This window comes from Amblyomma mixtum, chromosome 5, assembly GCF_055824585.1.
Source record: "Amblyomma mixtum isolate Tamu chromosome 5, ASM5582458v1, whole genome shotgun sequence".
In the NCBI taxonomy this organism is placed as follows: Eukaryota; Metazoa; Arthropoda; class Arachnida; order Ixodida; family Ixodidae; genus Amblyomma; species Amblyomma mixtum.
The window spans coordinates 121,059,532-121,131,245 of NC_143016.1; the positions used below are offsets into that span (position 1 = coordinate 121,059,532).

Sequence of the window (71,714 nt, forward strand, 5' to 3'; positions counted from 1 at the left end):
GTGCCTGGCACAAGGATCATATTCCACGTCGCGTGTACCTGTCGGCCTGGCCACAAAGGCACGCAGCAGTTAAGATAGGTTCCTCCTGCTGCTTTTCATGGCAGGACGCTCTGCTAGCTGTTGACACAGCCGACCAGCTCAAGCACGTGGATCGGTACAAACGAGAAAAAGAGGCCATGCGGCTGCTGGACCAATTGGGGATCTCTCGGGCTACTTCAAGAGCTTAAACTGTCGGCTATTCAGTAAAGATTATTTCTCCTCTTCCTCCTGCGGCTGCTATAAAACGCTTGATGAAGTTTAAGTGAGGTTGATATACCACACCGGAAATCGAACATCGAAGCGACATGGTCGTTCCAATCATATAGTCATCCGAAACAACGCTACAAACAGCACCAGCGTGTTTACCAAGAGAAAACAGCGGTTAAGGCTTGCTACACTGGCAGAGTTGTCTTCTTGCAGCCGTTACCGCCAACCATGCGTGAGAAGCCTATTACAAAAACTTATCTTAGGGGTATATTAAGCTCCGCCATAAGGGACTGACACGGTAGCGTGGTTGGTAAATTCCCATATATGCAAAAGATCATTTTCTACTTTACAATCGTAGATCCCTGGGAGTCCTCATGCCGCTCCTGGCGCAGCAGTGCAGTGGTTAAGCGGTGGCCCGCCACACTGCGATGGCAGGTCCTCCCTGTAGTGGGCCTTGTGCGGCTCATGTTGCTCTTCCCTCGCGACCAATCATTAACGTAACTGCCACCTGCCACGGTGCGCATTTTGCTCATGTTGCAATGCACATGTTGTTATGATGCCGCAAGGCCACGAAGCATAGGTGGCCCACCTGCCTCCAAGGTTGCTCTCTGAGGACCTCATGCCAGAGCAATGTCGCCCGTGCTTTTTAGCTAACAATGCCGGCTGCAACAACTTCGACACAAGATATGATGGAGAATGGGACCTTTAACGCGACCGCGTTAATTAAATCGTCGAAGATTGAAAATTGGAGGCAGAGCTTCGGGCAGTCCACACCCTTGGCAGGTGCCTAGTTCTGCCACGTTACATGGAGCTCTATACAAAAACAACACAAACGATGGACGAATTTTAGGCCAGATGCGAATTACGTGCGCTAGCATTTCGGTGCTCATTCTCTCAAAGGCCGTCCCCTGCCTTGCATTCATAGGCGACTGAGAGTCCTGATACAACTCCTGGTACAATGGCGCAGCGGCTAAGCGACGCGATGCGCTACTGCCTTGAGATGGAAGGTGCTGCCTCTAGTTGGACTTGCGAGACCCAGGTTCTTCTCCCCGAGCAACCTCTAGCAATAACTCATTCATTGAACTGCATCCTGCCGCGGTAGACCATTTGCTCCCAATCCGGTGGGCAGGTTGTGATGACACCACAAGTTGACGGGACCAAGGTGGCCCGCTTGTCACGCTTTCAGGTGTCACTCAGCTACCCAGCTCCTCAAAGTCGCAGAGAGGCCGAACAAACACCGGTTAAATTGGCCAGTGGGGGCTCTAGAGCTGGCTCACTATGATTCCCACAGAAGCAACCTAGGTGGCTGGTGTTGCAGCAGGATCACGTGATCTTCTGACACCTCACCTGCCCTCTGACACAACGTGCACCCAAAGGGATCGAACAGACAATAGCTAAGGGCGTGAGTGAAAGTTGTAGTGCTTGAGTACCAAAATAATTATTTCTTATGGCACTCGGCTCTGCTAAAAAAATTGACACGCCGCAGCATTTACACTTCTTGCTCGCGGATACGGTCAATTTCACTAGCAAGCGGTTCATAGCGCGGCAGAAAATTTCAGTAAGGCATGTTGACGGGCTAGTTGGTTTTGCATCTTGAAACTTCGAAAAACCACCTAGGCGCAAATAATTTTACAAGGAGAAAAAGAGATGAGGAGACGAGGCGCCTGTCCATTGTCTCCTCGTCTCTTTTTGTCCTTGTGAAATTATTTGTGCCTAGGTGGTTTTTCCAAGTTTCAAGAGATAATTTCAGGTTATTAACCTCACATCCATAACCAGTGGAGCGTAGGTCGCCCCAAATTCGGAACTACAGGGTCATTGGCAGCCCGGTTTTCTGCTTACAGACTGACTAGTCAGCCGGGCAGCATGCGCATATGAAAAGCGCGGGAATGAGATGACCTTCGAATTGCGATGTCACGCAGCTGCTACGTTCCGTTGCTACAGCGAAGAACAACCGTGAAGAGAGGAATGGGGTGCAACGCGGACACAGAATAGCAAAATGGGGTGCGGGTTCTGCATGAGTTGTGCTTTTAGCATTTTTGCAAACATGAAAACCTGGTGCATTTTGGAATTGCGGCAGTATTAGAAGCGGGGGCTTGTTAGAATATGGTAATTAGGGTATTAGGGTATTCTTCACCAGGCAACATGTACCTTTATTTAAGTTTTATGGCGTACACTGAATACTGTAGTAGGGGACATGCGCAGCTATTTCGGGCAGGTGTTCCCGGGAAACTTTAACTAGGCAATTTTAAGAATTATCATATAACCTTAAGCGTGAGCTTCTAATCGTTGTCCCGCACGTTAAGCGCTTTCAGCGTCTCGAGAAGAGCGCAAAGCTATCCATCTATATATTACCATTACTACAAAATTCTCCCTGTTGCTCCTACGAACTTCTGTATAGGGAAAGCCTTGAGCCTTCTTTGTTGAACGAGGCTGATGCTGTGGATCGGCTAATGACTAAGGGCGATCATCGAGGACTTGTCCTCAAAGAACGGCACCGGCGCCTGCATTCCTAGCCTAGCGGCTGCTTACAGGACAATCACCAACAACCAACTTCGTTCGAATGCAACTCCCACTCTCCTCTAAATTTGCGTGTAGGTATTTCTTTCTTTTTCATGCTTCGCGTATAGTGAGTTGCATATAACCATTAGTACTAAAGCGTATAGCACTTGTATAGGCCAGAGCTCACTTAAGGGCCATACTTTGGCGCCTAAGGAAAATGCGTAAAAGAAAGCTAATTCATGACAGTCGACATGACAAACTGAGGCAATTCATGAGAAGTTGTTCGAGGCTCCAGTAGATCGATGCATACGAGGTCTGTTAGAAAAGTATCCGACTTTATTTTTTTTTTGCGAACACCTGATGGATATGAAACAAGCGCGCTTGCATTACGGGACCTTGAATCTTTGTGCACATGCACGAATTTTTTCCCGCCTGCCGATAGCGTCAGTCGCTGGGACGCAGCATTTGAGTGAGGCGGTGCGCAGTGCTCTCGTCGGTTTTTTATTGCAAGGAAAATGGCGGAGTGACAGGAGCAGCGCTACTGCATCAAATTTTGCCATAAACTGGGCGACAGCCAAGTGGGAACCATTCGGAATATTCAGACGGCTTTCGGTGACGACGCTATGAGCAGCACACAGATTAAGCAGTGGTACAATTGATTTAAAGATGGCCGCACATCGGTGGAGAGCGAGCCACGCTCCAATCGGCCATCAACATGCCGAAATGACCAGGTCATTGCCGAACTGAACGCTGTGGTGATGCGGGACCGTCGCGTGACTATCCGAGAAATTGAGGAAGAGGTGGACATGAGAAATTTTTCCGCACATTCCATTATCACCGAAGATTTGGCCACGGAGAGAGTTGCGGCGAAATTCGTGCCGAAGCTTCTCACGATGGAGCAAAAGCAGCTTCGTGTTGAAGTCTCACAGGACATGCTGGATTCCGCAAACAGTCACCCCGACTTCATCAACATCATAATAACTGGTGACGAGTCTTGGGTGTGCAGGTACGACCCGGAAACCAGATCTCAGTCGTCACACTGGAAGCATTCCACGTCACCAAGACTTCAGAAGGCCCGCCAAGTGCGCAGCAATGTGAAAGTGATGCTGACTGCTTTCTTTGACACCCTCTGTGTGGGAGACCACGAGTACGCACTCCACAGGGTCAAACAATGACCAAAGAGTGCTACAGGAATGTCCTTTGTTGCCTACGTGATCCTGTGCGGCGCAAGAACCCGGAGCTGAGGTCAACAGGAAAGTGGCGCATTCATCACGACAATGCTCCTGCACATGCCTCGCACTTGATTCAGACTTTTTTGGTGAAAAACCAGACTCCTGTAGTTGAACAGACTCCTTACTCTCCTGATATGGCCCCTGCGATTTCTGGCTGGTTCCCAAAATCAAAAGGCCATTGAAAGGAGCGCGATTTCAGACAAGGAAGAACATTATGGCTGCAACGACTGCTGAGCTAAACTCCATTCCGAAAGGGGCCTTTTCGGAATACTTCCCAAAATGGCAGCACCGCTGGGAGAACTGTGTAGAGTCCCAAGTAGACTACTTTGAAGATGAGTAGGTTTGGAACGCTCCAGTTATGCAAGTTTTTTTTCTACAGCCAAAGGCCGGATACTTTTCTCACAGACCTCGTACTTTAGTTAACTGCGCGTCTCTCTTCTTCCCCATGCGATGGTTCAATGGTCCTTGTTTCTCACAATCGACCCTAATTCGCTTCAATATGGATTCCTTCACATCTTTGGTGTTCTCTTTGGGGCGACGACTGCCACGTATATTATAAGACAGCTGGAGGTGCACAAAATACCTTTATCATTCGGGGGTCATTACATAAGCCAAACGCGACGCTGTCCTAGTGAACGATTAATGAAACACGCGCTTAACGTCAATAACAGCAAACGGAATCCACTCGTCAACCACTATCTTTCAAGCGAATTAAAAAGGGGCCAACCATTTCCTTTGAAAACTGTTGTGACAAGTAAAATCAAAGACACGATCACTCGATTAATAAAGGTTTATGTGTGACAGGAGTACATGGCACACTGCTTTCCTATTTACCCCGCTGATCACGTTAAAATGTACCACTGAGCTCAAACAAATTGGCCCGCTACTGTAAACGGCCGTGTCTGTAACCTGTTTGTCTCAGTCGTCTGTGTTATTCTGTTATTCTCATTATTATATTTTCATTTCTTTCAATTTATTGCTAAAAAATCCATGCAATGCGTAGCCTTTATGCTCTTCGGCAATTCGAAATTAAAACCTGCGTTCCTAAGTTTGTGTGTTTAGGACTTCAGCTAGAGTGAGACTACGAATGTTAGTAAGCACTGAGTACGGCGTTCATTATGGATCTAAATAAACGAAAAAGTAAACATGTCCTGAAAATAGCAAAACACAAGAGCAGGCCGTTAGGTGAAGAAGATGCAAACGAAAGCAAAGCAAAATAAGCAGGCTTCACAGCTGTAGACTTCACACAGAGCTGCAAGCTCTCTTATTTTTTGTCGGCGCCCTCTTAATGAGGACCCGCAAAAGCATTCCTACTCTGTCGTGACTATCAAAAACCAAGACGGCTTGAAGAAGAGACTGCATAGGGTAATAAAAATGAGCTCTGTACTGGAAAGTGTTTCCGTTCGACATGCTGTCCTTTTCGAAATTTTTCCTGCAGTTTCGTGTATTCTCTTGGGATATATTATAACTGTTTTCTCCTTGCACAAGTGGCTGCTGTTGGCGCTGTTGTCAAAGGCTCGAAACTAGTACGAAGACAAATGCCTTGGCTAGCGCCTTCATCCTGCCAATGAGCTTTCATACTGCTTAGCAACATACAGCGACCTCGTGTTACGAAAGAAAACAATAATAAACAGCTTTGCTTTCTTCTTTCACTAACTACTTCATGTTTCACATTTTGAAAGACGCTTTCCTCCTCGTGTTGCGCGCGCACGGGCAAAACTTGTAAAGAAGTTGGACGCCTCCTTATTTTGTTTGTCATGTGGATACGAAAGTGTCAAGACGTGTCAGTTTTGCGTGATCGTATGGCAATTTTCAGCTTTCATTTAGCACTTTTGAAAATTTGCGTACGGCGCTGCTTTTTGCTGGTTTACTCATGTTTTCTTAAAGCACTGCACTCGGTAGGAGATGACAAGAGGCAAATTTTCCAAGCCTGATAAATTGGTGCAATGCTTTCTTTATAGATTTATTTATTTGATGCTGTCACTCCCAAATGTGACCCTAACCAGCAGTGAAAATGTACAGCCTGTCAGAATTTTATAGTCCAGGGGGACTTTCCTTGTGGGCCACGGTTAGCTGCTCGTAATTCGTCTCCAGTGTTCAGGATCTCAGGATGGGGAGTATTTCCGTCTTCACCTCTTCAAAGCTGTCGACTTCTACGGATGCTACAAGCGCCCTACTGCACTCCTTTTAAGCGAACCTCACTGGGCTATAAACTTTTGGCAAAGGTTGTTGGCGGGGTTTCTGGGATTTAACGTCTCAGAGCGACTCAGGCTATGAGGGACGTCGTAGTGAAGGGCTTCGCAAATTTCTAGCATCTCGGACTCATTAATGTGCACGGACATCGCACTGTAAACAGACCTATAGAAGTTCACCTCCATCGAAATTCGACCGCCGCGGACAGGATCGAACCCGTGTTTTTGGGGTGAGCAGCCAAGCACCATAAAGACTGAGCCACCGCGGCAGCACAAAGGTTGCCGGAATTCTAACAGTGTGATGTTAATGTTGAAGTACAACTTTCGACCTTGCATCATATTATGCATGTATGAATAGAAATGTTGACCGGTACAATAGACATCATGTGAGAAGAATCAGACGTGATTTTAAAAATTTCCAATTGACATGAGGTGACCATTTCTTGATTAATACATTATTCCCTAAGTTGGTCTAACTACGGGTTTTGCGTGACTACCTTACCTCTGTGCCGCTTACGAACATCATGGCCTCAATGGCAATCATGAAATAAAGCAGCTGATATAGCATACCGCACCTGACAGTAGGTCGTCCTAGTCGCGCGGTTTCTTCAGCATCATGCGAGTGGTGCTCTGTGCAGCCGAAGCGTGTACAGCCTTGTCCTAGCTTACACTAGAGGAGAGTCGATTTCCAGGTGATATTAGTGGTGCTCCTAGATTTTAGTGGGACAATCAAATCAAGGATTAGAGCCAGAAAATAATTCGTAACGTTGTTAAGCTAAAAGGTTTGCTTCATACTTCAAATTACTCATGCTAATGGAATGGGGGTAATGAGAACATGATAATATTATGGATCTGTTCTCTATCAGTTCACGTTCTAAAGAGTGGTTAGACTTAGGAAAGCCGCATACTACTTTGAAATATTTTAATTTAGGACCACCGAAGATAGGTTGGTTGATAATGTAGACTACCTATTTTTCGCGAGTGAATTCAGATAAGTTGCTGCTAAATAGTATTTCCCGAGCACTACATTTTCTGAAGCTGACCTCGCAGGTCCTTCAGCATTACCATCTTCCCATACGTATGCTAGCTTTCTGAGTACAAACCCAACTACCTCGTAGGCATTTGCCATTATAGCGTCCGAAAGCTTCTAGGCCTGTAGGAATAGAGAACGAAGAGGCCTTCCACACATGCTAAAGCGGTGTCCTACGCTCGCTAAACACTCCTTTATTATGAACACAACATAGCATGAAAACTTACTAGTGGCTTTTGTTCCTAAACAGCACAAATTCAAACGTAATATGGATATCTGTCCAAATCCGCTGCCTGCGCCAGTATTTAAACATCCCTTTTCTTAGTAAATTCACTTCATCTAAATTACGAATGTAGAACGTTATCCTCAAAAGCCATCAAAAGCTACGACGGGTTTGTTCTCTTCTCTGTGTTTCGAATATTTTACTTTGAAGACAAGGGCTGGACATGAAAAAGCAGAGAAACAGAAACATACGAAAAAGAACTCGGGTTGCGGTCGTCAAGATTACCCTTTGAATATTTCCTTTCAGGCCACAGCCATGGGATACGAAGACAGCCTTTACTGAAAAAACCTCTGTATTCCGTTCGGGGAGGAATCACTGCCGCACTCTCGATTTTTAGCTGGAGACAGCAGCAACGTGACTACATTCAACGTCTTCCTGTAAAATTTTATCGTTACGTCCATGCAGAGTCCATACCACGCAGAAGATAAAGAGATTGAGATGGAGGTGTCTTGTGCTCAAACTGGCTGGCTTCGACCGCCCGTTCTTATCGCAGTAAAGCTTTGCTTGTGACATCTTAATCAGGTGCCGGGTATACAGGTCAGGAGCTAAGAAATTCAGCAGCATCCTGTAATTGGAGCGTAGGCTGCCCCTGTATGACTCATTGCACGATAGATGCCGTCATTCACTCTGAAGACTAATACAAATTAACAGAGTAGGAGGATAACAGCTTTTATTACGCAACTGCAACACCAAGCCAGTCACCATAATGCATCGATGGTCACGTCTATTATGCTAAGGTAAGGTTTGTGTAAAGTGCCAGAGGGGGAACCTCGCAAGAGGACACTTCAAGGTCCTCTTCAGGCTACCACTGCACAGTGCAAGGTTTTAATGCCGGGAGCACTGGTGGGCCACGCGCGCAATCAGAGTAACAAAATCTGCTGTGTAAGAGTGGGCGGCAGTTTTAACTGCGCAACTGCGGCTCTAATCTTCAGCGTTGATGCAACAAAGGGTACCAGTCCACTTTATGAGAGGGCCGCGTTCACAGCGCTAAGACAACACTCGGCAACTTGCGAGAGGCTGCCACCATTAATTTCCACGTACTCCAGCAAAGAACATAGTACATTGAGGTCTCTCCTGGAATCGTAAGGAACCAGGTTTACAATCTTTGAGGAAGGCAAATTTCGCTGCAACCCCAATTACGCATCACGATGCAATGAAACGCACAAATACAGTGCGTGAGCTGGCAGCTCAGAAGTGCTAGGAAATAAAGTGGTTTATTGCGAGAGGAGCAAAATCCAAAGGGCACATTTAAACACATCTTTAAGCAACCACCCTCCAGTCAAAAGTATTATATATGCAGCTTCAGCCTTTCATGTCCGGACTGCAACCCTAAGCAAACAGGCTGAAAAACTGAGAAAGTGGGCAACATTAGCTCTACAATTGCGTTTTGCGATTTGGTAGAAGCAGGCTGGAGACCAGGCTATAGGTGACTATGCAATAGGCTCTAGGAATAGCTGGAGAGAGTTATTAGTAGAGCTCGCAGATGGAAATAATTTACCGGTAATGAATACCTTCTTCCGCAAACCAGCAAACAGGAATTGGATGTGGAAGAGCCCGAATGGTGAGACTACAAATGAAAAAGACTTCATACTGTGCGCTCACTCCGGCATCGTAGAGGATGTGGAGGTCCTCGGAAAGGTCTGTTCTAGCGTCCACAAAATGGTAAGGTCTCGTATTAGCTTACAATCTAAGAAGGAACGGGGGAAACTAGTCAAGCGGAAGGTTACTAACGAGTTACCGTTACGAGGGAATGTAGAGGAATTCAGGACTTCGCTGCTGAACTGATTTTCCGCTCTAACTGAAGAAGACGGCCGTAATGTTGAAACACTGAACGACAATCTCATAGCTATTGATAGAGAGTAAAACCAATATTCGTGCACTAAAAGACAAGGAGCGCAATGTCATTAGCAATATGGATAAGATAGTGAAATTAGTGATTTGGTTTGGTGTGGTTTGGTTTGGTTTATGGGGTTTGACGTCGCAAAGCGACTCGGGCTATGAGAGACGCCGTAGTGAAAGGCTGCGTGAAATTTTGACCACCAGGGGTTCTTTAACGTGCACTCACATTTCGCCTCCTTCGAAATTTCAACCACCGCGCCCGGGATCGAACCCACGTCTTTCGGGTCAGGAGCCGAGTACCATAACTACTGAGCCACCGCAGGAGCACATAGTGAAATTAGTCGTTGTACACAAATCTATGCAGTAGTGAATGTAATCAAAATCTTACCGTGAGAGCCAGCACAGCACAGCAGTGGGACATCCCGCCAGTATAGAAGGAGGAAGTAAAGAAAGCCTCAGGAGCAATCCAAAGGGAAAACAGCTAGTGAGGAAAAGGTAACACCAGGTTTGTTGGAGGATGGGGGACAGATTTTGCTACAAAAACTAGCCACTCTGTATGCGCAATGCCTTTTGACCTCGAGCGTACCAGAAGCTTGGAAGAACGCTCATATTATTTTAATTCTTTCGAAAGCAGTCGTCAAGGGTTTGAAGAATTACAGACCGATCTGCTTACTGTCCGTTACCTACAAGGTATTTGCTAAGTTAATCGCTAATAGAATCAACACAACCTTAGACTTCAATCAACCAAATTAAGCAGGCTTTCGTAAAAGATACCCGAAAATAACCATATTCATGCTATCAAACAGATGATGGAGAAATGCACAGAATATAAACAACCCCTATATATAGCCTTCATTGATTACGAGAAAGCATTAGACTCAGTTTAAACCTGAGCTGTAATGCAAGAATTGTGGAATCAGAGTGCAGAAGAGTGTTATGCGAAAATATTGGAAGACATTTATAACGATCATGCCGCTACCACAGTCCTCCATAAAGTCAGCAATAAAATTCCAATAAAGAAAGGTGTCATGGCGGGAAACACAATCTCGCCAATGCTATTCACCACCTGTTTGCAGGAGATATTCCAGGGCCTAAAATGGGAAAAGTTGGGGATAAGAGTTAATGAAAAATACATAAGTAACCTGCGGTTAGCTGATAACATTGCCTTGCTAGGTCACTCACGACATGAACGGCAAAGCATGATCAATGAGTTAGACACGCAGAGCAGAACGGTGGGTCTAAAACTTAAGACGCAGGAAATCAAAGTAATGTTCGAAAGTCTAGCAAGGAAACAGCAGTTTGCAATTGGTAGCGAGGTGCTGGGAGCAGTAAGAGAATATATCTACTTAGGGCAGGTAGTGAACACTGATTCGGATCTTGAAAGTGAAATAACTAGAATAAGACTGGGGTGGAATGCATATGGCAGGTTCTCTAAGAGGATGAATGACAGTTTACCAATACCTCGCAAGAGTAAAGTATATAACACCTGCATCTTACCACTACTCCCCTATCGGGCAGAAACGTGGAGGCTAACAAAGAGGGTTCAGCTTAAGTTAAGGACAACGTAGCGAGCTATGGAAAAAAATGATAAGTGTAACGTTAAGAGATCAGAAGCGGGCAGAGTGTGTGAGGGAACAAACGCGAGTTAGTGACATTTTATTCGAAATCAGAAGGAAGAAATGGGCTTCAGCAGGGCATGTAATGCGAAGGCAAGATAACATCTGGTCCTTAATGGCAACCGATTCGATTCGAAGAGAAGGCGTGCGTAGCTGGTGGCGGCAGAAAGTTAACTGAACGGATGAGATTAGGAAGTTTGCGGGGTTACGGTGGCCACAACCGTCAAGGGACAGGGTTCATTGCAGAGACATGGGAGAGGCCTTTGCCCTGCAGTGGGGGTAGTCAGGCTGCTGATGATGATATTGAATTTGGTGCCACAATGAAACAAAACAGACCAGTACACTGCTTGAGATGGCATTGTCTACAACACTACTTAGTTATGCCGAAAATTTGCGAAAGCAGGAAACGGAATACAGGTGCCTTGTGACGAGAGACCTAACCCGTCGCCTTTTAGCAGCTTTGACAAAAACAACGCTATTTCACTGCAAAAGAATGATGAATTCCATCCTAGGCACAAAAATGTATAGGTTAGCTGCCTCGGAAAACCTCTTATACGAGCGCGGCTCACAAATCATGCAGTTTACAGCAAGAAGATCGCATTCCAGTTTATAGTATATTTCGTCATCGACGGTAGGTGTAAGCACGAATTTAACTAAAGAAAACGCGTAGCCTGCCTAGGGTGGCACCTAATGGGTGGTACCCACACACCGCTATAGGAGCAGGGCCTTTGGATGGTTTTCGGGCGCCTGTCTCCAAAACCAGAAACTGATGGGCGAGTTGGTGTTGCATTGCAGTAGAAGTTTGAAGTTTATTTTACCACAAAGCAAAAATGGTACATGAGATGTGGTAGGGAAGGTGGGAAAAAAGCTACACATTAGTAGCTTGACTAGCCCCACCTCCCAATAACTGACAGCGGACGCTCTGACAAAGGTGAGTAGCACAGATTTGCACAACAAATATCACGGCTGTGAAGCTAGTTTGCAAATAATAGACATCAAATGCAAACAACTCTACTACATAAGTAATTGGAATAAACAGAGAAGTATTGGCAAGCATTATACAAAAAGTGAATACAAGTCAAGTTTAGAAAGTGCGCGCAATTTCTCTATTGTGAGGTGGTATTTATTTAAAATCTGTGGAATGCTGGACTGAACCATCTGAAATCCATAATTTGTGCGAGATCTTGGAACATGCCACAGTTCTGTGTGCCTCATTAAGTGTAAAGTTGTTACTTTTCAAATTTCTTACTGTTGTGAGAGTATATGTTCCTTTACGTATTTCAGATTTAAGTGCTGACAGTAGATTAAAGTCATACAGTTTCTGTAATTTCACGATTTTGAGTTTGGTGAATAATGGAAATGTGTGGGCATCATAAGGTTGCTTTGAAATCACTCGTGGAGAATTTTTTTATTATTATTAGGTTATACATTGCCTTCATGGTGCCATTTCCCCAGACTAAATGGCAGTAGCGAAAATGTTATTGAAATAGGGCTACATATATTAGGCGGTTTTTGTGGATCGGGAGAAAAAACATACACTTCCTTCGCATAACTAAAGCGTTCGATTTTTTAGTGCGCAAGTGGTCAGTCTGATGGTCCCAAACCATAAATTCATTAAATATTACAACCAGTGATTTAGCATCTGGCGAGATTTCACTAACAGAGTCATTTAAGTGTAGCATCTCATCAAAGGCACATGGGACAGATTTTGGACGGAATAAGACATCTTTTGTTTTAGAACAATTTATTAGTAATGAATTACCGAGAAACCATGCAATAACTTAACTCAGAATGAGATTGCTACGCTTTATTAGGTCATTAGCATCTGTTCCTATTAAAAAGATACTTGTGTCATCTGCATACATAATATAATTAGCGGAGTTTTCAATGTTTACGAGTTCGTTTATCTATATCATGAACAAGAGTGGCCCCAGGATACTGCCTTGGGGAACGCCACGTTTAATATCGCGGGCAGTTGATAATTCTCGGTCAACGCAAACGAATCGATACATTCCTGATAAATAGCTCCGTAACAAATCAGCTGTTCCACCTCAGATTCCATTGCAAAATAGCTTTTCTAACATAGTAGTGCGATTTATTCCGTCGAAGGCTTTCGAGAAATTGATAACAATGCCTAGTGTTAGCAGTTAATTCTCAATATTGCGTAGTATTAATTCCGTTTGGTGTAACAAAGGCTATCTCCGTTGATAATCCAGTCTGAAGCCATACCGAGCTGAAGTAATAAGGGAACGCCTATCAAGGAAAGTGCGGAGCCTAGAGTGAATGATTTTTTCCAGCGGTTTCGAAAACAACGGCAAAATAGATATAGGCCTACAGTTAAATAAATTATTTTTCGCACCGCAATTTTGAACAAGACTATTACTTTTGCTATCTTCATTTTTCTGAGGAAATATTCCGGTATTTAGAACTAGATTGTAAATATGCGCCATGCATGGAGTGGTAATGTCTAGCACTACAATGGTTGGCTGCAGTTTAATACCATCAATATCTTCACATTTAGTTTTCTTAAGTGCAATAAATACGTTAAAGACCTCGTTGGTGTCTCTCGGAGTTAAAAGTGATGATGATTGAGAAGGAAGTCTCAAATAATTATGTATAACAGGACTGTGGGAACTCTGCAGAAGAGATGTGAAATATTCATTCAAAAATTTGCTAACCGCTCTCCCTTTAGTTTTGTGTTATTTATAGCTAACTCTTTCAAATCACAACACTGGTTACGAGAAAAGATAACCCAAGAAAGCTGCTGCCATAGATGTTTAATGTCCTTGATACCATCAAACATGTTAGAAAAGTAGTTTCTTTTTGTATTCCGAAGTATTTTGTGGAGATGATGTCTGTATTTTTAAATGCCTGTAATGTATCCACATCGCGGTTTTTCGGAAATGCGTTGTACAGTTTAATCTTTTCATTTATCATTTTCAACAAGTAAATTTACAATACAGGCCAAGGCCTGTCTTATCACTAAGGAATTTGATAGTACGGCACTTCTTAGGGAAACAACAAACCAGTAACACAGACAGGACCAGCTGCCTGCCGATGGTACAAAAGTATGGTCTACTGCAGACATAAATTCAATTGCACGCTATTCGTGCTACAACTTCTTTGGCACAGGCTTCAACTCAAGACCATTAGACCGACTGTCAGTCGACAACAGACTGCCTGCGAAACGCCAGGTGAAATGATGTGATGAAATACTGTGCTGTGTAAGCCGACTTCCCAAAAGCATTTTTAGAAAGATGGTATTTCGTATAACTACGACGCGCACACAAGGAAGACTGCAAAAGTACTTTATTATGAACATAAACGGCAGAGGCAGGCGACAACTCAGGGCGGTCCCTGCGACATACTGTCTCACCAAATATACTGCAATTATGCCGTCCTAAGTTCCATAACTATTTTGATCACTAGAGATTAATCGCTACCTATATGTGCAAGATTTTCGACGGTGGTGCGAACTTCACAAATCCACAGCGCTCGATTCATGCCATATTCTTGTTCGATACGATAACTCTAACGCAAGCGTTCATAAATAGCGCTTAAAGCAGATAGTTACAGCCTAATTTGCATGCAAAGAAAGCATTGTTCATTCACACCTATATGGCTTTGTAGAGTAGCAGTACGTAAACATAGACCCTCTGCAGTAACCATTCATCCGTTCAGAGCACGGAGGATCACACTTCCCGTCTAGGCCAATAGGAAAGCTCATGAAGCATCTTTGCATCCAAAGCACCCCAAAAGAGTCGCAGTCATTTGTTTTTGGCATGCCATCTCTAATACGTCGTCGAAGCAAAGCCTGCAGCCGGCCAGACGAGATGTCATGGGAGCGCTAGGTAATGATGGTGAAAAGCCCAGGACGTTTATACACCCAATAAAAGGCAACTACATCTTACCAGGATTGGTATGCCGTACAGTTTTAGAGGAGAAGCACTGATGCTAAGCGTGAGCCACCTATAGTGCGCATAAAAGTTCCGAAGTACATTATAAGGTAGCTTCTCCAATTCTCACTGCTGCCAGCTCACGGTCGTTTCGTTATCAACACCGGGCAAGGTGCCATTGCCACGCAAAAGACGTCTGTATTTTGTATATGTCGTCTGTTCAGTCCCGCCTATTATTTGGTTCCCGTTTTTCGATAGCAATACTAATTTGTTCCCACGGTGGAGGCTCCTTATAACAAGTCTTTATTCATAAATGACATTTTACAATATTACTACTTGCTGGAACTAGTTGAAGACTACGAAATCGGCTCAGAATGTGTGTGATGCCCTCCCTCTGGAAGTGGTACTTAGCAAAAAATACGATGTTCGGCTTGGATACTAAAACAACTCTTTGGAAACGTTGAGAGGATCAATTTACGGTATTGTGCTTTTCAAATAAAATGAGTCGTAGGCCTAAGGCAAGTTAAAATAGACAGTCGTATATTTATTTTCTCCAGCACACACTCATTTATACAGCCCCAAAAGTTTTCCTGGCTAGACCACAATATTTCGATACCTCTACATGTGGTCTTCCATTTAGCAGTTATTCCACTATCGCCGGCGGAAACCATGATGACCGGCGGCCCATCCGGTGGCTCCGCCATATGCCGCTGGGCCATACCGCCCCGCTGTATATCCAGCTCCACTGTAGCCGTAAGGAGAGTACGCTGCGTACCCGTGGCCACCAAGAGCGCCGCCTCCTGGAGCGTAGCCATACCCAGCGTACGGAACGCGGCCGTAGCCAGCTGCAGCGCCACCGTAGGGCCCATATCCGTATCCAGCGTATCCGCTGTATGCATTGTTGTAGCCGGTGGCCACACCCCTGGCGCCGTAGGCAGTAGGAGCAAATCCGCTCCTTGAAGCTCCTGCACCACCGGGAACTGGTGGAACGACCGGCGCGGCGTTGAAGACCACGTCGGCGCTGGCACCCGGTGCAGTTCCTGGCTCGTTGGTGTCCACCGTGGCCCGGAAGCCATTGGTGTCAGCGATGTAGTTCACCCGGCGGTAGAGGCCGTACGCGTCCCTGTAGCCGTACGATCCGGTCTTCGTGTTGCTCGAGTCTCCCTGCTCACTGTGGAACTGCCTGTTGCTGTACTCGTCCACATTGTCATAGCCGAAGCTGTACGGCTGAGGTGGCTGGAAAGAAAAGGTAAAAAGGATTATTTAGTGCCCCGGGTTTAGGTAATATTGAGTTTTAAAGAACAAAGGCAAGGTTACTATAACTGTGAATGTAGAGCTTTCACTTATTCATTTTCCCATTTTGCACTACACTTTCTGGAATTGCGTATGAAGTAAGGACATATAGCCCTTCCTTTTCAGTAGTTCATTGAAGCGATCCGTCTTATTAAAACAATTTTTCTCGTAAGGAAGACCAGATAATTGATTTAATTCTAAGCAAAATTAGTTAAATTACCAGAAATGAAATTGTCCACGTTGGGCATCGTCTTCCACAACCTGAAGATAAAAATTTGATTATGCAAGAAGGTGTGCGCAGGGAAATATCATTTTTTATCCTACACTCTATCATACCAAATATAAAGATTTGCTTAAGGTAAGCAGTAAATGAAAATAGATTCACCGAACACAGATATACCTAAATGAAAATAAAATAACTAAAAAAATTATAATATCTTTATTCTTCTGTGGCATTTTGGCGGTATATAGTTTACACGGACTCCTGACCGCGTAATTTGAGTGTTTATGTGATTTTGTTGCGACATTCGGACATTATTTATGCAAACCCCGTGTTCTAACGAAGGCGAAGTTCAATGCGCACGCATTTTTTAGACGTAAATCAATTTAGTTCTCAGAATTTGAGTAGTGCTGAAAGCGTAATGCCTGCGCATCCTCTTTAATTAGTGTAAGACAACTCGACTTCAATATCTTGTGGTTCCTTACGTTCTGAACTGTACGTTCTCCAACTTCCACCAATGCGTTAGTTTTCCGGCAAGCAGCGTAACAATCTTAGCGCTCAAGTATGATGTGACTTATACCTGCAGATTACCTTTTTAGTATTAGATTTGCGGCCGACATTGTCTCGGGAGGTAAATCAGGCGATGCATGAATAAGGACCTAAACAATCCAAGCTACACAGTGAATCTTAATAATACTGATCGAAAACTAATGCCTTCTTGCGCAGCCTTAATGGGGAGCAACAGTTTACTATAGAGAGCGGAAAATTGTAAGGGGCAATAGAGTAAAACCGGTTAAGGCAGGCATTCACCGCACATACGGACCACGACAGTGAAACAACTAGGAGAATAGCAATGGGATGGATTGCATTTAGCAAGTGTTCTCAAGTCATTAATAGCAGCACCCTAGTATCCCTATAAAATAAAGTACACAACAGCTTCGTCTTAGCGATACTACAGTATTGGACAGAAACACTTCTAATATAGCAGGTAGGCATACAACAGCTACATCTTAAAGGTACCACCCATGGGGCACAAACGGGGAGGCTGAAGAAAATATTCGAACTTTATGTGCGGCAATGAAGGAAGATATCACTCGCTGCGCAAATGACAAGCCTGAAGTGAAGCGACAGGAAGAGAGACGACTGGTGAGCGAACAAACGCAAGTTAGTGTTTATCGCTAACGAAGTCAAGAAAAATGTCATGGGCCTGGCATGCAGTCCGAAGGCAAGGTAGCCGATGCTCTTCAACGGCAACGGATTGCGTTCCTAGAGAACGCAAGTACCACACAAACAGGAGTCAGGTGGGCGGATGAGATTAGAAAGTGAGAGGGAATAAGGGGGCCGCAGCTGACACAGGACAGGGTTAATTATGAGGATATCGAAGAGGCCTATGTCCTGCTGTTGATGTCGTTAAGCTCATGGTGATGATGTTGATGATACCTACAGAGGCATAGTCCGCGTATCCCCGGTAAGCATTGGCCGCCACCGGAGCAGCATAGCCATCGAAGCCAGGACCAGGGTACCCGGCTGCTCCGTGGTGGTGGTGCAGCCCGTAAGCTTTCCACGCCAGGAAAACCAGCAGCAGTTGCGCCTGCAGAAAATCGCGCACTTAAGCATTGAGAAACTCAACGCCCATTAATTTCACTTTGTATTAACTGAAAACCTCAGTTGCTGCAGAAAACTGAAAACTTGGTTAAAAGGGCTGATTGCAAATTATATCAGTTGAAGTTGGCATTTAACATACGCTTGCTGCTTTCCGTTAGAGTTTAGGCAGCTTCGATACCATTTCTTTATGCGGTAAATTTTTCTATCTGCGCAGTGTGCGCATCGTGCTGCATGTGACAGCCTTTCAATACCAGCCACTGATATCGTAATGACCAGCCAAAGCTTTAACAGGATGGTATCCACTCACAGCTACATTTGTTGGCATTTAGTGCTGGACTGATGTAATGTTACTAATGTTCTTAAATTGCTTTAGTATCATATTTGTTGGTCTTATGCATTCTATGTACGAAGTTTCTCTTTTTGTATGGGTAATTATGAATTCCATATTGCGTGCCTAGGTCTACACAACGGGAACCGAAAGTAACCTATAGCTGTCAAAGATCGCATGATCTCCAAAACAAAACGTTCTGAGTGTCTAAACATTGAAAAAAAATGCATAGAGGCATTACCAATATATATCAGTCAGATTTCTGCGGTTGAAGGAAAACTAAGCAACCAATTAATATGCATTACTGAAGCTTCGAACTTTTCAAAATGCGTTACGGAAAGATTACATTCAGGAAAAAATCTTTGTTAGCCATCCCCTGTCTCCAAATTTAACACTTAGGTTAAAGCCTATCAGAGTTATGAATTGCATTTTAATCTTTTACACGTTATCTTTCCTTTGTTGAGAATCCTATGATGCAAAGGCAGATTGAGCTGACCAGATACGCTATTTCTAACGTTGTCTTTGTACTCGTTGATGAAATCTAAAGTATAACACATTGCGGTTCTCTCGTCGAAGATAACCTGGCGATTACTGCGAATAAACGGCGTGTTAAGTGAATACTCTAAAAACCTTTCTAAATAGTCGTTTCTAAAAAGCAAGAAATTGTTTTCAGGAACACACTTTAAGTCGCAGCCCACGTCAGTCACTTTAAAAATTCTCCTAATTTCGCAGTTAAATAACTAAAGTTCAATAACCAATTTTTAAGTTGAACAGCTTAGTGGTCCTTCTCGAATCGGTAGTCAGTTATGCCATATCATCACGTAGTGGCGACGGCAGTCCGGAGAGGAGGAAGACAGCTAAAATGGCTCCTGAACAGAACTCTTTATTTGGGCTGGCTTGCGCCCACATTGGACTGAATCACTCGGCGGTGGCGTACTCGGCGGCCGTCGAACAGAATGCCGGCTGCTCTCGGCTATGCTCAGGTTAAAGCTGATAGCGAACTTTCGAGATAAAGCGTTAAGATTTGCTACAAAAACTTGGAACAACGTAGAATCGGCTCCGCCTGGATGCGATCAGTCGAGATAAATCTGGTCGCTTGATGCATCACAAACAAAGAGATAAAGCGGCGCACCGGCAGCTTTGAAGAACAAACAAAAACAAGAAATATTCGCGGCGGTATCAATTTTTGATACGGGGAAAAACTCATTCCACAAATCTCTGCAGCCCAAAGAAAGTTGGAGCCCATTTTTCCCCACATATGCAGAACTAAGCGCATAATACCCTTCAGACTCAACGTCCAGTAATCATGTATTACAGTACCCATGGCACCCATTTCAAACAACCTACGGCAGTGTACCAAGTCATCCGTGCATCATTTCGTGCGCCGCTTCATGCAAGGAATGAGGTATTCATCGTCATCTGCGTTGCAGATTTTTGCCTTCAGCCAGATCTGCGGCGCAGAAATAAATACATAGCATCATGATATTGACTAGGCAGTCCTAATGGGGCGCCGTGGCCATCCCAAGACGTGGGCCGCGGCTGCTGCGTTAGCACCGAGCATACAACCCCCTTCTTGCGCTCTTTAGGTTTCGTGCGGAAGGGAGCTCCAGATTTCCTTTAGGTGCAAAGCTTCGGGGAACGGCTTTTCCTTCGCTTCAGGAAATTTTATGGCAGCTTCTTGACTATGGCTTCGAACTTGCCATTTTCATTATGAACCATCTGCGGCAATGATAAAGATATAATTAATGTGCAATTAATGGGCTCCATAATTCAGTGATTCTTTTCAGGAGTCCACTTCTGCCGCGACTGATAGTCTGGTCGTAAAATTCAGGGGGCACTTTGGCACACTAAACTGCTTCAAGGCGGAAGCCTTTCATGGAGCACTGTTAGTGATTGACTGAGAGACTGTTTGTTATTGAGTAGTGTTTTATTTGGCTGTATACTTTAACTGCGCATTAAAACTACACACGTTCAGAGGCGCGTTTCACTTCTCCCCTAGTGCGTCTCTTTATCTGCTTCTTCAACTTCGGCTGTGTCCACGACTTCCTCAAAGTTTACTTTAGGGGAGATTTCCGCAGATGGCTCATGCCCGGTGAATTCTTTATGTTTGATCGGGTCTACGTCGACTACTACCGCCTTGTGGTCACTGAAGTGGAGTGATACGTAGTCTAGATCTTTGACGCTGGGGTGGGTTCTGAAGACCAAATCCAAGCAGCTTCCGTACTTGGTGGTAGCTTTGTCCCGTGGAGTAGACAAGTGCAGACCCAGAGATTTCTGCATTCCATCTAGGAAGTCTTGATGCGTTCTGGCATCCTGGTTGAAGTCTCCTACCACTATCATTGGGCCAAACTTGAACCAGCTTGGTAGCACTCGTCCCATGAATTCATGGCCAGCCCGTTGGGATATGTGAGGTGACAAGTAGACGCACACCACGTTAAGTCCACTTTCCAGCTTGACACCGCACACTTCTCCCACATCAAAGTGCAAGTCGTGAAACTGTAGCGGTGTTAGGTTGACGTTTGGGTGCGCGTAAATGGCAACTCCCGCTGCTTGGTTGGAAGCACGACTTGCTCCTGTAACGTAGTGAAAGCCTTTGATCTCAACTGGTGCCACCAAGGGATTCATCCATGTTTCAGTTAGACAGAGAACCTTGCACCGAGCCAAGACATGGTCATGTGCGACGTCTTGACCGTGCAGCGACAGTGAACGTACATTCACACAAGCTAGTGGAAGCTGTGATGCTTCTATGATCGCATTGCACCGCTGGGTGATTGTAGTCAAGCAATGCTCGTTTAGACGCCTGAACTCGTCCATGAGGCTGCGGTTTGGGTTGCTAGTCAAGCCGTGGCGGAACTTGGCCGTTGACCCTGGGCGTGGTTCATCGGATGTGGTTAAGTAGAGCCCCTCCAAGCTGGTAACCCTACTGAGGGCGACGTACACTACAGCTTGTGGATGTCTCCGGCTGTAGTCGTAGACGACCGACTGGAAGGTGCCCCCTTGGGACTTATGTATGGTGATCGCTGAAGCGGCAGTTATGGGAAACTGATCGCGCTTGAGTTGGATATGTCCTATGGCTGTACCCTTCAGGTGACAGGAGAACTTGACCCTCTCTATGGGAACCCATGTTGCGCCAATCGCCTTGTCGTGGATCCTGTGATGCCGACATTTGGTACGAGCCATGGAGCCAGTCTTTGGATTGGCGAACTGCATCCACAGACGCACGGGGACATCATTGATGTCGCGTTGAATGTAGCGCAGAGTCGCCATATCGCCGTTCACCAGACCATCTATGACATTAATGTTTCGTGTGATCATGTACGGGAAGCCCACACAGAGCGTTATGAATGGGAGTAAGCACCCCGTGTGTTCCTTCTTGAGGGACTGAACTTTCTCCCTGGCCCTCTGCTTCTCTTCCTGCGATCGACTCCCCACAATGACATCAATGGCAGCGAAGGGTGTCTTCTCTAGCGAACTGGTTTCAAACACCGATGCATTGTAGGCGTCTGTGTCGGCGTTGGAGTAGTACAAGCGTATGGGACCAGGACCCAAAGCCTTGGCGATGTCGACCGAGACGAACCTGCTCTCGATGAGAGCTCTCTCTTGATAAGTGAGTTCCATGCCATCACCAATCTTGGTGAGCAGTGACGAGAAGGTGACGTCGCTCTGTCGAACTACTTTGGTCAGGGCGTAGAAGGACAGCTGCTGCCAAGGCACAGGCTGTGTACTGAAGAACGAATTCGAGAGCCTCGACCGCGAGTACACGACTGGTGCCTGAACCGGCGGCAGCTGTCTCAGGTCGCCACAGAGGATGATGTCGTACCCTCCGAATGGTTGGTCAAGGCGCATGGAGATGTGGCGCAGACGCTGATCAATCATCACGAGACAGTCGCTCGACATCATACTTACTTCATCGATTATGATGCACTTGATGTTCTCGAACGCCATTCGAAATGTGTTGAGATCGCTGTGGCTGAGTCCTTGGTTCGGATTCTTGGACTGAACCACTAGCTTGAATGCGCTATGTATGGTGATTCCGCCCAGTGCATCTGCTGCCTTGCCAGTTGTGGCGCACGCAATGTAGGCGTTGGATACCCTGTCATCTCCCCTGGCTGCGTAGTAACGGTTGTAAACGTCCATCACCAACTTTAGCACGAATGTCTTGCCGCAACCTGCAGGTCCTGTGAAGAAGATTTGCACGGGTTCCGACTCGGGCGTAGTGAGCCTGTGGATGATTTCTCTAATGATTTCGTACTGTCCCTCGTTAGTGAGACGCATGTTGTCGAGAAACTCTTCCGTCGGTAGGATGTCCTCTCGCCTCTGGACAGCGGGGCATCGTGGGTGCATGACTTTGTCTTGTATGGATTCAACTTCTGTTTTCAGTCGTATGTCGGAGTCGTCTGCCAAGTCAGCCATTCGGATCGTCTCCGATGCTTTCTTGGCTTCCCGCTGCATCTCTGTTTTCTCGGCGGCTTGGTGCGCTTCCACTTGCGCCCGCATCTCTCGTTCGTCGGTAATGATGCGGTCGCACATGGTGACTAGTTCTTCGATGCTTACATTATGAGTGTACTTGCTCTTCACTAGCATGATTTGCTGGTAGTTACTGTCAAAGATTTCATTGAAGCGGTTGCAGTCTAGGATGTCAAGTTCCCGCTTGAATGGATGGAAGAGCAGCACATGCTCACGTTTAAAGTTAAGGACGTCTGATTCGGGGTACGAGTGCCACTTTAGTATGGCAGGTTGCTGGCGTTTCGCGTTTGTTGCCGGCCTGTAGGTCGTCATGTAGTCGGCGTAGCAGAGGTCTTGCAGCTCTTCCGGCCGATCTTCGTAGCGTTCGATGGCCGACGTCTTCCACACGTTAGTGCTGGCTGAATCGATGCCCTCCTTGTCCATCTGTTCGTTCGTCTTGCGTACGCGGGTGCGGGCTTCGGGCCACTGCGTGTTAACAGCCAGCACGTCCCGTGACTTTGTCGACATGCCTAGTTGTAGAAGGAACCAGGCAGCCTCTTGGGCAGACATCTCTACAGCATTAAGCATCTTGAGGTTAAGCTCGCGTATGGCTGTACTGTACGTCATTTCGGCGTCTTTTGACTCTTCCACAATCTTCTGTAGTTCACGGTGGAGGTTGGACATGCCCCTGCTGGCTTTGTTCACGTACTCGACGACGTATGCTGCGCAGCCGAACACGTCCAACACCACCTGAATGTCCATGTTCGAGTCGAGCACCGACGCAATCCAAGGGTTGAAGTAGTTCACCTTTGTTTGCGCTGGTGTGCGCTTCAGCATTAGAGATGGCCTCGAGATGCCTGCACGAACGATCGACAAGTACTCATCGAAGCCCGAGATGTTGTTCTGACACCATAATTCATGTATGCTGCCGTACACTGTGTCTTCCAGAACGTCGTGGATGGCTGAGTATCGAGCCTTGAGGTCTTGTTGACGCTTCCTGTCTTCGTCCGTCAAAGGAGGTGGTAAGGGGGTGACGATGCGTGTTTCTGGCATGGGCCAGAAGGGTGCGTTGAAGCGACATTTGATGCGGCCGTTCTTGAAGCATGTATGGGTGTGTTGGTGCGTCTGGCTGCGAGGGCGAGGCACGTAGTCTATGTTAACCGATATAAGCTGCTCGGCTAGGCTCACCGTCTCGGGCATGTTGTCGTCGAGTGGCTCGTCCGGTGCGTCGTTCAGCCACAGCAAGATGTGAGCGTGGGCACTGCCTCTGTGCTGGAACTCTATTCTCTTGAAGTAGTCCACCACATAATGACGGCCAAACGGTGAGGTGTTCTTGTTGCACAGTATGGACATGATGACGCGAACTTTATGATCAAAGTACAATGCACACACGATGGGGTCGTCGCTCACCATTTGTGTGCGTTCTGTCACAGTCAAAGTTTGAATGTCCGGCACAACTGTCTCTGGGTTCACTCGGAGGCGCTGTAGAAGCTTTATTAGCCCACTCCAGTGAACTTCGGAGGCAGACAGCGTGAGGAAGGCTGTGGGCTTACCTAACTGGCGAATCATGGCAAAGACGTCTTGTTTCTTCTGATGCCAGTAGGTTACTGTGTTGGGGATGCCTCCCATATAGGCCATGTCGTGGTTGATGGCCTTTTCAAGAAAATCTTTGTCTTGTAGGTCGGCTCGGGACACTTTCGATGTGAGCTTGTTATTGCGGAACATTGTCGCCATCGACGACGAGACTCGAAGGCGCATTACCTTCATGGCCATGTAAAGCACGTGCCGAGCAACGGCTCCACGCCTGTCTCGACGACGACATTCGCTCATAGCCATTGTCATGGGCGATGGTCTAGCGTCTTGCGAGATCTTTCGTGCTTGACCGAGGTAGATCTGAGGAAACGCTAGCTCTTCTGCATGCTCATCAAAGACGATGTTAAGTGGTTTGTGACCTTCGCCCGGTGCCATGGCTAGAGAGGAACTGTCGTCGATTATCATTGTCTCTTGGCCCAGAGTCATTGCCGCCGCCACTTGAAGTGGATCATTGGGGTCTTGTAAGTCTGCCGTCATCTCTTCGACCGACTCATCTGTTACTGGCACCGCATTGGCGCATATCTCATCGATGAGCTGCATGTCGACCGAGATGTTGTAGAATCGGTACAGCTCCGTACCCATGAGGTAGTTCAGCCACAGAACCAGGTCCGACTTCTTCACCATGCCTTGCACATACGACGTCTTGTACACCATGCGCCGCTTAATGTTAACATGTAAGGCGATGTCATTAGCTAGGCGATTTGGAAGCATAGCGACCGTGCTGCCTACATTGATGGGAACGTTAACGATGGGACCGCTGATCTGTAGCTGTCCCGACGTATGGTACAGCAAGCGTCGGATTTGCATGAATGGGATGCGAGGAGAGGTGAGACGTTCACTCACTGCGTTAAGTGGTGGTAGGTACGAAGGCCTCGGTGGGTACACGTAGCCGTTGCTAGTTGAGAAGTTGGGTATCTTGCCGGCGCGAAGTGAACGCAAGCAGGTCCGACACACTGTAAATGTTTCAACTAGGCGGTTCGGGAAGTGCTCATGGAGTAGTTCACAGCTGTCTTGGGGCACTTTACTGAGGTCTCTGTCGAACCACAAACGGTCACATACACTGCACACTGCACCGAACTCGTTCTGCACGAACTGCTTGTCGAAGTGGTTCGTGGCCGACTGAAACTTCTTGAGAGTAGTTTGCGAATTCACCGCCGCGAAGACCGCAGTAGGAGCGCTTGTGCTTGGCTGCGCCCACGCATGGAGCCGCTGCTGGCTCCGCCTCAAACGCTGTGCTTCTCTAGCCTTTCGGCGGCGAGTCTCGGTGCTCTGTGGTGGTGGTCGACGGCTACCGCTGGCACACGACCCACCTTCAGCATTAAGTCGCTGCTGATTCCGCTTCAGACGTAGTGCCTCCCGGGCCTTTCTGCGCCGAGTCTCGGAGCTGTGTGGAGACGGACGAGGCTGCATTGGTTGGCGTACACGATCGGCCTCCCTAGACCGCCGCTTGCGCTCCGCGGCTTTAGCGCGCTTCGTGTTGGGAGACAGTGCAGCTCGAGGCATCCTCACAGGTGGCCGCTGCGATGCGAACTGAAGACGTCAGGGGTGGCCACAGCTTTTAAGACAAAAGCCTTTAATGCCTCATCGACAGAAGGTTGTGAGCAGAAGCCGCGACAGCGTTTTGCAACGCTGGCAGGGAGACCACAGAACGCCATCGCCCGTTCGGCTATACACCTTGCTGCGTTGGCAAATTTGTTTTTGAGGAAAGGAAATGAATCTGTCTCGCATATCTCGGTGGACACCTGAACCTCACCGGAAGAAGGGATGGACATGAGAGTGAACGAAGACACCGTAACAGTACACGCGCCTTTGAAAATGGTTTTTTTTGAGGAAAGGAAATGTATCTGTCTCTCATATCTCGGTGTACACCTAAACCTCGCCGTAATGGAAAGGGAGGAAGATGGGAGTGAATGAAGTCACCGTAGTCACTAGACGCGCCTTTGTTCATTCCAGACCATCGAGCTGGCATGGCGAAGTGGTAGCGTGCTCGTCTCGCACTCCGGAGACCGGGGTTCGATTCCCAAGCTGGGAAAATTTCCTACTCTCTTTTATTTGTTTATCTGGTCTGACTAGAAAGACTAATTGGTTAAGTAAAGTCCCACTAACTTGGTGCATCACTATACGATCCCTTTAATTGGTTGCATGGTTAGTAACCGAAGTGCCATTGGCCCCGTTTGAAATTCGCGCACTGTGACGTCACGACCATTTCGACCAACTGAAAAGCGTGACATTTTCTGTCGACAACTCCTGCTTACAACGATGAGGCATTAAAGGCTTCCGCCTTAAAACCATTTCCTTTCAACTTCGTATTGGTTTTTGCGGTAATTAGGGAGGAATGTTCCCTGAAACGTCCAGCACAATTCTCACTCAAGCAACTGCCTGCAATCCCGACTCAAAAGCGCCTAAAAAGCAGTAGATAGACGCGAATGTGAAAGATAGATTTCCTCAGTTGCCATATAAATCTCTGAACACAAATTCAAGGGCATGAAAGAATGCAATAGAACGTTCGTTCCTCATTGGAGCTCGTCCGCAGACTGACCACATCATACATGTTGCCTTTCATTTAGCAGCTCGTGTCTTCTTTTCACTCCAGTCGTTTACCTGTGCAGTGGTACAAACTACCCCAGTTTCCTATCATCAGCAGGACCCAAGGTTCCTTAGAAAAGTCGCTTATCAGTGTAATGGAAGCTGGGTATTGTAGTGTAATATCCTTGCGTTATATATGCTTCTTTTCTGAGAAGGGACTTCTGGAGTTGTAGTGTCTCACCTTCGGAAACATTCCGGCTCTGTTCTGTCTCCACAGGTGGTGCCCGGCGGAGTAGCAAATGCAGCGTATATGAGGCTGAGGCGGCGACAAGTGTCTTCTGGTGCCATCTTCACTCCGTCAGCAAGCTTTTATACTTGCTAGTGAAGAAATGCGACGCGTGTCGCTAACGAAAAACACGCAAAAAAGACGAAAATGCGCTTTCACTCTTTCCCAACCCCTCTCTTAGTTTTCATATTTCGAAACTTTCTTCTTCTTTCGCAGTATTGCGTGGACGGCGATGGACAGGGTAACAGTGCATTCACTTGAAGCACAACCCCTTGAGTACACCTGGGACGCGTGAGCTAACTAAACATGCGTGAAAAAATTTCATGCTTTCCCTGCATTCGCCAAGCGCCCTCAGAAACGCAGAGCGCTTTATACTTTCTGGGTTCAAGAGTATTTTTTGTTGTAGTTATTGTTCTTGCGGTAGAGAGAGAGAAAGAACCTTTTTAATTGGCAAACAGAATTTAGCCAGCGCTTACATCTGTTGACAATGTGTAGTGTCAATGCCCAGTGCCCAATTGAACGGAAGAGCAATTATTAGAATCGAATTTGCAAACTTCTCTAGCGCTGTATGATGTTTGTTTTCCATATTGTTGTACCCTAATTAGCGCAAGATTAATGAATAAACAATAAATATCTAAGCACGGTTTGCTCGGTTCCGCATAAGTGATAAGGACACAAACCCATTTATCTCTGTATCTCTTCATAAAACAAAATACATACAATGCGATACTTATTACTTCAATGCATGTCTCTTGCACAACGTTCCAAAGCTATCATAAATTTTTTTAATATCGTGCAAGGTCTAAATTCTCTTGTTGCGGAAGTGTGGAGTTGCTCCTGTAGCATTCGATAATGTCTATCTCTTATGCCACTCGCATGACACCTCGCTATTCGTAGCTCCAATTCGAAGTGATTTGAGATCATGTTTCAAGAATTAACTAGCTGGACGTTTAGCGAAAGGGAATGCAGATTATCGTCGTTATCCTCTGGCGTATAAACGCCTGCTTATGGATCATAAATGCTCAAACCTCTCGAATCTGAAATACAACTCTTCAGCCAATGCGACAACTAGTAAAATCGGCATTTTATTTCTCCTGAGCCTAGTGCTTCAACTCTTAACGTGAACTGCTTTACTACAGTTGCAGCCACTCACCAAACAATAGAAGCCAGTGAAGGTGCCCAGACAGTAATCATGCGCATACAATAAACACTGTTTGAAGTAAAAGGAGGAAATATCTGCTTGTTCACAGTACGTTCAAGTGCAAATAATAGAGTTTTCATATGCCTCATGAAATAGTGACTGCCACCTTAGTTTGTAATTAAAAGTTCTCTGTTCATGCTTACTTTCAAACATAGTTCTAAAAAAGAAAAACAAAGTGCCCTGAAATACTGGAGCAACATCAAAGAGTGTTGTTTATTACAAAAAACTGGGAGAAGCTGAGTGCCTGGCACAAGGATTATATTCCACGTCGCGTGTACCTGTAGGCAAAGCCACAACCGCGCATAGCAGTTAACATCTGTTCCTCCTGCTCCTTGTCATGGCAGGACGCTCTGCTAGCTGTTGACACAGCCGACCAGCTCAAGCACGTGGATCGGTACAAACGAGAAAAAGAGGCCATGCGGCTGCTGGACCATTTGGGGATCTCTCGGGCTACTTCAAGAGCTTAAACAGTCGGCTATTCAGTAAAGATTCTTCCTCCTCTTCCTCCTGCCGTTGCTATAAAATGCTTGATGAAGTTCAAGTGAGGTTGATATACCGTACCGGAAATCGAACATCGAAGCGACATGGTCGTTCCAATCAGATAGTCATCCGAAAGAACGCTACAAACAGCACCTGCGTGTTTACCAAGAGAAAACAGCGGTTAAGGCTTGCTACACTGGCAGAGTTGTCTTCTTGCAGCCGTTACCGCCAACCATGCGTGACAAGCCTTTTACAAAAACTTATCTTAGGGGTCTGTTAAGCTCCGCCATAAGCGACTGACACGGTAGCGTGGTTGGTAAATTCCCATATATGCAAAAGATCATTTTCTACTTTACAATCGTAGATCCCTGGGAGTCCTCATACCGCTCCTGGCGCAGCAGTGCAGTGGTTAAGCGGTGGCCCGCCACACTGCGATGGCAGGTCCTCCCTGTGGTGGGCCTTCTGCTGCTCATGTTGCTCTTCCCTCGCGACCAATCATTAACGTAACTGCCACCTGTCATGGTGCGCAGTTTGCTCATGTTGCAATGCACATGTTGTTATGATGCCGCAGGGCCACGAAGCATAGGTGGCCCACCTGCCTCCAAGGTTGCTCTCTGAGGACCTCAAGCCAGAGCAATGTCGCCCGTGCTTTTTAGCTAACAATGCCGGCGGCGACAACGCCGACACAAGATATGGTGCGCAATGGGACCTTTAACGCGGACGCGATAATTAAATCGTCGAAGATTGAAAATTGGAGGCAGAGCTTCGGGCAGTCCACACCCTTGACAGGTGCCTAGTTCTGCCACGTTACATGGAGCTCTATACAGAAACAACACAAACGATGGACGAATTTTAGGCCAGATGCGAATTACGTGCGCTAGAATTTCGGTGCTCATTCTCTCAAAGGCCGTCCCCTGCCTTGCATTCATAGGCCACTGGGAGTCCTGATACAACTCCTGGTACAATTGCGCAGCGGCTAAGCGACGCGATGCGCTACTGCCTTGAGATGGAAGCTGCTGCCTCTAGTTGGACTTGCGAGACCCAGGTTCTTCTCCCCGAGCAACCTCTAGCAATAAATCATTCATTGAACCATTTGCTCCCAATCCGGTGGGCAGGTTGTGATGACACCACAAGTTCACGGTACCAAGGTGGCCCGCTTGTCACGCTTTCAGGTGTCACTCAGCTACCCAGCTCCTCAAAGTCGCAGAGAGGCCGAACAAACACCGGTTAAATTGGCCAGTGGGGGCTCTAGAGCTGGCTCACTATGATTCCCACAGAAGCAACCTAGGTGGCTGGTGTTGCAGCAGGATCACGTGATCTTCTGACACCTCACCTGCCCTCTGACACAACGTGCACCCAAAGGGATCGAACAGACAATAGCTAAGGGCGTGAGTGAAAGTTGTAGTGCTTGAGTACCAAAATAATTATTTCTTATGGCACTCGGCTCTGCTAAAAAAATTGACACGCCGCAGCATTTACACTTCTTGCTCGCGGATACGGTCAATTTCACTAGCAAGCGGTTCATAGCGCGGCAGAAAATTTCAGTAAGGCATGTTGACGGGCTAGTTGGTTTTGCATCTTGAAACTTCGAAAAACCACCTAGGCGCAAATAATTTTACAAGGAGAAAAAGAGATGAGGAGACGAGGCGCCTGTCCATTGTCTCCTCGTCTCTTTTTGTCCTTGTGAAATTATTTGTGCCTAGGTGGTTTTTCCAAGTTTCAAGAGAATATTTCAGGTTATTAACCTCACATCCATAACCAGTGGAGCGTAGGTCGCCCCAAATTCGGAACTACAGGGTCATTGGCAGCCCGGTTTTCTGCTTACAGACTGACTAGTCAGCCGGGCAGTATGCGCATATGAAAAGCGCGGGAATGAGATGACCTTCGAATTCCGATGTCACGCAGCTGCTACGTTCCGTTGCTACAGCGAAGAACAACCGTGAAGAGAGGAATGGGGTGCAACGCGGACACAGAATAGCAAAATGGGGTGCGGGTTCTGCATGAGTTGTGCTTTTTGCATTTTTGCAAACATGAAAACCTGGTGCGTTTTGGAATTGCGGCAGTATTAGAAGCGGGGGCTTGTTAGAATATGGTAATTAGGGTATTCATAACCAGGCAACATGTGTCTTTTTTAAGTTTTATTGCGTACAGTGAATACTGTAGTAGGTGACATGCGCAGCTATATGGCGCGGATGTTCCCGGGAAATTATAACTAGGCAATTTTAAGAATTATCATATAACCTTAAGCGTGAGCTTCTAATCGTTGTCCCGCACGTTAAGCGCTTTCAGCGTCTCGAGAAGAGCACAAAGCTATCCATCTATATATTACCATTACTACAAAATTCTCCCTGTTGCTCCTACGAACTTCTGTATAGGGAAAGCCTTGAGCCTTCTGTGTTGAACGAGGCTGATGCTGTGGATCGGCTAATGACTAAGGGCGATGATCGAGTACTTGTCCTCAATGAACAGTACCGGCGCATGCATTCCTAGAATAGCGGCTGCTTACAGCACTATCACCAACAACCAACTTCGTTCGAATGCAACTCCCACTCTCCTCTAAATTTGCGTGTATGTATTTCTTTCTTTTTCATGCTTCGCGTATAGTGAGTTGCATATAACCATTAATACTAAAGCGTATAGAACTTGTATAGACCAGAGCTCACTTAAGGGCCAAACTTTGGCGACTAAGGAAAATACGTAAAAGAAAGCTAATTCATGACAGTCGACATGAGAAACTGAGGCAATTCATGAGAAGGCGTTCGAGGCTCCAGTAGATCGATGCCTACTTTAGTTGACTGCGCGTCTCTCTTCTTCCCCGTGCGATGGTTCAATGGCCCTTGTTTCTCACAATCGACCCTAATTCGCTTCAATATGGATTCCTATACATGTTTGGTGTTCTCTTTGCGGCGACGACAGCCACATATATTATAACACAGCTGGAGGTGTACAAAATACCTTTATCATGCGGGGGTCATTACATAAGCCAAACGGGACGCTGTCCTAGTGAACGATTAATGAAACACGCACTTAACGTCAATAACAACAAACGGAATCTACTCCTCAGCCACATTCTTTCATGCGAATCAAAAAGGTGCCAACCATTTCCTTAGAAAACTGTTGTGACAAGTAAAATCAAAGACGTGATCACTCGATTAATAAAGGTTTCTGTGTGACAGGAGTACAAGGCACACTGCTTTCCTACTTACCCCGCTGATCACGTTAAAATGTACCACTGAGCTAAAAAAAAATGGCCCGCTACTGTACGGGCCGTGTCTGTAACCTGTTTGTCTCAGTCGTCTGTGTTATTCTGTTATTCTCAATATTATCTCTTCATTTCTGTCAATTTAGTACTCAAAAATCCGTGCAATGCGTAGCCTTTATGCTTTTGGGCAATTCGAAATTAAAACCTGCGTTCCTAAATTTGTGTGTTTAGGACTTCAGCCAGAGTGAGACTACGAATGTTAGTAAGCACTGAGTACGGCGTGCATTAAGGATCTAAATAAACGAAAACGTAAACATGTCCTGACAACAGCAAAACACAAGAGCAGGCCGTGAGGTGAAAAAGATGCAAACGAAAGCAAAGCAAAATAAGCAGACTTCACAGCAGTAGACTTCGCAGAGAGCAGCAAGCTCTCTTCTTTTTTTTTCGGCGCCCTCTTATTGAGCACCCGCAAAAGCATTCTTACTTTGTCGTTACTATCAGAAATCAAGACGTCTTAAAGAAGAGACTGCATAGGGTAATAAAAATGAGCTCTGTACTGGAAAGTGTTTCCGTTCGACATGCTGTCCTTTTCAGAAATTTTTGCTGCAGTTTCGTGCCTTTCCTTGGGATATATTATGGCTGTTTTCTCCTTGCACAAGTGGCTGCTGGTGACGCTGTTGTCAAAGGCTCGAAACTAGAATGAATAAAAATGTCTTGGCTAGTGCCTTCGTCCTACCGATGAGCTTTTATACTGCTTAGCAACATACAGCGACCTCGTGTAATAAAAGAAAGCAATAATAAACTGCTTTTCTTTCTTCTTTCACTGCCTCCTTCATGTTTCACATTTTGAAAGCAGCTCTCCTCCTCGTGTTGCGCGCGCACGCGCAAAACTTGCAAGGAACTTTAACGCCTCCTTAATTATATTGTCATGTGGCCACGAAAGCATCAAAACGAGTAAACTTTGTGTGATCGTATGGCAATTTTCAGTTGTCATTTAGCACTTATGAAATGTTGCGTACGGCGCTGCTTTTGTTGGTTTACTCATGTGTTTTTTAGAGTACCGCACTCCATACGGCATGAGAAGAGGCACATTTTGCTAGACTGATAACTTGGCGCAATGCTATCTTTATGGATTTATTTATTTGATGTTGTCCCTCCCAACAGTGACACTAACAAAATGGGGCAGTGAAAATGTACACCCTGTTAATATTTTATAGTCCAGGGGACTTCGCTTTTGGGCCATGGTTAGCTGCTCGTAATTCGTCTCCAGTGTTCAAGACCTCAGGCAGGGGAGTATTTGCGTCTTCACCTCTTCAAAGGTTTCGACTTCCACGGATGCTACAAGCGCCCTACTACACTACTTTTAAGCGAACTTCACTGGGCTCTAAGCTTCTGACAAATGTTTTTGGTTGGCTTTATGGGATTTAACGTCTAAAGGCAACTCAGGCTATGAGGGACGTCGTAGTCAGGGGCTTCGGATATTTCGACCATCTGGGACCCATTAACGTGCACTGACATCGCACTGTAAACGGACCTCTAGAATTTCACCTCCATAGAAATTCGACCGCCACGGCCGGGATCGAACACAGTTTTCGGGTGAGCAGCCAAGCACCATAAACACTGAGGCACCGCGGCGGCACAAAGGCTGTTTGGTTTGGTTTATTAGAGTTTAACGTCCCAAAGCGACTCAGGCTGAGGGACGCGCACAAAGGTTGCACAATAACGTAATTCTAACAGTATGATGTTTCGAAGTACAACTTTCAACGTTGCATCATATTATACATGTATTAATAGAAATGCTGACCGGTACAATAGACATCATGTGAGAAGAATAAGAGTGACTTAAAAATTTTAAATTGAGATGAGGGGACCATTCGTTGAATAATACATTATTCCCTCAGTTGTCCTAACTACGGGTCTTGCGTTGCTGTCTTACCTCTGGCCCGCTTACGAACGTCATGGCCTCGATGGCAATCATGAAATAAAGCAGCTGATATGGTGTACGGTTTTTGACAGTACGTCGTCCTAGTCGCGCGGTTTCTTCAACATCATGCGAGTGGTGCGGTGCGCAGCCGAAGCGTGTACAGCGTGTACAGGATAAGAGCCAGAACATAATTCCTAGCGTTGTTAAGCTAAAACGTTTGCTTCATACTTCAATTTACTCAGGCTATAGGAATGGGGGTGATGAGAATATGTTAATATGATAGATCCATTCTGTATCAGTCCGTGTTCTAAAGAGAGGTTATACTTAGGATAATCGCATACTGCTTTGAAATATTTTTATTTCCGACCACCGAAATTTAGGTTGGTTGATAATGTAGACTAAGTATTTTTAGCGAGTGAGTTCAGATAAGTTGCTTCTAAGGAGCATTTTGCGAGCACTAAATTTTGCTAAGCTTTCCTGGCAGGTCCTTTGGCATTACCTTCTTTCCGGACGTATGCTAGCTTTCTGACTGCCAAGGCGACTACCTCGTAGGCATTTGCCATTATAGCGTCCGAAAGCTTCCAGGCCTGTGGGAATTGATTAGACCCACGCGGCCTTCCACACATACTAAAGTGGTGTTCTACACTCGCTGAACCCTCCTTTATTATGAATACAGCAGTGGATGAAAACTTACTGGTGGCTGTTGTTCCTAAGGAGCACAAATTCAAAAGTAATATGGATGTCTGTCCAAATACGCAGCCTTAACCAGAATTAAAACATCCCTTTTTTTCGTAAACTCACCTCCCCTAAACTACGAATGTACAACGTTATCCTCAAAAGCCATCAAAAGCTACGACGGTTTTGTTCTCCTTTCTGTGTTTCGAATATTTTACGGCGAACACAAGCGCTCCGCATTAACAAGCAGAGAAACAAAAACATACGAAAACAAACTCGAGTGACTGATCGTGAAGGTTATCCTTTCACTATTTCCTTTCAATCCCCAGCCGTGAGATACGAAGATAGCCTTTACTGAAAACTGCGCTGTATTTCGTAGGCGTTAACACCGCACTTTCCATTTTTAGTGGAAGATAGCAGCAAAGTGACTATATTCAACGTCTTTCTGCCAAATCTTATCGTTACGCCCATGAAGAGTCTATATCACGCAGAAGATAAAAATATTGATGTCGAGGTGTCTCGTGCTCATAGTCCGCAACCTGCCCCAGCTGGTTTCAGCCGCCTGTTCTGAACTCAGTAAACCTTTGCTTGTAACATCTTATAGAGGTGCCGGGTATACAGGTCAGGAGCTAAGTAATTCAATAGCATCGTTTAATTAACGCGTAGGCTGCCCCCGTACGATTCATAGCTGGATAGATGCCAGCATGCACTCACAAAAAAGAAAAGACTAATACAAATTAACAAAAGATGAGCGTAGCAGTTTTCATTACGCAACTGCAACACCAAGCCAGTCACCATAATGAATCGATGGTCACGTCTAAAATGCTAAGGAAATGTTTGTACAATGTGCCAAGAGGAGGAACCCGGATAGAGAGCACTTCGAAGACCTCCGCAGGCTACCACTGCGCAGTGGAAGGTTTTAATGAACAAGAATCAGTAGTCAGCTTGCGAGAGGTTGCCACAATCACTGACAGGTACTCTAGCAGCGAGATTAATATAATGAGGTCTGTACTGAAGTCGTAAGGAAGCGGGTATAGAACGTTAGACGAAGGCAAAGGCAAATTTTGCTGCCAACCTGCAGCCACAATTACACATCACGATGCCATGAAAAGTACAAATAGAGTGCATGAGCTGGCAGCTCAGCAGTGCTGGGAAAAAAAGTGGTTTATTGCGTGAGGAGTAAATTCCAAAGGGCGCATTTAAATACATTTGTAAGCAACCACCTTCCAGTCAAAGGTATCATGCAGGCAACTTCAGCCTTTCATATCCGTACTGCAAGCCGAAAGAAACAGGCTGAAAAACTCAGAAAGTGGGCAACATTAGCTCTACAATTGCCGTTTCTAATTTAGTAGAAGCAGGCTGGAGACAAGGTGCTAGGTGACTATGGCATAGGTTCTAGGAATAGGAGGAGAGAGTTATCAGTAGACTTCGCAGATAGAAATAATTTACCGGTCATGAAAACCTTCCTCCGCAAACGAGCAAACATGAAGTGGCCGTGGAAAAGCCCCAATGGTGAGTCTGCAGATGAAATAGACTTCATACTGTGCGCTAAGCCTGGCAGCGTACAGGATGTGGAGGTGCCCGGAAAGGTCCGTTGTAGAGACCACGGAATTGTAAGGTCTCGCATTAGCTTAGATTTGAAAAGGGAATTAATCAAACGAGTGAAGCGGAAGGCGATTAACGAGTTAGCGTTAAGAGGGAAGGTAGAGGAATTCAGGATTTCGCTGCAGGGCAGATTTTCCGCTTTAACTGAAGAAGACGGCAGTAATGTTGAAAAGGTGAACTACAATCTCATAGATATCGTTACGAAGTAAAACCCAGATGTGTGTGCTAAGTGACAAAGGGGGCAATCTCGTTAGCAATATGGATAAAATAATTAAAATAGTCGAATAGTTATACATCAATCTATTCAGTAGCGAATGTATTCAGACCGTTACTGAGAGAGTCAGCAGAGCACTGTAGTCGGACATCCCGCCAGTAACGAAGGAGGAAGCAAAGAAAGCCTTAGGAGCAATGCAAAGGGGGAAAGCAGTCGGGTGAAGATCAGGTAACAGCAGATTTATTGAAGGACGGTGGAGAAATTGTGCTTTGAACCCTAGCTACCGTGTATACGCAATGTCTTGTGACCTCGAGCGTACCAGAAGCTTGGGAGAACGCTAACAGTATTTTAAATCATAAGAAAGGAGACGTGAAGCACTTGAAGAATTACAGACCGATCAGCTTACTGTCCGTTGCCTACAAGATATTTACTAAGGCAATCGCTAATAGAATCAGGACACCCTTAGACTTCAATCAACCAAATATTCAGGCAGTCTTTGTAAAGGATACCCGACAATAACCATACTCATGCTATCAGTCAGGTGATAGAGAAATGCACAGGACATAACCAACCCCTATATACAGAGTTCATTTACTACAAGAAAACATTTCACTCAGTAATAACCTCGGCTATCATGCAAGCATTGCGGAATCAGGGTGTAGAAGAGTGTTATGTGAAAATATTTTAAGATATTTAAAACTACTTCACAGCTACCATAGCCCTCCATAAAGTCGGCAGTAGAATTCCAATAAGAAAAAGTGTCAGACAGGAAGACACAATCTCGCCAATGCTATCCACCGCCTGTTTACAGGAGCTATTCCGGGGCCTGAAATGGGTACAGTTGGGGATAATATTTAATGTAGAATACATAAATAATCTGTGATTCGCTGATAAAATTGCCTTCCTAAGTTACTCACGACAAGAACTCGACCAATTTCCTACTCGCTTTTATTTATTAATGCATATGGGATTTTTTGCTCACGGCCAACGCCGCGGTCGACGACACCGGCTTTTCTGAGGCAGCGTCCCTTAACGCTTTCGTGTTAAAAGTATGTTCTACTGCAGTCATGAATTCAATTGCACGCCATTCCCGCTACGCCTTCTTTCGCTCAGACTTAAGCTCAAGGCCATTAGACCGAGTGTCACTCCACAACAGATTGCCTGCGAAAGGCCAGGTGAAATGATGTGATTAAATACTCTCCTGTGTAAGCCGACTTCCCAAAGGCGTTTTTAGAAAAAAGGTATTTCGTACACGAGGTACAAAAAGGTACACAAGGAAGACTGCATAAATACTTTATTAAGAACATAAACGGTGAAAATAGGCGAGACGGAAGCAGGCGGCAACACAGCGCGGTGCGTGCAACATACGGTCTCAACAACTGGACTGCAATCATACCCTCCAAAGTTCCATAACTATTTTCTTCACTAGAGATTAATAGCTTCCTATATATGGAAGAATTTCGGGTGCCGGTGCGAACATTACAAAAGCAACAGCGCTCGACTCATGTCATATTCTTCTGCGATACGATAACTCAAAAGCAAGCGCTCATAACCATGGCTTTAAGTTGGTAGTTACAGCTGCCTCCGAATGCAAAGAAAAAAATGTTCATAGACTCCTGTATGACTTTATGAGCCGCAGTACGTAAACCTAGACCATCTCCTGTAACCATTCCTCCGTTTAGAGGACGGAGTAGCACACATCACGACTAGGCCAACAGGAAAGCTCATGAAAAGCAGCTTTGCATCAAGAACACACCAAACGATTCGCACTCGATTCCTTTCAGCATGCCTTTCCTAATAATAAATTGAACTGAGTTGCGTAGATACGTGGAAGCAAAGCCTGCAAAAATCCAGATTAGGTGACTTGGCAGCGCTAGGTGCTGATGGTGAGAAGCCGAGAATGTTTGTACATCCAATAAAAGGCAACTACATCTTACCAGGGTTGGTATGCCGTACAGGTTTGGAGCAGAAGCACCGACTCTCAAAAGCGTTGGCTAGCTACTTGTTGTACGCAGAAAAGTGCCAAAGTACATTCTCCGATAGCTTCTCCAATTACTACTGCTGCCAGTTCCCGGTCGTATCGTTATCAACAATGGGCATGGTGTCATTGCCACGCAAAAGAGGTCTGTATTTTGTTTATGTCGTCTATTCATTCCATGAGATCTTTGCCGCTTTTCCATAGCAATACTAATTTGCTCTTACTGCGGAGGCTCCTTATTAAACAAAGCCGAAAGTTGGGCAAGTTGGATAACGTTCATGATGTAAAAATAGCGCTCAAGGAACAGAAGCGACGGAAAAGAAACGACGTAGACAAGCGCTAACTCTCAACTGAGGTTTATTGCTGACACGCGCCATATAATGTAGTCGCTTTAAAAACATAAAAACATAGAAGGGCGTGGTGCCCTACGTGCACACAATGGCACATGGGTTAAAGAAGTTAGGGAGCCATTATGGCGTCCAGGTGGTTTTTTGCGGGGCAAGTAAGTTGAGCAATTTATGCTCTCAGATACGGAACAGGCAAGAAGGTGTTGGTGATAAGCGAAAGAGGACTGGGTGCACCGTTAGGCACCGCGCCCCGTTTGTTCCCTGCAGCTTGGGTGTAGTGTATAAACTACCGTTGTCTTGCGGAGCTGTCTATGTAGGACAAACGGGGCGATGCCTCAACGTTAGGCAGGGTGAACACCGCAATTCCCTAAAACATCATTAAGGGAATCTTCCTGAGCATTGCCGGGAATGTAGCAAGAAAGAAGAGCAGAAGGGCAAAATTAGCAACCCGATTTTTATAGTACCGTCATACTTTTCAGACATCGTGATCAACGCGTACGCGAGATAATGGAGGCATACCATATAAGGAAATGTCAGAATCTTTGTATCAGTGAGCCATCTGTTAACTTGGCTGGCTGTGAAATCGATTTCTTAGCCTCAGCGTTGCATTGACTTACGTTTTTTGATAACGGTTCTTTAACTTATTCTTCCACAGCGATCAGTGGCTCCTGATGCTTCAATTCTATTTTTTCCCTCTGACTTGGTCTTTTGAGAAGGGACTGCGTGCGGTTGTTTTTATTTTTACGTTTTTAAAGTGACTACCCTAAATAGCGCATGTCAGCAATAAACCTATGTTGCGAGTTAGCGCTTGTCTGTGTAGTTTTCTTCCCGTCCCTTGCGTTCCTTGTTCGCTATTTTTATATCATGCTCCTTATTAAACGACTTTATTTATAACCGACACTTTACAATACCACTACTTCCTGGAACGAGTTGAATGCTATGAAATCGGCTCAAATGTGCAGTGATGTCTTTTCTCTGGAAGTTGCACTCAGCAAAAAACACGATGTTCGGCTTGCACACTGAGAAAACTCTTTGGCAAACATGAGAGCACCCTTTTACGGTATTGTGCGTTCCAAATAAAATGAGGAGCAGGCTCAAAGCAAGTTAGAAAGGACAGTCATTTATTTATTTTCTCCAGCAGACACTCACGGATATAGTCTGAAAAGTTTTCCTGGCTAGGCCACTATATTTCGATGCCTCTATATGCGGTCTTCCAGAAAGCAGTTCTCCCACTAGCGCCGGCGGAAACCCTGATGGCCGGCAGCCCATCCGGTGGCTCCGCCATATGCCGCTGGGCCATACCGCCCCGCTGTATATCCAGCTCCATCGTAGCCGTAAGGAGAGTACCCTCCGTACCCGTAGCCACCAAGAGCGCCGCCTCCTGGAGCGTAGCCGTACCCTGCGTACGGAACGCGGCCGTAGCCAGCTGCAGCGCCGCCATAGGGTCCATATCCGTATCCAGTGTATCCGCTGTATGCATTGTTGTAGCCTGTGCCCACACCCCTGGCGCCGTAGGCAGTGGGAGCAAACCCGGTCCTTGAGGCTACTGCACCAGCGGGAACCGGTGGGACGACCGGCGCGGCGTTGAAAACAGCGTCGGCGCTGGCACCCGGTGCAGTTCCTGGCTCGTTGGTGTCCACCGTGGCCCGGAAGCCATTGGCGTCGGCGATGTAGTTCACCCGGCGGTAGAGGCCGTACGCGTCCCTGTAGCCGTAGGATCCGGTCTTCGCGTTGCGCGAGTCTCCCTGCTCACTGCGGAACTGGCGGTTGCTGTACTCGTCCACATTGTCATAGCCGAAGCTGTACGGCTGAGGGGGCTGGAAAGAAAAGGTAAAAAATTTTATTAAGTCCACTAGTATTACAATAGAGCTTTAAAGAACAAAGTACAGGAAACCTTAACTATGAATGTGGAGCTTTCATTTATTCTTCTTTTCCGCACGTTGCAATAGACTTTCTGGAATTACGTTTTAAGTAAGAAATGTAGTCGTCCCGTTTCAGAGGTTCATTAAAGTTATATGTCTTATTCAAACAATTTTTCTTCTAAGGGAGTGGAAATAATCAATTTAACTCTGACCAATGGTGGTTAGTTGACACGAAATAAAAATAATCCACGCTATGAATCTTCTCCGTCAACAAGCAGATATAAATTGGATAATGCAAGAAGGCGTGCGTATGGAAATCCATTTATTTATTTTACTCCTATCATACCAATTATGCAGTTTTGCTTAAATTAAGGAATAAAGGAAAATAGATTCGTCAAGCACAGATATATCTAAATTAAAGCAAAATAATTGCCAAAAAAAGTCGAAAGTCGAAATCTCTGGCATTTCAGCGATATCGTATTTAACTCTTCTCACCGTGTAACCTGAGTGGTTATGCGGTTTTGTTTTGACATTCAGACATAATTGTTGCAGACCCCTTTGTCTAACGAAGGCGAAATTTAATGTGGACAAATTTTTATATGCTTGAATCCATTTGCGTCTAGGCATCTGAGCACTGCAGGAAGTGTAAGGCTTGCGCATGTTCTTCAATTTGTGCAAAGACAACTCGGCTTCAATACCTTGTGGCTCCTTAGGTTCCCAACTGCAGGTGCCCCAATTCGTCAGCCAGCGTAATAACCTCAGTGTTCGTGCATGATGTGACTTACACCTAAAGGTTACCTTCGTAATCTGTGATAATTTTCTTGATAAGAAAATCAGGTGACGCATGACGGAGGACCTAAGCTAACAAAGTTGCGCGGTGAATGTTGAAAATAATACGCAGACAACTAACTCATTGTTCAGCAGTCTGCGTGGAGAGCCACTGTTTACGTTAGAGAACGGGAAATTGGAAGTGGTAAGAGAGTATATCTGCTAAAGGCAGGTAGGCGCCGCAGGTACGGACCAGGAGAGTGAAATAACTAGGCGAATAATAATGGAGTATAATGCATTTTGCAGGCGGTCTCACATCACGAATAGCAGCACACTAGTATCCCTAAAAAAAAGTGCAGAAAAACTTTGTCATAGCGCTACTTACCTCTGGGGCAGAAACATAACGGATAATATATGTAATAGGCATACAGCAGCTATATCTTAATGGTGAGAACCCACGGGGCAGAAATATCGAATCTGAAGAAAAGGACTGAACTTGATTGGAGGAGAGTACAGCCAGTTACCCCTGGCTGTGTAAATAACAGGCGTAAAAGAGAAGACTGCTCAGATTATAAAGGCAGGTTAGTGATATCGCATTCGAAGTCAAGAAAAATGTGACGGACCGCGATGTTATTGCGAATGTAAAGCAACCGAAGCTCTATATCAGTAACTGATTGCATTCCAAGAGAACGCAAATGCATCAAACACACACTGGAGTCATGTGGACCGAGCAGATTAGGAACTACAGCTTGGAGATACTGCCGAAGCTGGCAGAGAATAGGGTTAATCGGAGAGATAGGGGAGGGACCTTTGTCCTACAGCGGGCATACTTAAGCTGGTAATGTTGATGTCGATGATGATACCTACAGAAGCATAGTCCGCGTATCCTCGGTAAGCATTGGCGGCCACCGGCGCAGCATAGCCACCGAAGCCGGGACCAGGGTACCCGCCTGCTGTGTAGTGGTTGTGAAGCCCGTAAGCTTTCGACGCCAGGAAGACCAACAGCATTTGCGCCTGTGGAAAATCACAATTAAGCAATTAAAAATGTTCGCTCTTTCATTTTGTTCTGTATTAAATGGAAACCTCAGTTGCTGCAGAACACTGTAAACTTAATTCATCTGTATGATTGCAAACTATGTCCGTTTAAGTTGGCATTTAACATACGCTTGCTGCTATTCCTTGCGGTTTATGCAGGATCAAAACAAATTCTTTATCTTGTGGGGTTACTGGCACGGTTTGGACCCTGAACTCAGGGCCAACGCCACTCCGCTAGCTCGACCACACCTGTGGCCGCGAAGAACAACACCTCCGAGGAATAAGCCCGCAGGCACAACCTTTAATTGGGATCTCCCAATGTCTTTCCTCGGTCGTGCGCAGGCAGCAGCGGCAGGCAACAGGCACAGGACACAGGCACAGGAGACAGGCACATAACAGTTCGGGTCACCTGGGCCGCCGCTGATGTCGCGTCCGCTCTCTCTCAAGGCTCGCTGTCAACTCTCCATCCGACTGTCCCGTGGGCGCGGCCCGCGCGGCCGCCGAAACCGAGAGCGGTGGGCAAGGAGGGCTGCCCACGTGACGACGCGTAGTCGCGGGCGCCTCCCCTCCGCTCCCTCCACCGCTGCGCCTAGTCGGGGGGCCGCCAGAGGAAGAGCCGCGGTAGGCCACGAGAGAGAGAAGGGTGCATCCGGCGGGCGAGGGGCAACATGGATCCTCACAATCTACTTAAAACTTTCTCTCTGCGCAGTGTGCACCTCGTGCTGAAGATTGCTTCTTCATGCCAACCACTGATGTTGCAATGCGCAGCCAAAGCTTTAAAACTTTAGTACAGAACGGAACCCATTTGTCGGCGTTTCGTGCTTTATTCATGTAATTTCACTAATGTGCTTTTTTTGCTTCCGTGTCATATTTGCTGCTCTTATGCATGCTACGTAGGAGCTTTCTCTTTTTGTCTAGCTAATTGTGAATTTCCAATTTTGTGCTTCAGTGCACACACTGAGAACCGAAACTAACCTGAAGCTGTGAAAGCCTGTATGATCTCCAAGTAGGTATGCTGTAACTGTCTAAGCATTGAGAAAAAAAATGCACCGAAACAATGACAGTGCATATCAGTGAGCAGGTTTCTGCAGTTAAAGCAAACGAATCAACCCTCTTATAGCTACAGGGATGAAGCTTTGGGGCGTATAGAATGCGTTACGAAAAGATGAAATTCAACAAACAATATTTCCAAGCTATCTCCTCTCTGAGATTGCAACACTTCGGTTAAAGCGGATCATAGTTACGAATTGCATTTCAATATTTTTCACGCTATCTTCCTTCTTCTGAGATTTCTATCGCGCAAAGGCGGATCGAGGACGACGTCGTTCTTCGTCGTCGTTGATGAAATGGTACGTAAAACCCATTTTGCTCTCTCATGGAAGATAACCTGGAGATTAATGGCGTTAAACCGATTGTTAAGTGAGAACTTTATAAACTTTCTAAGCGCTCTGTTGGACAAAGAAAGAAATTCTTTTCAGGACCAAACTGCCAGCCCACGCAGACGTCGTTCACTATACAAATTATCCTAACTTAGCAGTTAACGAAATGAAACTCAATAAACAAATTTTAAGTGAAACAGCCTGCTGGCCAGTTCACAAAGCCTTAGACGGCTATGTCATATCACTTTGTGATCCGTGGACAAACTCAATCCGTAAAGCTCTGCAGCGAAATGAAACTTGGAACACATTTTCCCCAAGAAATGAAAAACTATGCGCATAAGGCGCTTCAAGTACAACGTGCGCTAATCATGATTAGTGCCCACGGCGCCCCAATCGAACGGCTTACACCACTGTAGCAAGTCATCCATCCACCTTTACGTGCGCCGCTTGGTGCAAGGGAAAGAAAAGGCACCGCCAACACCGCAGTGGTTTTTTTTTTTGTATTTTTAGAGCTGCTGCGCAAAAATAAATGCTTGGAATCATGATATTGACTACGTAGTTCTAATTTCGCGCCATGTTCATTGCAACGCGTTATCGGCAGTTGCTGCGGTAGCACCGAGCATACAACACGCTTCCTGCGCTCTTCCGGTTCTGTGCGGAAAAAGCTTCTGATATCGTCTAGCTGCAAAGCTTCAATGAACGCTTTTTCCTTTGTTTCAGAAACTGTTATGGCAGCGTCTAGACCCTGGCTTCGAACTTATCATTTTCATTGTGCACAATTTGTACTAATTTTAAAGTTATTAAACTCTAACTAATTAAACTGTACTTAATTTTTCCCAGGAGCTCACTTCAGCCGCGGCTGATAGTCTGGTCCTAAAAAGATTTTCTTAACACTTTCCACTGACTTTTCGGTCATTTTTAAAAACACTCTCAGACATCATCATCATCATCATCATCAGCCTGACTGCGCCCACTGCAGGGCAAAGGCCTCTCCCATGTCTCTCCAATTAACCCTGTCCTTCGCCAGCCGCGGCCACCTCATTCCCGCAAATTTCTTAATCTCATCCGCCCACCTAATTTTCTGCCGTCCCCTGCTACGTTTGGCTTCTCTTGGAATCCACTCCGTTCTTAAGCACCATCGGTTATCTTGCCTTCACATTACATGCCCTGCCCAAGCCCATTTCTTCCTCTTGATTTCAACTAGGATATCATTAACGCGCGTTTGTTCTCACACCCACTCCGCCCGCTTCCGATCTCTTAACGTTACACCTATCATTTTTCTTTCCATAGCTCGCTGCGTTGTCATTAACTTCAGCTGAACCCTCCGCAAAAATTCTGAGCCCAGCAACAGCCAGTAATTCAGATTCAAAAGCACACGTAAGTAGAGCGATACGAATGAGAGAGCTGGATTTTCTTAGTAGCCATATAAATCTCTTAACACAAAATCATGGGCATGAAAGAATGTAATGGAACGTTCGTTCTGCAGTGAGGTTCACCCACAAACTAGCACAGCATGCATGGTGCCCTGTCTTTTAGCAGCTCCTGTCTTCTTTTGACTCCGGTCATTCACCAATAGAGCCGTACACAATATCCCAGTTTCCTATCATCAGCAGGATCCAAGATTTTTCAGTAAAGTTGCTGATCAGTCTAATGGAAGCTAGGTTTTGTAGTATGGTATGTTTTCATTAAATATGCGTTTCCTTTCAGAAGGAGTCTGTGGAGTTTTAGTGTCTCACCTTCGGAAACATTCCGGTTCTTTTCTGTCTTCACAAGTGGCGCCCGGCGGAACAGCAGATGAAGGGTATGTGGCTGAGGCGGAGACAAATGTCTTGTGGTGCCGTCTTGGCTCCTTCGGCAAAATCACGCAAAAATGAAAAAAAATGCACTTTCACTCTTAACCCCTCTCTCAGCTTTCACATTGCGCAGTTTCTTCTTCTTTTGCACTGTTGCGTGGACGGCAATGGAAAGTGCATGAAGTCCAACCCTTTGAGGACACCTGGCAGGCGTGAGCGACCTAAACTTGCGTGAAAAAATTTCACGCCTCCCCTGCTTTCGCCAAGCGCCCTCAGAAGCGCAAAACGTTGGAGGCTTTTGAGTTCGAGTAGTTTTTTTGTTGTAGTTGCTGTTGTTTCGTCAAAGAAACAGACAGGAGCTCTTTATTGGCAAACAGAGAATTTAGCCGGCGCTTACCTCTGTTGTGGTGTTCATGCCCTGTGTTTGACTGAGCGTAAGAGCAATTAATATATTCGAATCTATAAACTTCTCGTGCCTTCCATGGTGTTTGCTTTCCACATTGTTACGCCCTAATGAGTGTAAGATTAATGAATATACAATAAATATCGAAGTATGGCCTGCTGGTTTCCGCAGAAGTGACAAGAACAAAAACCTATGTATTCATTTATAAAACAAAATACCTACAATGCTATACTTTTTCTCTCAATGTATCTCACTTACACAGCGCTCCAAAGCTATTATGAATTCTTCAATATCGTGAAAAGTATGAATTCTCCTGTCGCGGAAGTGCGGAGGTGCTCCTGCAACACTCGATAACGACGGTCGCTTAAGCCACTCGCAGTGAATCGAGATCATGTTTGAAGCTTTAGGTAGCTGGGCGTTGATCGAAAGGTACAAGGGGCATTCAATAAAGATTTCCCTTGACTCACTTCTGTTTATTGCAGGATGCTAAAACTGCGCAAGTATAATGACTTATGTCCCTGTAGCTGAGGTGCCAATGTGCAACTCTGAACTAATAATGGCCTGTCTTTTACAGGTGCTGAATTGGTGTGAGGTGTGATAATGAATGCAGTGGAATACAAAGCAGTCATCAAGTTCTTGTACTTGAAAGGCCGCTCTCTAATAGAGACGTTCGATGAGATAAAATAGGTTTATGAGGAGGATTCCCCATCATATGATGTAGTGAAGAACTGGCATCGTCAATTCAAATGTGGTCGGACACCGGTGGAAACGGCTCCGATTGCAGGGCGACCCTTCTCCGCTATCGGTGAACGCACAATACAGCAAGTGGAGGCTGCCATTTTGGGAAATCGCCGCGTAACGATTCGAATCCTAGCCCAAAATGTCAAGATTAGTGTTGGGTCCGTGGAAACTATCATTTAGAACCATCTTCACACGCGTAAGGTATCCACTTGCTGGGTTCTCCGGCTACTCGCACCTTTCAAAAAGCAGGAACGAGTCATATGCTCCCAGGATCATTTGACCATGTGTCATGGAAACCAGGAGGACTTTTTCAACAGAGTGATTGCAGAGGACAAAAGCTGGGTCCATCACTATGATCCAGAGACTAAAGTCCAGTCGATGCAATGGAAGCACTTAGGCTCACCGTCTCCAAAGAAAGCACGCGTCTAGCCCTCGGAGGCCAAGGCCATGCTCACAGTCTTTTGGGACCAACACGAAGTAATCTTGATGGATTTTCTATAAAAGGGTACCACGATTACTGGGGCATGCTATGGTCACTGCTGCAGAAATTGTGGGAGGCCATTAAAAGCAACAGGCGTGGCATGCTCAACAAAGCTGTCCGCCTTCTGCAAGACAATGCCCCAGTTCACAGCTCACACGTTGCCCTGATGGATGCACGCTGCTGCGGCGTTGAAATTCTACCGCATCCCCCTTATTCACCCGACCTCGCACCATCGGATTTCCACCTCTTTCCAACAATGAAGTCATATTTGAAAGGCAAGCATTTCCCAGATGATGAGACTCTGATTTCTGAAGTCACAACATGGTTGTTGGGGCAACCTGTCTACTTCTAAAAGCGAGTTGTTTACAGGTGCATAAAAAGATGGGAGAAGTGTGTATCACTGGGTGGCGCCTATGTAGAGAAGGACTATTAAATCTGCAAAGTTGCGATGCTCTCCATCTAAAGGAAGTGCGTCAGGGGAAATCTTTATTTAACACCCCTCGTAATGCTGATTAGGGTCGTGATCCTATAGCATATAAACGGCTGCTTATACACCGAAAATGCTGAAACCTCTCGAATCTTAAATGCAACTTTTTAACCAATGCGACAGCAGCTACTATATTCAGTGCATTTTATTTCTTTCCTGCCTAGTGCTTCAGCTCTACACGTAACCTGCTTTATCAAACTTACAGCCACTCACCAACCAATGAAAGCCAGTGATGGTACCCAAACGGTAAATATGCACATAAAATAAATATTTTTTTGATTTAAAAGAACGAAACATATGCTTGTTCCCAGTTTGTTCATGTGCAAATAATAAACAATTTTGATATGCCTCATGAAATAGTGGCCGCCACCTTAGTTTGTAATCATGATTTCTTCTCCGTTCACGCTTACTTTCAAACGCATTTCTGAAAAAGAAAAACAAAGTGTGCTGAAATACTGAAGCGAAATCAAAGAGCTTTTATTACAAAAGAAATGCGAGGAGTAAATGCCTGGCACACCGATTATATTCCGCGCCGCATATACCTGTGGGCTTGGCCACAACCGCGCGCAGCAGTTAGCATGTCTTCCCCCTCCTACTCTTCCTGGAAGGACGCTATGCTAGCCGCTGACCCTATCGACCTGCTGAGGCAGGTCGATTGGTCCAAACGAAAAAAAGAGGTGAGTGGGCTCCTGTACCACTAGGTGCCGTCTCGGGCTACTTGAACAGCTTCAACTGTCGGCCATTTAATCAAGGTTCTTCCTCCTCTTCCTTCTGCCGCTGCCATGAGAGCGCTTGATAAAAAAGTTCAAGTGAGCTTGATCTGCCGTACTCAAAAACGAACCTCGAAGCGATATGCGTGTTAAAATTGGATACACAGCCAAACCCACGCTACAAACAGCACCAGCGTGATTACCAAGAGAAAACAGAGGTTAAAGCTTGCTACACTGGCATAGTTGTCTTCTTGCAGTCGTTACCACCAACCATGCATAACCCAATCTTTTAAAATAAAAACTTATCGGAGGGGTCTATTAAGCTCCTTCTTAAGGGAACCAAGCGGTCGCATAATGGGTTAATTCCCGTATATGCAAAAGGTCATTTCTACTTTACATTCAGAGATCCCTAAGAATCCTCCTACCGCTCCATCCACAGCAGTGCAGCGGTTAAGCGAAGCGCCGCCGCCCTGCGATAGCATGTGCTGACTACAGTGGGCACTTTGCGGCCCAGGCTGCTCTTCCCGAGTGACTAATCATTAATTTATCTGCCTCCTGCCACGATGCGCAATTTTGCCACTATCCGGTGGGCATGTTTTGATGATACCACAAGGCCAAGTGACATAGGCGGCCCACCTGTCTCCAAGGTTGCTCTCCGTGGACCACATGCCAGAGCAATGCCCGTGAGTTTTAGCTCAGAACACCGACGTCGACAACGCCGACACAGGTGGAAAATAAAGCCTCGAATGCTGTCACGTTAATAAAATCTTCGAAAATGGAGAATTGGAGGCACAGCTGCGGGCAGTACACAACCCTGGCAGGTGTCTGCTTCTGGACACGTTACATGGAGCTCTATGTAGAAACAAGGAAAACGACGGAAGATATAGCGTGCTTAGGCCAGATGCAATTACGTTCGAATTCGGTATTCATTCTCCGAATGGGCCCTCCCTGCCTTGCATTCATTGGTCACTGGGAGTTCCCATACAACTCCTGGCTGAATGGTAGAGCGGCTAAGCGATGCGATGTGCCACTACCCTGAGATGGCAGGTGCTGCCACTGGCGGGACTTACGAGACCCAAGTTCTTCTTCCCGAGCAACTTGTCGCAACAAATCATGAATTGAAGTGCAACCTGCCGCGGTAGGCAATTTGCTTCGAATCCGGCGGGCAGGTAGTGATGACACCCGATTGCTTTACCTATGTGGACCACCTGCCTCCTACGTAGCCTGGCTGAAGATTTCTCGTGGATTTCTCGCTGACGGCCAACGACGTCAACGACGGTGCCATGGGATCTTGGTGGCCCGCCTGCCACACTCAAAGGGACCGCACAGACAACACCTAAGGGACTGAGTGGAAGTTCTAGTGGTTGAGTACGGAAATAATTATCTCTCATGGCACTCGACTCTGCCAAAGACAGTTGACACGTCGCAGCATTTACGCCTATCGCTCGCGCATGCATTCAATTTCACAGGCAAGCGGTGCATAGCGCGAAAATTTTCAGGTTACTAACTTGATATCTGTACCCCGCGGAGCGTAGGTCGCGCCCAAATTCGGAACTACAGGGTCATTGGCAGTCCGGTTTTCCGCTTACAGACCAGTCAGCCGGGCAGCACGCGAGTCTGAAAAGCGGGGAATATGAGATGACCCTCGAATTGCGGTGGCAAGCAGCTGCTACATTCCTTCACTAAGCCAAGAAGAACCGCGAAGAAAGCAAACGGGGGCATGGTGAAACAGAATAGCAAAAGAGGGTACGGGTTCTATACAAGTTGTGCTTTTGGCACTTTCGCGAACGAGCAAAATGGGGTGCGTTTTAGAATCGCGGGCGTATTAGAAGCGGGGGCGTGATAGAATATAGTAATTAGGGCATTCTCAACCAGGCAACATTGTACATATTGCAAAGTTTTACTGCGTACATTGAATGCAGTAGTAAGTGACATGCATATCTATATCGGGCGGTTGTTCCCGGGACATGTCAACTAGACAACTTTATCATTTATCGCATAACTCTAAGAGCCTGGTTCTCATCGCTGCCCTGCACGGTAAGCTCTTTCAACCTCTCTAGTAGCGTGCTGAGCTACCAATGGATATATTAGCTTTGATAAAAAGTTCTCTTTTTCTCCAACGAACTTTTGCGCAGTGAAACTCTTGAGACTTCTGAGCTCAACAAGGCATCGGCTGTTGGTGAAGGTTGATGATCGGAGACAAGTCCTCAAAGAACGGCACCGGCGCCTGCATTCCTAACCTTGCGGCTGCTTACAGCGCCATCATCAACTACAAACTTCGAATGCCAACTCCCACTCTCCTCTAACTTTGCTTGTAGTGTTTCTTTCTTTTAGATGCTTAATCTATAGTGAGTTGCATATAACCGTCAATACGATAGCGCTTAACACTTGTATAAACGAGAACATACGGTGCAGTGCTGCTAGAGGAGTGTAGTATCGTTGCCACAACCGCAAACGGCAAATCACGACGCATTCGGCAGCGACCTTTAGTATTAGCGAGTGCTCGTTTCATCGAGTCGTTGGAAAACAGGGCAGGCTCATTCATTGAGTAAGCAGAATCTAGGCTACCGAGAGATAAAGTTGGCCTGGGCAACCACCCTGTGGTTAAAAGTCGCGGGTAGTTTACCTGGTCTTATTTTCTAGCTCTATGTTTGCTTTCATTTGCTGCTTTTGATGCACTACGTGCCACCGCAAGCATCCGCTTCCTTTTACAACTGCTAGGCAGCATGCATAGCATATCTCTCGCTTGATTTCGCTCTTTGACTTGTCATAGCCCTCACGCGGCCTTCAGCGGCCATAGCTACCATTCACGGTGATGACTTCGAAAGCATAGCGAGAGAGACTACTAGTTAGAACAGGCAGAGCGAGGAGTCGCTGCGATGGCCGAGTGCTCCAAGACCTCGGGAAGCTTAGCGCGTCTCTGGTGTGAATTCAGAATGTATTGACATTTTTTTCTGCTTCGTACCGTTCTGCCGCGAAGGTTCTGAAGTTCGGAAGCATCAAAATGGCACCTGACAGCTGCAACAAAGAAAATAAAAAACAGCCGTCCTGCCGGTATAATTATGACCAGCTTCTCTTGCTGTCTTTGCTGAAGCAAATCATAGTATATTACCAATTCATTATTCTTATTTTTTTTCTGCTGTACCTTCCCAGTCTTCAAGCCCGACTGGGCAATAAACAACCAGTGAAACAAAATTCACTGCATTCATTCTTCAACTCTGCCTCAGTACGCTCTCATCTGTATTTTAGGTGTGTCTGCGTTTTAGGTGTTTCCGGTGGATCCTGAGCAAAGGGTCAGATTTGTCCAAAATTTATCTTTTGATAAAGTTGCCTTCAAGCGAAAAAAGTAGCAATGTTTAAATGTTTCGAAGATTCATGTTAGGAGATAATTTAGTTCGATGTAAAAAAAGCTTCAATATAAAATTACGCTCACCAAATGCACACTGTTCCATGAATTTTCGGGTCTGCTGTGTAGCCCATATCAAAAAGTAGCCGCCCGTCAGTCTCAGACAACCACTGTGTAGCGTTCTGGTTAGAAACCCAACAACCTGAAAATGTCATCTCGGCCAATCCTGCCATCTTAAAAGCAAGCATCGTATACAAGATATTTTCAGCGTACAAACACCCGGCAGCTTGCTCCAAACAAGACTGCTGACCATTCAATTGCCGGCAGCGAGATTTTTTAGGAATAAAAACTTGTTGTACACCCAGAAACCTACGTCGTGCTTTTTTTTCCGCAACTGAACACCTGGGTGGTCAACCCGCAGAATGGAATGCTTCCAGAAAATTCATTACCCTCTAGGCTGATATCCGCGATTTGACATCGCGAATATCACCCAACCCTGTTCCTTATTGAGACTGTAAAACGAGGGCTCGCTAACTCCAAAGGTCACTGCCGTACGTGTTGCGATTGACCGTTTGCGGTTATGACTATGATAGTTCACTCCACCAGCAGCGCTACCGTACTCCGCTGTACTATTTGGTCGTCGTGCTGTTTTTCCCTGTGCTCTTCTGTCGTCATGCTGTTTTTTTGCAATGCTATTCTGTCGATGTGCGGTTTTTTTCCGGTGTGCTGTTTTGAAGCGTGCCGTTTTTTCACGGTGTTGTTTTGTCGCTGTGCCTTTCTTTCCCTGCGCAGTTTTGTCTCTGTGCCACTGCTTGTGCGCTGATATGACGCATGCTGTTTTGTCACGTGCTGTTCTTTCATGGCGCCCAGCATTCTGCATCACAGTACTTAAGCTCCAACCTGACGGACCTGCTGAACTAATCTTTCTCATTATGCTAACATTTTAACAGTTCTACATTGCGCCACTGTATTTAAAATGTTAAATGCATTTAATATGCAAGATCAACTACCCTGCAATGTGTTTATAAGTCATCAACCATATATGTGGCTAAGTACCGGCGGCAATACATGCCTTCCAAAAATAACGTAACCTGTAAACTGCAATCGTCACTTGTATTTTGTGCTTTCAGAAACGTAGGTCCTATATTTTTATACGGAGTATCCTCCAGCAGAATGCTCAGCGAGACGTGCCAAGTTCCGATGTTACAAAAACACTGGACACTTTAGCATTAGCTGAGAAAAGACCCAAATGCCTTCTTTCGTTCTTGACGAAATCGACTCCCGCCGTACTCGGACCAATCTCGGTCGAACGGCTGTCAACAGATATGATGTGAACTTCAAGCCGGACTATGAAGCAGAAGTGGCAATAGTGTCAAGCTCATTTACCACCGTCCCGAGAAATCTTCACAATCTCTAAGGTGAGCTCATGTACCCTTCAGGATACCCTCTAAATGTCCTGGGAACATTTGAAGCACACGCGCTTGAGGGCCCGTCTGCTATACAAAGCACTCTTTCCGTTGTCGACTTGCCATGGCTCATGGTTGGACGTCTTCATAGACAATATTAAAAATGAAGGAAACACTATTGTTAAAGTCAGTCTGGTGCAAAAATTTGAAACGGGACAGCTCTGCCACAGGACAGCAAGAAAAAGACTTCAACCGGCGTCTTGCTGCCACGCAACTCCACTCATTTTCCGCAGGGGAGAGTGCGTCGATCAAGAAGAAGGAATGCAAGAGTAAGGTGCTAAGCCTGGAAAGCAGACGTGTTCTTACTTGTTCAAAACACCAGCGGGCATCATTCAGTGCAACTATCGCCATTTAATACAGTTCATATTGTGAACGCCAGCTCACCCCCGCCGACGGAGATCCTTCGCCGGAGGGCGAGCAACTCGAACTTTGAGTCAGAGCAACCCGAGCCGCCCGTGGGAGGAGAAAGTGATGTGAGGAGAGGATGAGGAGGACGAGCGCTCGCGCGGCGCGAAAAAAAAGAAGACTCAGGTGTTGGACACGAAAGAAGCAATACGGCCTCTTCTTAACCCAGTGCTCCTTTGTAAAGGAAAGACGAATAAGCGTCTTTTGAATTGTTCGCTTATCCTAAAAATTCAAAAGTGGGATAGAGTCAACGTTCGCCCGAACTTACGAAGTTCACCGGCAAGCCCCACCATGCCTGTCACCCGCACCGGAGCATCTTCAACGGATATGGCAAACGAAGATGGCGGACGACCGAGCAGCGATGGCGGGAACGATGACACCGACGACTAAAGCCAAGGCGGATCCGACAGTGGTGACAAGTGGAAGCTTACCTCTGATACCTCGGTCAACGATTAACGTGGCGGAAATCCTGCAGGCCAGCGTCCAGACAGCAGTGAGAGAAGCCATCAACGGAATTTCCTTGCTTCAGACGCAGCAAGCAGCGGCCACACCCATCATCAGCGCGGGAGAGACAGCTCGGTTAGAGCCATCGTTTGATCGGATGTCATCCCACTCTCCGACAATAGACGCGTGGATAAGACGCGTGGACGACTTGGCACAAGTCTACCATTCGTCTGACCGGCTGACATCTGGCAACGCACTCTCGAGGTTGGAAGGGCCTGCGAAGACATGGTATGACTCCCTCTCTTCCGTCAACAAAAACATGGCCGGAATGGAAAGAAGAAATTAAGCGCGCCTTCCCCACGACAGCGGGATTCCAACGACTCCATCGAGAAATGCAGGAGCGACGACAAAAGTGCGGTGAGCCCATCGATTGTTATTACTATGACAAGCTCTCGAAAGCTCGCCGTTGCAACCTCACAGATGAAGCTTGCATTGATTACCTCATCACGGGGCTATACGATGACGACGTAATTAGAGCAGTGAGCGTACGCACGTACGAGTCGCCGGAAGACCTTCTTCACTGCCTGAAGCGCCTCGAAGAAAGATTAGGAAAGACTGCTCCCAAAAGTTCAAAATCAAGTGGTACCTTGAACCATTCTCGTTTCTCCGCATATGCCAACGCCCATGGCAACAAAAGCGAAGCAATGGCGTCGACGTTAAACACTACCGACCACAAGAACCTTTCTCCGAAGGCGAAGAGGAAGCCGCCATGGAATGAAGGAGGAGAACCCCTCTGCTTCAACTGCAGCGAGTACGGTCACGTGTCCCTCAAATGCCCGGCACCACAGCAAAAGGCGAGATGCAACGCTTGCAGACGAGTGGGCCACGGAGAAAAAGACTGCAGGGCAAAAACGAAGAGAGGAGCGCGCGTCGCTCAGAACGTGTTGGGCTTTGACCTCCGAGCCGCTGAAGAGGCGAACGAAAAGTACTTTATAATGGCGAAAGCGAACGGCTGCGACATACAAGCATACGTCGATCTCGGTAGCAAATGCGTAACTCTGCGGAAGGAGGATGCCAACCGAATCGGAGTCGCTTACACGAAGTTGACCAAGCCGTTCACCATCGGGGGCTACGGGTCCGGACATGTGACACCATGTGGGGAAACGAACATCACCCTCACAGTCGACCAAGCTACAGCGGACGTTCCCGTGCTGGTCATGCCGGACGCGTCACAGTCCATACCCTTACTCGTGGGCCAACCGTTCACCGAGCAACCACACGTCACGATTGTGAGGCGGAAGAACACAGTGCGGATTTTCGAGGAGCACCGGAACGAGGACAATAGAGACGACACGTATCAGTCCATTGAAATTCCAGAGCTCCCAGAACGACCTGTGTGCCTATGGGCGAAGGAAACAACGGTTGTGCCCCCAAAATACGTGGGTTTCGTTAAGCTCTACGCCACTGGTAGCGCACCACACTCGGATGTCTTCGTAGACATGCAGCTCAGGTGCCAAGAAGATCGAGAGCATTGCATACCACGCTGTGTCCTCAGCGTTGACGGGAGCAACGAAAAAATAGTCCCTATAATGAATCGTTCCAATCATGAACTGACCATCAAAGAGAACGAAGGGGTGCACGAGCGGAAATTTGCTTCCCAGACGATGCATCACCACGAAAGGGTGAGTCGGACACCAGCATTGCCCAGCCCTTATTGATACCGAGCGAAGAGATTCAAGTAGGTCCTGGTGATGCTCCTGAGGAACGTGCCAAGCTCGAACAGCTTATTTTTGAGTGTAGGGACTGCTTCGCAACCATCGTTTCAGAGGAGGCTGAACAAATGCCGCTGAAATGAGCCTTGAGCTAACAACGCTGGAGCCAGTGAAATTTCGTCCCTACCTACTCTCTTACGCCGAACGGGCACACACAAAAGGAATGATTGAAGAACTAAAGCAAGCTGGCATTGTTGTCGACTCTAAATCAGATTATGCAAGTCCTATCCTACTGGTGCGAAATAAGACAGGAGAGCAACGAATTTGTGTGGACTACCGTGGCCTCAACCGTGTCACAAAAAAGGATCAGTATCCACTGCCTTTAATTGAGGATTGACTGGACCGTCTGAGAGGGAAATGCTTCTTCACGAGCCCAGATCTTGCGTCTGGCTACTATCAAATTCCTATGACCGAGGAATCGAGACACAGGACTGCGTTCGTTACTCCAGACGGCCATTATGTAGTCGCTCGAATGAAATTTGGCTTGGCCAACGCACCGCCAGTGTTCCAGAGAATGATCAACGCTGTACTGGGTTCTCTACGATACACCGTGGCTCTCGCCTAAATGGATGACATCCTGCTGCCCACAACGACCGTGGAAGAGGGGCTTGACCACCTGAGGATGCTTTTCGATGTCCTCCGTGGAGCGGGATTAACGCTGCGATTAAGCAAGTTCCGTTTCTTCTTCGAGAAAGTCGATTACCTTGGCTACGACAGTTCTGCCAGAGGAGTGGAACCCGGGAGTTTAAAGATCCAGAGCGTCGCTGACTTTCCCGAACCAACGAATGTACACCAGGCGCGTCAGTTTTTGGGTCTGCAAGCTATTTTCGAAGATTTGTAAAAGGGTTCGCCAGCATCGCTAAACCTCTAACGCGACTGCCGTCTAAGGACGCAGTTTGGAAGTGGACCTCAGAGCACGATGCCGCGTTCACTGAACTGAAGATCAAGTTGACTGAAAGGCCAGTTTTGGCGCATTTCGCGTTCGACGCAAGAACAGAGGTGCACACGAATGCCAGCAAAGACGGCCTAGGAGCAATAGTTCTGCAAGAACAAGCAGATGGGCAGCTTCATCCTGTCATCTACGCAAGCCGGCGGACAACTGACTACAAAGAGAGATACCACTCATACGAACTAGAAGCGCTTGCGGTTGTTTGGGCGTTAGAAAAGTTTCGAGTGTACCTAATCGGGATGAACTTCAAGGTGGTCACTGACTGCAACGCAGTACGGGCAACGATGAGGAAAATGAATCTGCTTCCCCGTATTGGCAGATGGTGGCTGCGACTGCAAGAGTTCACCCTCGACATGGAATACCGTAAGGGGGCGGCAATGGCTCATGTTGATGGACTTAGCCGCTCTGCATACGACCCTCCAGAACAGACGGATATTGTTCCTGGCCTTCACGTCCTTGCAACATGCATAGCGACAGAAGACGTGCTCACCGTTGCCCAGCTGAATGATCTAAAGGTTCCAGCTTTGAAGGAAAGGCTAGAAAAAAAAGAAGACCTATCCAAAGAAGAGAGGCGCGTCAAAAACGAATACCGGTTGCGTAACGGCATAGTATTCAAGAAGAACCAAGAAACCGACTCGAACGAAGGACTGCTGTGGGTAGTTCCAAACAAGGCTCGCTGGAGAATCGCCAGGACATGTAATGATGACATTGGCCATTTTTGAGTGGAGAAAACCTTGAAGAAACTCAGGGAAAGGTATTGGTTTCCCAGCATGAAGCGTTACGTTAGAAGATACATAGCTTCTTGCATCGAATATCTTTTCCACAAGACGCCATCTGGAAAGAGACCGGGCAAACTTCACAGCATTGACAAGGGCAACAAGCCATTTCGATCAATACACATCGATCACCTAGGCCCATTTGTAAGAAGCAAGTCTGGAAACGCCTACATAATTGTAGTCGTCGACTCTTTCGCAAAGTTCGTATTGTTGCGTGCAGTCCGCAACACATCAGCTGCACCAGCGGCGCAGTTTCTACACGATGTGGCAGGAATCATTGGCCCACCGGCTATGGTGATCACGGACAGCGGAACTGCTTATACAAGTGCCAAATTCAAAGCAGCGTGCGAAACTTACAACATCATGCACGTCAAAAACGCTACTGCCATACCGCGAGCTAACGGGCAAGTCGAAAGATATAATCGCATGATAACCACGGCAGTGGCAAGCTTGACGACAGATGCAAACGGCAAAGACTGGGACTCTGCGTTGCCTCAGGTGATGTGGGGCGGGGGCGTAAACAATATGCTCCACAAAGCCACTAAAACTACACCGTTCGGACTGCTGTTCAACTTCAGGTCACGGGTCATCAAAGGCGACACTGTGGAAGACGCCTTCGCCGAGGAATTTGACCATGAAGTTGAAACCAGGTGAGACGCAGCGGCGGAGAATATCCGAGAAGACCAACGCAAGCAACAGGAGCGGTACAACAGGAAGCGGGTGGAAGCGCCGACATACAATCCCGCAGATGTTGTACTAGTTGAGCGAGAACCGGCAGCAAGTGGAGAGTCAAGGAAGCTGAAAGAAAAATACAAAGGACCGTACATCATCCGAGAAAGGCTTCCCAACAACCGCTACCGCATCGAAAACGTGCCTCCGGCGCGGCAAAGGCGAAGAGCATACAGCAGTATTGCACCGGTTGACAAGCTGAAGCTTTGGGACCGGGAATTCAACGAGACAAGTTCTGAAGAATCGGAACGCGAGGACGATTCCGACCGGGACGGTCGGTGGCATAGGATGGCCGAATGTGAACGCCAGCTTACCCCCGCCGACGGAGATCCTTCGCCGAAGGGCGAGCAGCCCGAACATTGAGTCAGAGTACCCCGAGCCGCCCGTGGGAGGAGAGAGTGATGGAGGAGAGGATGAGGAGGACGAGCGCTCGCGCGGCGCGAAAAAAAAGAAGACTCAGGTGTTGGACACGGAAGAAGCAATACGGCCTCTTGTTAACCCAGTGCTCCTTTGTAAAGGAAAGACGAATAAACGTCGCGGAATTGTTCTAAAAATCCTAACAATATTGTCTCTAGTTCAGGACATTCCACTGCTCGAAGGCATCAACATTAAAACGGCAGGCCCTGTGGTTCCGGGAACTCCGTCAAGAAGGCGTGCGGATGGCCAACGGCAGCACGTCGCGGCTATGCCAGCAACGCTGACGCGAAACACTTCGAATGACACGGACGCAATGCAGAAGGCTACGCAACTGGCCCGGTCTGGTCTCTGGTTCCCCATCGCTGATTCTGCGGACTTCGCTCCTTGGCGTGCGTTCTTTCCGCGTGTTATTTGGAAACAAAAGCACTTGTGTTACCGACAGCATGCTGGAAGGTGGACCCGCACTAGGAGAAGAAGCGAAAGAACTGCCACATCAATTCATTTCAGCTTATTCACCGAGTGGATCCTACCTGCACAGAGTGTTGCTAGTCCACTTCGGCCGACTCTGATTAAGCGCTCCTTAAAAGTTCCAGCCGACGCCAAAACTATAAGTGCAGTCGGCGTGTAACGTTGTATGTACTATCAGCGTTAATTGAAACGCGAACAGCAGAACTCGCCGATATTATACCAGGCAGGCAAAATACATGAGCAGTTGATTTTCCCATCGAAGCCGAAAAGACCGCTCTTCTGATAGGTTAACAGCCCACGGCTGTATTTCATCTCCAGCCTCTAATGTGCTTGATTTTTTGTGCTCGCGTTTCAGGTGTTTTGTTCGCGTTTCATTCGACGCTGATAGTACATAAGGCAATATGTGGACTTCTTTCGCCCCCTTTCATCTTTGAAACGATGACGGGAACCGGAATCGACAGCCATGCACCGCACACTAAAAACAGGAAGACAAATTTCTTGCAATGTACAAGTTCCTTGCTCATGCACAAATAAAACAAAAAGCTAAAGCGTCGAATGTTGAGTAGAAACATCCGGACAGACAGCACGTACAACGGGCAAAAGTAGACGAGATAATACATTTTAGCGCATCAGAACTTCGTTAGGTGCATGTATTAGCAAAGACACGATGTGAAGGGCACCAACTAAATTTCTTTCCTGGCACAGCCCGGAAGGGCACGGAGGAGTTTTCACCGCTTACTATCGTGGCTCGTTAGTTCGGTGGCCTCAGCAGTAACACTCGATGGCCGTCCTCGTTGGTTTCTTTACGAGTCTGCTTTGTTCTTCTGATCGCCTCTCCATATTAACACCGTTGTCAATGGAAACGGAGTTGTCTCTAGCACACGGAATGCTGATGACCGCGCTTGGTTGTTATTCAATTCAGAGAATGTTTTTGGCGTCAACCAGCAGATGGACAACGTACACTCTCAGTACTCTCTGAATACTGGCCAAGGCCTCGCAATCATATGCGATATTGTGCCTCTAAAAGGGAGACGACAACCAAGCAACATGAACAGGGCCGGCTAGCTTTCGCTGTGCAGATGTTACAAATGCATTCGCGTGAATTTGGGTTTGTTCATTCTTCAAAGCTGCCCGCATGCCGCTTTATCGTTTTGTTCGTGATGCAAGACGCTCCTAGATTTATCTCGATTGATCGCATTCAGGTGTAGCCGATTCCACGTTGTTCCAGAATGTTCCTTTAACCTTCCAAACTTTATCTCCAAAGTTCGCGATCAGCTTTAAAAAGAGCATGGCCGTGAGCAGCCGCCATTCTGTTCGACGACCGCCGAGCACACTTGTTGCTACGAGCCCGCCGTGTGATTCAGGTCGTTGCGGGCGCAAGTAAGCCAAAATAAAGGGTTTCGTTTAGAAGCCACTCTCGCTGTTTTCCTGTTCGCCAGACTGCAGTCACCCCTACGTGACAGTATGATCTGCTGCAGTTACAAATGCAATAGTAAACTCCTTCCGCAATAGCCTCTGTCTTGCAGACCTGAACTCAAGGTCAGTAGAACGGCCAGCAGAGGAGCACCTAGTCCGTTTCCCTTGCTGGAAAAGAGTAGTCTGCCACACACTGTCTGTGTGAGCACAGGTGAACAGGTACGGTGTTCAAAACCATGCCGTGAAGCCGGCTGTCTGTAGGCGTCTTTTCAAAGGTAGAAATATGTAATCAGAAAAACCAGGGTGGCAACTCACCATAAATACTTTTTTCACAAAAATATGAATCAGTCCTATTTGATACCTGCAGGCATCATATAGGACGAAAAAAAGAAACTAAAGCTATCTCAAAAATTATACAAAGCCAGTAGTCGAAAAAATGCCGAAAGGCGTTCCTTAGCAGTCTGATGCCAAAGGCTCGACTGACCTCATGCTTAAGTTCGATTCGATAACCCAGAATCAAGGGCCCATTCGTATGGCTTCAAATGATACAGAAGTAATGTAATATAAGTAATATCTTCTACGTAAAACATTGCTCACTTTAAAGCACAGAAGACCACACCTTACGACCAGGAAAAAGAGGATAGTCATGAACAGGTGCTTTGCATCAAAACCTCTGCAAAGCACTTGGAGCTCCTTCATATCAGGGCTACCCTCTCGACTAAGTCAGGTGGCTGGCGCATGTACGTCGAAACAAAGCCAACACCAGGCTGGACTGGATGATATGGCAGCGCGGGGTGCAGAGGCTGAGAAGCTGAGAACGCTCATACAGCCAAACACAGGCCACCTCGCACTACCAGGGCTGTCTTCCCCGTGGAATATTTGAGTGGCACAGCTCATGGCAAAAAGCGCACACGAGCGCCTTCTAGTACGGGAAAAGTGTCGACTTAAGTTCTAGAAAAGATTCTCCTATTTCCATCGTTGCAAGCTCGCTGTAGCTCGCCATCAAGCCGGGAGGTGCCACTGCTTCGCATAAAGCCTTGAATTTTTTATCGTGTAGGGTGTTCAGTCCTAAACCGTTTTGCATCACCTTAGTTCGATAGCATTCGCTAACTCTTTCTCGCTCTCAAGTCTCTTTGTAGCTAAATCACATAAGAGGACATAATTCATAAACGAATATATATAACACCTTTTGTTTACTAGAATAAGTTGGAGACTTCCAAACCGGCTCAGATTATGCAATGGTTTCCATCCTTTACAACTGACATTTAGAAAACAAAACTCTAAATTTGGCTTGCACATACCCAAACTTTTGTTTTCAGCATCCAGGTCAACCAATAAGGATATTATGGGTTCAAAAATAAAGAGAGGAGCAGGCTCAAAGCAAGTCACAAGCAGAGTCTTTGTTTTTATTCTCTATACAACACACTTATTCACAAAGCTGTAAGTGTTTCTGGTAGGACCACATACATTCTCATGCATGCATTTTTTCATGGGGAACGCATTAGCGTCGACGGTAACTATGATGACCGGCAGCCCACCCGTTGGATCCCCCATATGCCGCTGGTCCATACCGGCCCGCTGGATATCCTGCACCACCGTAGCCATATGGAGAGTATGCTCCGTACCCGTAGCCACCAAGAGCACCACCTCCAGGAGCGTAGCCGTACCCTGCGTACGGAACGCGGCCGTAGCCAGCTGCAGCGCCACCGTACGACCCATATCCGTATCCTGCGTATCCGCTGTATGCATTGTTGTAGCCGGTGGCCACACCCCTGGCGCCGTAGGCAGTGGGAGCAAACCCAGCCGTTGAGGCTGCTGCACCAGCGGGAACCGGTGGAACGACGGGGGCGGCGTTGAAGACCACGTCGGCGCTGGCACCCGGTGCAGTTCCTGGCTCGTTTGTGTCCACCGTGGCCCGGAAGCCATTGGCGTCGGCGATGTAGTTCACCCGGCGGTAGAGGCCGTACGCGTCCCGGTAGCCGTACGATCCGGTCTTTGCGTTGCTCGAGTCTCCCTGCTCACTGCGGAACTGGCGGTTGCCGTACTCGTCCACATTGTCATAGCCGAAGCTGTACGGCTGAGGTGGCTGGAAAGAAAAGGTTCATTTAATGTGCCGCGATTAGTTGGCATAGAGCTTTAAAGAAGAAAGGACAAGTTACTTTAACCTTTAACTGTGAATCTGAAGCATTTCTTTATTCTTCTCTTCTGCACGTTGCACGACACTTTCTGTAATTACGTATTGAATAAGGACGTGTAGACAAGTTGTTTTAGTAGAAAATTGAAGTAATAAATCTTTTTCAAAAAAATTTGCCCGGAAAAGGTGGCAATAAGTAATTCTTACCTAGGGTGTTTAAAGCTACATATCAACTATCTCAACGATGTTGAACCAGAATTTTTAAAAATAGGCTTTTAGAGATATGAAAGTCCCTTCTATGGCACAATAATACCTGTGTTAGCAGATAACAGGAAACATGTGAATTTTGTTAACTAGTTAGCCACTGAACTGATTCCTGATAATTAACTTTTTAATTATTACGGTTGGACACCTGGTTTAAATTAGAAATTGGTACCCGGTCGCTAGTATTAGCGCTATCACTCTTTAGAATTTCGAAAACGCGATTACCTTTGGCGCAGTGACTAGACGAATTTTGGCTACTTCGACTGGTTGCGTGCACTAGACTGTTTACTTTGGCGGCATGCTTTTGGAATTCTCATGAACTTTGCAATAGTGTCACGAGGTATTGTTCGGCCACTGCACCAACGGTAATCGAACTATCGAAATTTTATATGCTTACATGGGTTTTACTAACGATCGGCTACACATCCTTAATTGCAACCAGGTGTCCAACTGTAAAAAAAGAAAATTATGATATACCAGTTAACAATCGAACTAGTTAACTTGATTTAATTGTTTTCTGATGTCCAGCAGCACTGGAATTATTGTGCGACAGAAGCAACCTTCAGACCTCCACAAGCGTTTTCGTAAAATTTCTGGTTCTAATTAGTAATAATTCTAATTTTCTGGCATATAATTAGTAGTTACAGCTAAATAACATTGGCACGAACCTAGAGGACGGATACACAGACTCTAATAAAAAGGGATGGACATATTTAGAAAATAGCAAGGCCAGTTATCCCTCGCTGCACAGATAACAAGTAGGAAGTCAGAAAAAGAGGGCAAGAGAGCAGACTGGGCAAGTTAACAAACGCTAGTTACTGCGATCGTAGTCGAAGTAAAAAAAAAACGTCAGGGCATGTAATACGAAGGCAAGATAGCCGATGATCCTTAACGGCAACTGATATCGTTCCTAGCGAAAACAAGCGCCGCAAAGAGGGGCACGAGTCAGGTGGGCGGATGAGATAAGGAATTATAGCGGTGATAAGTAGCCGGAGCTGGCACAGGGCAGGGTCAATTAGATAGATAATGGAGAGGCCTTTTTCCTAGAGCGGGCACACTTAAGATGCTAATGTTGATGTTGATGATGATACGTACAGCGGCATAGTCCGCGTATCCTCGGTAAGCAATGGCCGCCACCGGACCAGCATAGCCACGTAAGCCAGGACCAGGGTACCCGGCTCCTGTGTGGTGGTGATGCAGCCCGTAAGCTTTCGACGCCAGGAAGACCAGCAGCAGTTGCGCCTGTAGAAAATTAAGCGGCAAAAAACTCTTCACTCATTTTTTTTTCATATAGTATTGACTGGAAAGCTCAGTTGCTCCAGAACGCCGAAAAATTTGTTCATCAGACTGGTTGCAAAATACATCAGTTGAAGTTGTGATCTAATACACGCTTGCTGCTCTCCATTACGAGTTTATGCAGGATAGGAACCATTTCTTTATCCGCATAAAATTTTCCGTCGGTGCAGCGCCCGCCTCGTGCTGCAGATGAGAGCCTCTCGATACCAGCCACTGATATTGTAATGCGCCGCCAGAACTCTAAACTTTTAGCACAAGAAGGCACCCATCCATAACTACATTTGTCGGCATTTTGTGCTGTATTCATGTATTTTACTAACGGGCTTTTATTGCTTTCGTGCAATATGTGTTGCTCTTGTTCATTCTACGTACGACGTTTCTCTTCTAGTCTAGGTAGTTATCAGTTCCAAATTGTGTGCTTAGATGTACACATTGGGAATCAAAACTAATATGAAGCTGAGATAGCTTGTATGATCTCCAAATAAGTGCGCTCTCTTGAAATCGTCCTTCTGCTCAGATTTTCATGGGTTGCAAAGTAGATTCGAACAGTCAACGGCATTGTGCCAATTAATCCATCTACCTTTCCGTGTGCTGCTCAATGCTTTTTTGGTTTGTCTTTTTAGGAGGTACTCCGAAAAAATAAATGCATAGCAAAATGATATTGAAGAAGCAGTTACAATTTGGCGTCATAGGCATTGCAACACGTCATCAGCGGCTGCTGCGTTAGCACCGAGCATACCACCCGCCCTGTGCACTCTTTCAGATTTCTGCGGAACAAAAACTCTTGATTTCTTCCAGCTGCAAAGCTTCAGGGAACGGCTTTCCCTTCGTTTAAGAAACTGTTATGGCAGCGTCTTGACCATGGCTTCGAACATACCGTTTTCGTTAGGCACCATCTCAGCTAATTATCAATATATTATGCAGCTGTATTAATTAATAGCTTAATTCAATCACTTTTTAAAGGAGCACACTTCTGCCCCGGCTGATAGTCTCGTCCTCAAAAAATTTTATTCCCAACTTCGTACGGAATCTTGCGGGAATTTTTTTAGAATATTCTCTGACACGTCCAGCATAATTCTCAGCCATGCAAGCGTCTTTAATCCTTGTCGAAAGCAGCCATAAAGCAGTGGATAGATGCGAATGAGAGAGCTAGATTTTCTCAGTAGCCATAAGAATCATTTAATACGAATTCTAAGGTTTTAAAGAATGCAATAGTATGTTCGTTCTACCTTTGAGCTTGTCTACAAACTAACACAGCATGCATGGTGCCCCGTCATTTAGCAGCTCCTGTCTTCCTTTCACTTCAGTCGTTTATGTATAGAGTGGTGCAAACTATCCCGGTTTCCTATCATCAGCAGGACCCAAGAATCTTTATAAAAGCGGCTTATCAGTCCGATGGAAGCTGGGGTTTATAATAAAGTATGGAATGCTTTTGTTATATGTGCGTCTTTTCTCAGAATGAACTGGTGGAGTAGCAGTAGCTCACCTTCGGAAACATTACGGCTCTCTTCTGTCTCCACAGGTGGCGTCCGGCGGAATAGCAGATGTAGGGTATATGAGGCAGAGGCGGAGACAAATCTCTTGTGGTGTCACCTTGACTACGTTAGCAAGCTTTTATACTGGTGAGCGGGGAAATGCGACGCGTGTCGCTAGCAAAAATCACGCAAAAAAAAAACGAAAATGCACTTTCACTCTTTCCTAACCCCTCTCTTAGTTTTCACATTTCGAAAGTTTCTTCTTCTTTTGCAGTATTGCGTGGACGGCGATGGACAGGGTAACAGTGCATTCACTTGAAGCGCAACCCTTTGAGCACACCTGGGATGCGTGAGCGACCTCAACATGCGTGAAAAAATTTCACGTCTTCCCTGCTTTCACCAAGCGCCCTCAGAAACGCAAAGCGCGTTAGGCTTCCTCGGTTCAAGAGTACTTTTTTTGTTGTAGTTGCTGTTGTAGCGTTAGAGAGAGGGACAGGACCTCTTTAATTGGCAGAGAATTTAGCCGGCGCTTAGCTCTGTTGACAACGAGCAATCTCCATGCCCTGTGCCGGAATGAACGAAACAGCAATTATTACATTCGAAACTATAAACTTTTCAAGCGCTGCATGGTGTTTGTTTTCCATATTGTTAGGTCCTAATGAGCGAAAGATTAATACATAACAGAAATAATCAAAATACGGTTTACTGGGTTCCGCAGGAATGATAAGAAAAAGAACCCAGGTATCTCTTTATAAAGCAGAACACCTAAAATTGGGTCCTTATTCCCTTAATGCATGTCACTTGCGGAGCGTTCCAAAGCTGTCATGAATTCCTTTATATCGTGAAAAGTGTGAATACTCTAGCCGCGGAAGGGTGGAGCTGCTTCTGTAGCACTCGATAACGACGGTCCCTTAAGCCATTCGAATGGACACGTCGCTGTTCGCGGCTCTAATTGGCACTGATTTCAGATCATGTACAAGCTTTAAATAGCTGGACGTTTATCGAAAGGTAATGCAGATTAGCGTCGTCCTCCTATAGCGTGTAAACGGCTGCTTACGGATCGGAAATGCAGAAGCCTCTCAAATCTGAAATGGAACTGTTGTGCCAATGGGACAGCACCTAGTAATATCAGTGTTGTAATGGGAACGACCGGCAGCCGTTCACGCGGTGGACGAAGAGGAGAACGAAGTGCTGTGCTGGTTTCGGTGTGACTCCGGGGTGTGTGCCTGCCGTGACGCGTCTTTGGTCAACGGCCTCCGACCTGTGCTTAGAAGACGCACCTGTACACTTGGTGGAGGTGCTTCGATCCCCGTCCCGGTGCTCAACCTGGAACTCAGGAGCGGAACGCTACTTGCACCGCCAACAGTGCCAAACACTTCGACGCAGTCGTCGCCGGCCACCCCTGCCACCGTCCTCTGTTCCGGGGTCCAACGACAGCGCGACCCTTCCCCATTTAGCGGTATGGACGACCAGGACGTCGACGACTGGTTGGCGACCTACGAGCGCGTCAGCACTTACAATCGGTGGGACGATTCCATCAAGCTGAGCAACGTGCTCTTCTATCTCACAGACGTTGCCAACTTATGGTTTCGTAACCATGAAGCGGACCTTCCCACCTGGTCATCATTCAAGACTAGCTTCGCCGACGTTTTCGGCCGCCCCGCCGTGCGGAAACTCCGCGCCGAGCAACGCCTCCGTGCTCGCGCACAGCTACCGACCGAAACATTCACCGGCTACATTGAAGACATTGTCGATTTGTGTAAGCGCGTGAACGCTTCGATGTCCGAGGCTGACAAAGTTAATAACATTCTTAAAGGCATAGCAGATGACGCTTTCCAAATGCTCCTGGCGAAGAACCCCACCTCCGTCAGTGCCGTCATCGAGCTGTGCCAAAGCTTCGACGAGTTGCGCAAGCAACGCGCTTCTACGCGGCAGTCTGGTGCGCCTCCCGAGAGTCTTGCTGGCTTGGCCCTTGGTCCCTCGTCTCCGGACCAAACCCTCTTCATGGAGCGCGTGAAAGATTTTATACGCGAGGAAATCGCCCGCCAGCTTTCTCTTCTCCATCACGCCGTTCCAGACCCTGTCTGCCCTACTGCCGACCTAGCGCCCTCCCTTGCGCCGACTATCCGCCGTGTTGTTCAGGAGCAGGTCGCTGCAGTCCTGCCGTCCAGCCCCCCGCCTCCTCCTGTCGCAGCACCACTCACCTATGCGGAAGCCGTCCGACGGGCACCGCGCTCTCTTGCCTCTCCTACGTACCGCAGCAGCCCTGCCTATTATGCTCCAACCCCATCCATGCCACTTCCGCCAGCCTCGTTTCCTCGCACACGACGACATCCTACGAACCCTTGGCGCACCGCCGATAATCGGCCCATCTGCTACGCTTGTGGGCTTCCAGGGCACGTCGCACGTCTCTGCCGTCAGCGCTTGCCTCGCTATGGGGATGCTGCGCACACGTACGATCACGGATACGATCACGAGCCGACCTTGCCCAATGGCTCTTCCGGCTCCTCTATGTCTCGCCCCCAGTACTCGACTCGCCGCTCGCCTTCGCCTCGCCGCCGTTCCATTTCCCCAATGCTTCGGCGACCGGAACCTCTCCGTGAGGAAAACTGAATGCCCCAGTTCCGGAGGCAAGAACTGCGTCTTTTGCGAACTCACCAAGTCCTCCGTTTGCTCCCGCTAATGTGGTTCAGGCGTTTGTCGAAGGTGTACCTGTTCTCGCGCTCGTTGACACGGGCGCTGCCGTGTCTGTGATTAGTGACTCTCTTCGCCGCAAAATTCGCAAGGTGACGACGCCCCTGTCTGACTTTTCGCTCCGTACGGCCACCTCTCAGCGCATTCACCCCATCGCAGCCTGCACCGTACGAGTTTCGATCAACGACGTAGAATATCTCATCGAGTTTGTTGTGCTGAGTGCGTGCTCTCACGACATCATCCTAGGATGCGACTTCCTGTCCACCCACCACGCAGTGATTGATTGTGCTCGTGCTGAACTTGCGCTATCTTCCGTGTGTAACGTTTCCCTGTGCGACCTGCCTGTGCCCTCCGCTAAACTTCTCGTAGCCGCCGACACCACCATACCTCCCTTTTCTTCTGTCCTCGTCCCGCTCTTACCTGACTCTGCCTTCAGCAGCCCTGTTCTCTTCACACCCACTACTGCTGCCACCCGCCGTCACCACCTTCTGATTCCTTTCGCCGTTCTCACGATTTCCGGTGGTCACTGTGCCATTTATGTCTCCAACCCTTTTGCTTGCCCGTCCTCTCTCCTTCGCGGCGAATGCCTCGGTCGTATCGAAGAACTGGACCCTGCACTTGCCTACGAGTTCTCTGATCACCGTGCATGTCCCGAGGTTGCTCTCCTGGACATTTGTGCGACCACGCCCGATCCGCGTCCCGCCGACGTATTTCATCGCGCCATCGCTACCGACCTTCCGCCCGCTCAACGTGACCAGCTACTGCAACTTCTCCAACGCTTCAGCGCGTCTTTTGACCTTTCCCAACCTTCTTTGGGCCGTGCGTTCGCCGTCTCTCACGAAATTGACACAGGTACGCACGCCCCCTTGCGCCAGCGACCGTACCGCGTCTCGCCCACAGAGCGCCGCGTCATCCGTGAAAATGTCGACGATATGCTACAGCGCGGCATCATACAGCCTTCTCACAGCCCTTGGGCCTCTCCTGTTGTCTTGGTGACGAAAAAAGATGGCTCCATCCGGTTCTGCGTGGACTACCGTCGTCTCAACCAGATTACTCGCAAGGACGTTTACCCTCTACCCCGAATCGACGACGCACTGGACTGCTTGCAGGGAGCGGAGTATTTTTCGTCCTTAGACTTACGCTCTGGATACTGGCAAGTCCCGATGGCTGCTGCTGACCGGCCGAAAACCGCCTTCGTCACACCAGACAGCCTGTATGAATTCAATGTCATGCCATTCGGCCTATGCAATGCCCCAGCCACATTCGAGAGAATGATGGATAATATTCTCAGCGGGCTCAAATGGGAAACGTGTCTGTGCTATCTGGATGACATTGTCGTTTTTTCCAAAGATTTTTCTTCCCATTTACTTCGCCTCCAGCGTGTTCTCACGTGCCTTACTGCAGCCGGGCTACAACTAAACCTCAAGAAATGTCACTTCGGTGCCACGAAGCTGACGATATTAGGTCATGTCATCTCCAAAGATGGTGTTCTTCCTGACCCTGCCAAACTTCGCGCCGTCGCTGACTTTCCCAAACCAACCACCTTAAAAGAACTTCGCAGTTTTGTAGGCTTGTGTTCATACTTCCGCCGCTTCATCCGGAATTTCGCCTGTATCATCGCCCCTTTAACGCAGCTTCTTGCCGGCAGCCCGAACCTCTCGTCTTGGTCACCCGCCTGCGATGCCGCATTCGACACTTTACGTCGCCTTCTGGTCTCCCCGCCAATACTGCGCCATTTTGATCCTGACTGTCCGACCGAAATTCACACTGACGCCAGCGGTGTGGGGTTGGGCGCAGTTCTTGCCCAACGGAAGACTGGGTATCCAGAATATGTTGTCGCTTACGCCAGCCACACTCTCACCAAGGCGGAATCTAACTATTCAGTGACAGAAAAAGAGTGTCTGGCCATCATTTGGGCGATTGCCAAGTTCCGCCCTTACGTCTACGGCCGGCCGTTCTATGTCGTCACCGACCATCATGCTCTTTGCTGGCTGTCCTCCCTCAAAGATCCCTCTGGCCGACTTGCCCGCTGGGCTTTACGTCTGCAGGAATTTGATATTCACGTCATTTATCGCTCTGGACGCAAGCACTCCGACGCCGACGCACTTTCCCGTTCACCACTTCCTTGCGATTCCGCCTCTGCCCTCGTCTGTGCCTATGATTTCTCGTCGTTCGGTGTCCCTGATATGCTCTCCGAGCAACAGCAGGATCCTTGGATCAACTCACTCCTCACCTTCCTCTCTAATCCCTCGCCACCTTCTTCATCCCGTACTCTTCGTCGCCAAGCCCCCCATTTTGCCGTTCGTGATGGCCTCTTATACCGGCGTAACTACCTGTCCGAAGGGCGGAAGTGGCTGTTGGTGATTCCTCGCCACCTCCGTGCTGCGATCTGCGCCTCCTTCCACGCAGACCCACAATACGGCCATGCCGGTGTATTGAAGACGTATGCTCACCTGCGTCTGCGATATTATTGGCGCGGTATGTACCGCTTCGTACGACAGTACATTCGGTCGTGTACAGCCTGCCAACGTCGCAAGAACCCTCCCCGCCACAACACCGCCCCATTGCAGCCGTTACCCTGCCCTGCCCGCCCCTTTGACCGCGTCGGCATTGATCTTTACGGTCCGCTTCCCACCAGTTCGGCTAACAACCGCTGGGTAATCGTGGCCGTTGACCACCTAACCCGCTACGTAGAAACGTCGCCTCTCCAATCTGCGACCGCACAGGACGTTGCTTCTTTCATTCTACACCGTCTTGTTCTTCGTCACGGCGCCCCGAAAGAATTTCTCAGTGACCGTGGCCGTGTTTTTCTATCGGAAGTCGTCGCGGCACTGCTCAAGGAATGCAAAATCGTTCATCGCTGTACCAGCGCCTATCACCCCCAAACCAACGGCATGACTGAACGGTTCAACCGCACTCTCAGTGACATGCTCGCTATGTACGTTGATACCGCCCACTCCAACTGGGATAAAGTACTTCCTTTCGTAACCTACGCGTATAATACGGCTACGCAGACAACGACGGGATTCTCTCCTTTCTTCCTCTTATATGGTCGCGAGCCTACCTCCACAATGGACACCATCCTTCCCTATCGCCCTGATTCTTCCGAGACAACATCCTTCTCCGAAGCCCACATGTATGCCGAAGAATGTCGACAACTTGCGCGCTCTTTCACCACACAACTCCAGCAGCACCAGAAGCACCGTCGGGACCCCTTGGACCCTCCCGCGTCATATCCCTCCGGCGCA

At 47.0% G+C, this 71,714-nt stretch overlaps 3 protein-coding genes across 3 annotated transcripts; all 3 read right to left on the minus strand.

Moving 5' to 3' along the window:
• Nucleotides 1–15,484: 15,484 nt before the first annotated feature.
• LOC149343532 (uncharacterized) lies at nt 15,485–24,972 on the minus strand. Its single transcript, XM_089546995.1, has 3 exons — nt 20,992–24,972; nt 17,791–17,937; nt 15,485–16,069 (listed from the first exon to the last, which is right to left on the minus strand). Exons 1-3 carry the CDS (start codon nt 24,970–24,972, stop codon nt 15,485–15,487), a joined length of 4,713 nt encoding a protein of 1,570 aa, XP_089403121.1.
• Nucleotides 24,973–39,988: 15,016 nt separating this feature from the next.
• Nucleotides 39,989–42,403, minus strand: LOC149343533 (uncharacterized). Its single transcript, XM_089542419.1, has 2 exons — nt 42,254–42,403; nt 39,989–40,573 (listed from the first exon to the last, which is right to left on the minus strand). The coding sequence occupies exons 1-2, from the start codon at nt 42,392–42,394 to the stop codon at nt 39,989–39,991; spliced, it is 726 nt and encodes a 241-aa protein (XP_089398545.1). The 5' UTR covers nt 42,395–42,403.
• Nucleotides 42,404–62,104: 19,701 nt separating this feature from the next.
• Nucleotides 62,105–65,795, minus strand: LOC149343534 (uncharacterized). Its single transcript, XM_089546996.1, has 3 exons — nt 65,784–65,795; nt 64,097–64,243; nt 62,105–62,689 (listed from the first exon to the last, which is right to left on the minus strand). Exons 1-3 carry the CDS (start codon nt 65,793–65,795, stop codon nt 62,105–62,107), a joined length of 744 nt encoding a protein of 247 aa, XP_089403122.1.
• Nucleotides 65,796–71,714: the final 5,919 nt, after the last annotated feature.

What these genes read in the sequence shown, in the direction of transcription:
- LOC149343532 (XM_089546995.1), bottom strand. Translation starts at nt 24,972, where the DNA reads ATGGTGTACAAGACGTCGTATGTGCAAGGCATGGTGAAGAAGTCGGAC. An exon ending in TTCCACTAGCTTGTGTGAAT is followed by an intron (nt 17,938 to 20,991) that starts GTACGTTCACTG and finishes GATTTTCTGCAG; the next exon opens with GCGCAACTGCTGCTGGTTTT. An exon ending in GATACGCGGACTATGCCTCT is followed by an intron (nt 16,070 to 17,790) that starts GTAGGTATCATC and finishes TTTTCTTTCCAG; the next exon opens with CCACCTCAGCCGTACAGCTT.
- LOC149343533 (XM_089542419.1), bottom strand. Translation starts at nt 42,394, where the DNA reads ATGCTGTTGGTCTTCCTGGCGTCGAAAGCTTACGGGCTTCACAACCAC. An exon ending in GATACGCGGACTATGCTTCT is followed by an intron (nt 40,574 to 42,253) that starts GTAGGTATCATC and finishes TTTTCTTTCCAG; the next exon opens with CCCCCTCAGCCGTACAGCTT.
- LOC149343534 (XM_089546996.1), bottom strand. An exon ending in GATACGCGGACTATGCCGCT is followed by an intron (nt 62,690 to 64,096) that starts GTACGTATCATC and finishes TTTTCTTTCCAG; the next exon opens with CCACCTCAGCCGTACAGCTT.